Source organism: Nannobrachium achirus, assembly GCF_963921795.1.
Source record: "Nannobrachium achirus genome assembly, chromosome: 18".
NCBI lineage: Eukaryota > Metazoa > Chordata > Actinopteri > Myctophiformes > Myctophidae > Nannobrachium > Nannobrachium achirus.
The window spans coordinates 39,938,630-40,010,718 of NC_137825.1; the positions used below are offsets into that span (position 1 = coordinate 39,938,630).

At 42.4% G+C, this 72,089-nt stretch overlaps 3 protein-coding genes across 6 annotated transcripts in view; 2 read left to right on the plus strand and 1 right to left on the minus strand.

The window, feature by feature from the left end:
* Positions 1 to 2,229, plus strand: part of nrbf2b (nuclear receptor binding factor 2b) — a 10,622-nt gene extending 8,393 nt beyond the window's left edge. The window contains exon 4 of the mRNA XM_080747913.1: positions 1 to 2,229. This exon is cut by the window's left edge and continues 346 nt beyond it. Within this exon, the coding sequence (XP_080604039.1) occupies positions 1 to 326 (326 nt within the window). The 3' untranslated portion in view covers positions 327 to 2,229.
* Positions 2,230 to 8,061: 5,832 nt separating this feature from the next.
* Positions 8,062 to 54,122, minus strand: reep3b (receptor accessory protein 3b). The gene is made up of 8 exons (XM_080748288.1): positions 53,774 to 54,122; positions 39,476 to 39,548; positions 31,538 to 31,614; positions 30,803 to 30,923; positions 29,928 to 30,041; positions 25,493 to 25,661; positions 12,406 to 12,542; positions 8,062 to 11,362 (listed from the first exon to the last, which is right to left on the minus strand). The coding sequence occupies exons 1-8, from the start codon at positions 53,803 to 53,805 to the stop codon at positions 11,291 to 11,293; spliced, it is 795 nt and encodes a 264-aa protein (XP_080604414.1). The 5' UTR covers positions 53,806 to 54,122; the 3' UTR covers positions 8,062 to 11,290.
* Positions 54,123 to 60,033: 5,911 nt separating this feature from the next.
* jmjd1cb (jumonji domain containing 1Cb) overlaps positions 60,034 to 72,089 on the plus strand; it is a 181,239-nt gene continuing 169,183 nt past the window's right edge. For all 4 annotated transcript variants that reach the window (XM_080748284.1, XM_080748286.1, XM_080748285.1 and 1 more), the window contains exon 1: positions 60,034 to 60,418. In XM_080748284.1, coding sequence (XP_080604410.1) covers positions 60,251 to 60,418 — 168 coding nt within the window. In that variant the 5' untranslated portion in view covers positions 60,034 to 60,250. The remainder of the gene's footprint in view (positions 60,419 to 72,089) is intronic.

Sequence of the window (72,089 nt, forward strand, 5' to 3'; positions counted from 1 at the left end):
CCATCGACGGCCTGCGGCAGCTCGTGATCAAGCTGATGGAGGAGAACCAGCAGATGGCGAGCGAGAACCAGCGGCTGGCAGCCGAGAACCAGCGGGTGCGCTCCGAGAACTCCCGGCTGCGCTCGGAGGCGGCGCTGGAAGCGCCAGACTTTGTGGAGCGTTCGGAGCTGTGGGGGACGACTGGGAAGGGGAAGAAGGAGATCGCCATCCCTCAGCTACCGCCGCTGGAGATGCCCGCCCAGGAGGATCTGTGTCTGGACGACCTACCTCCCCTGGAGGATATCCAGAACGAACTGCAGGAGCTACTGGACAGGGATAAGCTGTGATCGGAAAGACGGGCAGACGCAATTTACCATTTACACACGCACAGACACACACAAAGATCGATGGGTATGAGTTTTTGAGGCATTAACAAACCTATCACTGCTGATTGAGGGTAAACCATGTATGCTAACGGGTTGTTGTAAAAGGCCATTCATGTGTTGGAAGACCCGAAACATCACAGGTTTCATGACTTTTTAGGACATTTTTGAAACCAGTTTGAAGAATACTTTACTAATTTTTGTTGATGCCTGGTTCTCGTCTGACAACAACAGTGATGTGGATACACACTTTTGACATGCTCACACGAAAGGTAGAGAAGGATAAAGCAGACGGACATTAACACTCAACACGCAGCCTGAAAGAAGCATGCAGGCTACATGCTGTGTTTAAAGCAGAACGCAAGAAGACGTACACACCTTGACCCGTTTGTGGCATTGTGTCAAGTAATGAACACACTGCAAAAAGTGAGAGCGCACACACATACATAAACACACATACTACACCTCTCATAACTCATGCAGCAGTGCTAAAATGGCCAGAACGTAAGCTAAAGCTCCGTGTCTGACTTGGATGAAACTGGGTGCAGCAACCGTACGTACACAAATGCACTCACCAGAGACTTTTTTTTTTTTTTTTTTTTTTTTACAAACCAGTGCCTTGGAACACTTTTCAGGTCCCACTTTGGTGGCAGTCTTATTGTGAGACCTTGACACATACTTAACAAAAAAAGGGATGAGCCTCTTTTGACTGTGCATCTGTCAGCGTTCAGCAGACAGACATTAAAGCTGGCAAACCGATCTGGCTGACAGTTTGACTGTAAAGAATAATTCTCAAGATCATTTGGGTGTAAAAAAGAAATAGTGGAAGAAATATGTGTTTGACTGTACCTATTGAAGTGGAGAAATGGACAGCAGAACCACAATCACCATCAATCACTAGATATGCTTAACAAATAGTTAATTAAATCAATTAATTCATTGTTCATTTGATGAATACAACAGATGCACTGAGTTTATAAGATCTTGAACTCCTTCAATGTGTTCCACTGACATGACACGTCCGGGTGAAGGATTTAGAAACCTTGTGGTCGACTTCATTAAAGCCAGTCGACTTCAATCATCGCGAGGCATCTTTAATTCTACACCCAGTTTATATAGACATGCAAACAAAGTGCGAAATAGATATTTGGATGGTATCGGATTTGGAACTCGATGTTGGTATTGCAAAGCTGATGGCACCCACCGATCTTAAAAAGAGCTGTGGGTCAGAAATGCACTGGGAGCTGTCCAAGTTGATATTGGAGGTGAGGAAGGAGTGATCTCTGATTTTAAGTGTTATCATATGACGAATGACGTAAGTGTGTGTACCCGTTTGGAAGACTGGGGTTGATCTGTTTCAGTTCTACCACTCGTGAGACTGAAATATGTTTGAGTTGTCGTCCTTTGTGTGTGTGTGCGTGCGACGTGCGTGCGTGCGTGAGAGGGAGAGAGTTGGAATAACTGACCTGATGTGTTTCCTTGTGTTTCTGTTGAAATGATCACAGTCCAGACAGGTCGTCATGTCATTTAGATCAGTGGTTCTCAAAGTGAGGTCCAGAGACTCCCTGGTTCCTTGAGGGAGTTCCAAGTGGACCCTTAAAAGTCTGTCACTCTTGACTTATGAGGGTCCTTGAAATTAAAACGTTTGAGAACCACTGATTTGGAACATTACAGCTTTATCTCGTCATCTCCCATCCCATCGCTTCTTTTATCTTCTCATCTCATCTATCATCTCCACCTCTACTCTTTATTTTCCTCTCCTAGTTTGTTATTTTGCTCCTGTGTTTTTAGCCAATCTGTGAAGGAGCATGGTAATCATTTATTTTTAATTTAAAGTAAATACATGTTTTAAAATGTATTTGTTTGTCCTGCAATGCAATGCAAATGTTTGGTTCCATGTTCTAGTTGGTCTCCTTGCAGATAACTAGCTTATTAATTAACATGATGTTGTTTTGCCTTATAAAAAATGAGTCCATTATACACACTGCTGTTGGTCTTTCATTTGATTCTGGTTTTAAGTGTTAGGTGGCCATCGCCTTCATGCGTCATCCAGTTCAGGTTTCCCTTTATGCCCAATTGAACAAAATGAGAGCTGTTGGTACAAATTGGCACAGTTCTTTCCCAATCTTTCCAGGTGTCCATGCTAGGATTTACATCTGATTCTATTAGACAAAACTCCTTTTAAAATGTGGATGTGCTTATAGATTTCCACTGCAGCCATTTGGCCCCTCTGTTTTCCAATGGGGTCAGTAGTGTTCTCTGGCTGAGAGGGCCCTGAAGGTCAGAGGTCAGCCAGTCGAACTAGCAGTGTGAAAAGGGAATGGGTAGGAGTTAGTCTTCCTTGATTTCCATTGACAACATTTGTCACTTTGTTTTTCATAAATGAGTGCCCTATTTTATACTTTGTCGTATGAGAGTGTCAACCTCATCTCTATTATAGCCGGGCAGATAACAGAAATAATCGTTCACTTGCGGATACAAGCACCAAAATTGGCACACATACTCCTTAGGGATCGCTCTTTTCATAAAACCATCTGGCCAAATCAAATTTCAAGATGGCGGCCATTTTTCAAGATGGCCGCCATAAAATACCATAGACCTGTCCTATTTGAATGATCTTGGTGTCAAATCATACATTTTTCACTATGTAGAATCCAAATTTGGACCCATGGACTTACTCACTGGCTTCCTTGTACCATATATCAGTCCCGGAATCCTAATATTCTGCTAAATTAGAGGTTTGTGTTATGTCTGACTCGGATAAAATGGGTGGTAGTGTATATCTTAGTATTGTTAGAGGTTTATAGTGTGTATGTGTGTGTGTGTGTGTGTGTGTGTGTGTGTATGTGTGTGTGTGTGGGGGGGGTAATGTAGTAATGTAGTAACTCAACAGAGCGGATTTCAATGCACAGCGGCTGACGCGGCTAAAATGCATGGTAGATATAATAGCGCTGTGGGATCACTCTTTGTCTAGTCTCTATTCTTCGACCTTTTCGACTTGGGTAACCCTGCCAGGAGTACAGGAGTACAAGACTCCTGCCGACATAGCTCTGGGGGTCATGGAGACACGCAAACTGCCTCACCACGATAAGGTGATGATCCCGTCGAGGCAGGAGGTAGTTTTTTTTTTGTCTTTTCTTTTTTTTTTTTTCTTTTCTAGGGCCTAGGCAGTATAGTACAATAGTATAGTAGGCCTATACTACAACGCTTCTAAACCTTGCACCTGCAGCTGCACAGTGCCGTGCAGGTCAGACCAAAGTGGTAGCATTTGCATCGACTGCAGCATTCCAACTTGCATCCACACTTGGTCAGCTGCTGGCAACTCTCTGCAATGGGTGGGAGCTCAGTCCAATCAATCTGCCACAGATCTCCTTTCTTGGTCCAGCCCCAGTTGTCAGGAGTCTGCATTTCTGGTTGACATACTGTTGACTGACTCCAGATGCAGGCCGCTTGATAGGAAGCGCGCTTCACATGTTGCTTCAGTGCTGCTTGCGTTGGAGGAATGGCTTCGTATGGCCTCTGCTTCCGAGCAAACAAGTCCAACCTCGCATCATTGACACCTTCAGCTGTGCTGGATCGGTCGAATGCTGAAACAACATCGCAGCCAGTGAAGGCATGGAAGAAGAGCATCCCTTTGCTCTTTTCTGCAAGAGTGCAACACAGGTCATGCACAGAATCCACTTTAAGTTCTGTCTTTGGCCAAAGGCAACCCACTGCCCAGCCCTGAGGCTCATAGGGCAGGAGTCTATGTCCTGTTTCTGTGAGGCTGCTTGATGTACATTAAGTACCCCTAGTGGACATGATAATAGTTTGTCACAGGGACATACCCCAATCCAGCCTTTGATGCTGAGGTCATAGATTCAAGATGTATGACAAGGTCCATATATGGAGTTCCCTGATGTCTTCAATATTAAGCCCATATCTAACAGGACTTCATATGGGAATGCCCATATATGGAGGACACATTGGCCACATACCACACTAACAGAATCCATATATGGCCAAGACAGATGGCCAAGACAGCCCATATCTGTGTGACTGGTTCTACAGACAGGGATCTCCATGTATGGGCATAAAAGGGTATGTTGTCAGTTGTCATGGACATCATAGTACTTTCACATAACAAATAACTGAGTAAGCATGTTTGGGCTCTCACAGCATATCTCCATATACAGTACATGGACCTCCATATATGGGTACCAGGGGGTCTCCATATATGGGTAAACAGCCGTTTGGATGGCCCCCTGTAGTAACGCTGAGGACACCTGGGGGTCCCGGACCCTGTGGAAGACCCCTGGTATTAGCTACAGAGCCCAGGTACAGGTACAAAAGCTTGTATGCTTCAAGTATGATCTAATTGTTCTGGAGCAGGAGCAGAGCAAGGACTGTACTGAGATAGGCTCAGGGGTCATTCCGGGGGTCCCAGGTGAGTAGAGACCCCCACCAAAAGTCATAAAGGTTATTCTGGCTGCTTCAAAAGTGCAATATATGAACTTAGAATGTTTTAAAACCTTCAAAACAACTCTAATATTATGAGAATTGGACATTAACTGGCTGACATACTGTTCTGCGAGGTCCTAACATAGATGACCCCCCAGAAAGGGGGCTGGGGTCAGGAAAATCTGACACCCATCATTTTCTGACAGTTTGGTCCCTATAAATGCCAAAGCAGTAAAAAAATACATTTTAGCAAAGAAATCCTTAGAAGTACACTTCTTATCACACTAGGTAGTAACTCCGAGGACCCCCAGGGGTCCCGAAGCCCCTGTGGAAGACCCCTGGTATTTGTTACTACTTTTTTTTTGTTTTCAGAAAAAAAGTTTATGCTTCAATTATGATCTAATATGACATTGTTCTGGAGCAGGAGCAGAGCGAGTACTGAGATAGGCTCAGGGGTCCATCTGGGGGGGTCCCAGGTGAGGAAAGACCCCAACCAAAAGTCAGAAAGCTTATTCTGGCTGCTTCAAAAGTGTAATAAATGAACTCAGAATGTTTTAAAACCTACAAAACAACCCTAATATTAAGAAAATTGGACATTAACTGGCTGGCGTACTGTTCTGGCATGCAGTTCCCAAACTAGATGACCCCCAGAAAGGGGGTGGGGGTCCGGAAAAGTTGACACCCATCATTTTCTCATAGTTTGGACTCTATAGAACCAGGATCTGCAAAAAGATCAATTTTAGCACAAAAATCCTACGGGAGCTGTTTTTTGGACGCATCGCACCACACTATTAGCAGAATATTAAGATTCCGGGACTGATATATGGTACAAGGAAGCCATTGAGTAAGTCCATGGGTCCAAATTTGGATTCTACATAGTGATAAATGTATGATTTGACACCAAAATTATTCAAATAGGACAAGTCTATGGGATTTTATTGCGGAATGCAAGATTACTGTATATTCAATGGCGGCCATCATGAAAATTGGCCGCCATCTTGATTTTTTTTTTGGCCAGATGGTTTTCTGAAAAGAGCAATGCCTAAGGAGTATGTGTGCCAATTTTGGTGCTTGTATCCGCAAGTGAACGATTCACCTGTAATATGCACTTTATCTGCCTCGCTATTAGGGCTGTCACGATATGAGATTTTACATGACGATTAATTGTCACTCAAATAATTGGCGATTAACGATTTAATTGTGTTTTTGTCGTTGATAATTACTTTTCTGTTTGGCTTTTATGCTTTGAAGTTGTACATTGCAGATATGACACATAACCTAAATACACAAATAAATTACTGACATATTTGACAATGTACTACTTAAAAAATAACTTTGATAGTGGAAATAGCCGATCTACAAGCTCACAACGCGTCACATCGCGACGCGTTGTGAGCTTGTAGATTGGCTATTTCCACTATTTCTGTCATTTTTCAACATTCACGATTATGCCGATTATGACAAAATAATTGCGATAATGTCAAATAATCACGATTAGACGATTATGTAATAATTGTGACAGCCCTAATCTCTATTCTAACGATAGTACATGGACAACTTCAGGAGGCATTATTTCAGCAGCTATGGTGGGGACAGGAATATCCTAATGTAAAAGTTCACATCTTCATATTAACACGTCTCATGTCTGTAAGCAACTCTGACTTTCACTTTCCTATGTAATTGAAAATTGTTTCACTGATACAAAAAGCTGAACGTTGCGGATCCAGAATAGGGCTGGGCAATAAATATATCAATCAATATACTATTGATCGCCTGGGATTTGGATATGTGATATTGGAATCTGAGTCCTATTTTATACTTAAAAATGATAAAATAAAAATAGTGAAAGTAGCTGATCTACAAGCTCACATCACAATGTCTTGTGAGCTTGTAGATCGGCAATTGTTTTATAATAAAACATCAATACGATATCATCACAATATTGATAGAAGTATTTGGGCAAACATATTGAGATATTTGATTTTGTCCATATTGTCCAAAGCTAATCCACAGAGGAAGGGCGAGCTCTGCTGGATTGGACATAAATTGGGGGGTCAGGATTGACCCTCCAATTTCCTCCATAAATTCACTCAATCCAATCACTTAACTGTGTGTAAATGTTGTACAGTAAATGCCACAGACGAAGAGGGATATTGTTATGCTTGGATGTGATATCATACATAGATCGGATATTTTCAAAGGATAAAAAGTCAGAATGGGTCTCCCATTTAATTTCCTTCTATGGTGATGGAAAGCTACATTTACATACATATTTTGCTGTAGCCCAGAGCTACTTAAACTTACATTGAGTGCAACAGTAGAATTAGCATAATGTCCTAGGGTGGGTCAAAAGTAATGATGCTTAGTGAAGGAGAAAATAAATGTTTGAAGGATGGTTGATTTGTAAAGAGGGAACCACATTCATCTTTTGATTGTCATTCATTTTAACTTTTATTTAATGTTCAATAGTCAATTATCAGTTTACAGACATAATCAGGGTGCATTAGTCACATTTGTTATGTGTGTGCGTGTCTGAACTGGTGTTCAAATAAACAATACCTTCTATTGAATCTCAATACTTACAATATTGATTTCGATGACATGACTGTTTTTTTTTCTTTGCTGGTGATGCATGAATGACAATGCTAGTTGTATGTTAAATGATTGTTTAAGATATTAAAAATAGCCATTTTACTTTTTGTACGTGCCTGCCTATTACATAAATTATGCTTCTGTTATCGAAGGCTTGTGTTAACTCATACCTTAAGGCCTGCATAACCGACAATCTTTCATTACATAATTCATGTGAACATGTAAGCAAAGCTTTACAAGAAAAACAAGGTACTACTGAAGCCTTTCATGTCAAAGAACCCAAAATTGGTATGCATTTGCTTGTGGGTTTAAATGTTTATTAATTATTGTGACGTTTTTAGAAATGTTCAATATCTTTCAAGCTTTTGATTAAATAGATGAATTATAAGAGTATAACATTAAAGTGCTTAAACTGATTTTGAATATATATACATACATACATAAGTTAATACTATATTAATTTATTTTGCTGTGGACCCCCTGTAATCCCCTCAAGGACCCATGGGGTATAAGGACATGTCGAAAGAGGACAGAAGAGAAGTAACATGAATATTATAGAATGCTCTTCTGTGGGTAGGTCTTAGTTGCCAACCTGCCTAGAACTAATTAAAAAATAAACTCCAAGTCAATCAAAGGCCACACAATCATGTTATTTTTGGCCCAGAATTTATTCAGGCATACTTTTTTGTTGCATTTACAAACACAGCAGCAACACCCGCATCATACAAATTTCCCCACACAGATCAAACAATCTCAGCCAGAGAACTCTGGCACTTTGGTATCATTAGTCAGTTACAAACACAACATGGACACTGACATTTTGACATGTTGGGTTTGTTATTCCACATCACCAGGTCTTTAATTCTTATCATTCAAGATAGCCAGGTCCATACGGTAATGTATCATCCCATGGCTATTAAACCCATGTTTGCCATCTCTACCGGCATTATTAGCTGAATGCACAAACGGTGGATTCAAAATGACCATGTCCAATGCAATTAAGGAATGAAATCAATTGACTTTACACTCTGATATACGCATAGACAGAGCTAGTTAGGGTTATTGTGTAGCCCAGGGGTCTTCAACAGGGGGTCTGGGACCCCTAGGGGGTCCTCCAAATCTTTGTGATAGCTTTTTTTTCTCCTTTTCTATATTAACCATAGTGTCCATATTTTGAGAACTTAAGCCAAAAATAGCAGATCTAAAAGCTCAAAACGCCTCGCGCTGCGAGGTGTTGTGAGCTTGTAGATCGGCTATTTTGAGCAAAGAGGTTTCGTGTAGAGGGGAAAAAGAGCAGACTAAGTACAGAGTGAATGGTCAAGTTTATTAATATTGACGGTTCAAGTGGTTAAATATCTGGAAACAAAATTTAGATGAACCCAAAATACACTGATGATTGTGCGGTCAAACAATGAAACTAAACTATATGGTATCTACTGTATTGGTTGTGGGGGTCCCTGCTTCATCCATCTCTCGACTAAGGCGTCCTTGGCCTGAAAACGTTGAAGACCCCTGTTGTAGCCTACTTGCACCAATACATGGTCATTTTGAATGAATACCAGGTGAAATGTAAAAACAACCCACGTTTCAAATGTCTTGGTATACCATTCAAATTAGAGCCTATCGTCTCGAGTCCTGGTTGTGTTTTGGAATCCTCTCGCAGCAGAGTACATTCTAGAATGAGATGAGACGCAACAGCATCAACAATAGAAATATGAGAGGAGGCAATAATGTGCAAACAACAGGCTGGTTACAATACATTAAAAAAAACATTTTTTTTTTGTTTATCCAAAGATAGAACAAAGACAATGCAATCATACTGGTCTCAAATGATACAAATAAAACATACCTAGATATTTACAGCTGGGGATATATGATCAGGACACGCAACGGTGCATAGAATAAAGAGAGGCAGCAAATGCCCCATAAGACAGGAGATTTCCATTGGTAATAAATGTTTGTGATGTGCCTACAGAAAGCCTTGAATCCCAGAAGGTATTAAAAAAACAACAATCCCCTGATGCATCAAATCCCCATACATCACATTTATTCTCTCATTCACACTCCTTTAATCTTCCTCCTCCACACTACTCTTCCCTTCCGTTCACTTCATTGGTATGTAAGTGTTAAGATCTTCTCTTTAAGAAACGACGGGCACTTTTGGTCAGCTGGTTTTTGTTATGATCCATTCAAGTGTGTGTCAGACAGAGTTTGGGGTCAGTTACCCTTATCCTAAGAATCGCTTCAATCTACTTCAAAGAACAAACAGGGAACCTGGGAAGCTTAGAAATGGCCATAGATTGTGGACCACTAGACTAGATGTCCTGGCTAGTAGAGAGAAAAGTGGTTTGATGATTGAGGCACGAGAACAGTGTTATTGGTCAAGCCTTCGATTGGAGTCTCTCAAAGGACATCTTCATTGTGAAAGCCCTCCACAGATATTTACTCATCATTAGAGCCAGTCTGGAGACTCTGGACACGTCACACCTGTGTCCTTTGAGATTCTACATTCTAAAGTTTAGCATAATGTAATTCTATGTAGCGTTGTTGCCTCTAGGTGGCAACACTGTAAAGGGATACAGGTCTGAGTGGCCCAAGATCCTCGGGAACACATTAATGGGTTGACTTCTTTTTTAATACAATGTTACTTTGTCCAATCTGTATGGTAGAGCAATGTTTATCAAACTTTCACATTTCAAGTTCTCCCCATAACTCTGACAGTGTACAAATGGAACCAAATGAACCCGTCATTTGGTTCCATCTGTCAGAGTTACAGACTTTTATGGGTCAATTTAGACCCCCCCTAAAGGAACCCACAGAGTCCCTGGAATCCACTTTGAGAACCACTATAGTAGAGTATGTTAATACAATATCACAAATACAATTGGAGTGGTTGTATTTGGTCTCCCTGCTCATCTATTGAATTCTAGTTATCCTCTGAGCAAGCAGGCATAACTCTGTGGTAAGCATTTCAGCACTTAGGCAGGAGACCGAGTTTGAATCTGGAATAGGATATTACAATTACAGAGTGCAGCAACATTATAAACTAATTATAATTTGTACAAGAACTGACCCCAAATCTACTGTCACAGATATGACCAGGAATAATGGAATAAAAATAATACAAAGTCACTAACAGCTACTAAAACTAAAGGCAGCAGAAGCAAAACAAAAAATATATATAAAATAAAAATCGAATAAAGTGAACAGAACGTTCGTTCGAGGCGTCTTCAAGACGTTAATTCCTATAACAATTACAAAGTATGTGTCAACAAAATAATTAAGAAAACACAACAAAACCATGCAACAGCCAAAACTAAAACATTTAAAGAGAAACGCCTTTTTAACAATGACACTCTTTGTATGTTCACGTATGAACATACAGTGAACACACGTATGTCATACAGTGAGTTAATCAGGTAATAAATATGTCGTCTGTTGATAAAAAGATAATTAAAAAAGGCGTACGAGACTTGAATGTAGGCGTGTGTGTGTGTGTGTGTGTGTGTGTGTGTGTGTGTGTGTGTCTGTGTTAAGGCTGTCAACAAATAATCCAAATTCAAACATATAATCAAAATTGTAAGAATTCCTTTTTCCCCCGAATGTGAAATAGACCAAAACATAAAAAACAGCTCAACAATGGCTGTACATAACGCACAAAAATAGATATTTGAAAGGTTCGAACCAACTGCATTGTTGTTTCTTCAGGAGGTATATTCAAATGTTATTTATTGGCCAATTCTTTACAGCCATAGTGCGTGTGTGTCTGTGTGTCTGTAAGCATGTGCGTGCGTGCGTGCGTGCGTGCGTGCGTGCGTGTGTGTGTGTGTGTGTGCGTGTGTGTGTGTGCGTGTGTGTGTGCGTGTGTGTGTATAGGGCTGGCGTCAGTAGTCTGTTCACATTCCATAGTTAACAGAACTCAGTGCTGGCCTCTTCTTGCTTTTGATTTTCAGCGATCCATAACGAGCCTAGCAACAAACACAAATATAGAAGAGATTAATCTGGTACCATGATAGAATTAGAAATGAATGAGTGATTGATTCACTTTGTTGTGCTAGTTTTAGCATTCCTCAGTCGGGTTGTTGATGTATTACCTTGCTACTGATGATGTATTAACTTGCTTATTGTAAATCGCTCTGAATTAAGAGTGTCTGCTAAATGCCTAAACTGAAAACAGTAAACTGTTGTCAGAACTAGCCTCATACAGCAGTCATTTTCGCGCACAAAAATCACAACCTCTCACAAAATTACACCTTTATTTATTACTTACTTTTTATGTTTGTTTGTTTGTTGTTGTTTTAAAGCTGTGAGCTTGTAGCTATTTTTGATTGATTCTTTTGCGAGACAGTTCAATTGGTTAACTCTTTTACCGCTTTGGACGTTCCCGTTCGCCCCATTTTTCACGGCGGTGCGATGCCAATTGTACGTTCTTTGGCTCGTTCTTTTGTACCTTGTTTTGATGTCTGTAAACTGATGAGGGGTCGCGCGGGTGTGTACCGTTAACACAAAGTGCTCTCAAAAACCCACTGGACGTTAGCATCAATGGAGTAACAAAACGCTTCCTTGTTATTTTCTCTGGGTCTATTGCTCTGTAGCGATTTAGTGGCCTGGACGGATGGGAGCCGACTGCGGCCATTTCACATTAATTCTTGCATTCCCTCTACTGCTAGTATGACCAAAGTGCACTATGTAATGAGGAAAAAAAAGAAAAAAAAATAGATCTTTGTCTATAACCTCGCAAAGGTAAGCTGCTTTTGCTGGCACAAGACCCAATAAATAAATAATAACATCTGGCAGTAAAACTGTTAAGAGTGTCTGTTCCCAGATCTATAAATATTGAACCAATGAAAAGTATTAACAGTACCTTGTATAATGACTATACAGGATCCATTGGAACACATGTTTTGTCCCCCCATTTAGTGACAGTAACAATATTTGGACATACAAGGTTTTTGCCAGACAGTGATGACATGCATAATCTTGGTTCAAAAGCCTTAAAACATGTTCTTACATCTTTGCGGACTCGTGACCGTGTTATCTTAACGCTTTGTGACCTCCTCAGCCCTCTCTGAGTGACAGCCTCGTCCTCGGAGAAAGTAGGCTCACCCTCCTCCTCGTCTGACCTCTCCTCCTGGTCATAGTAGTACTCTGGAAACACACACACACACACACACACACACACACACACACACACACACACACACACACACACACACACACACACACACACACACACACACACACACACACACACACACACACACACACACACACACACACACACACACACACACACACACACACACACACACAAGACATCAGGTAAATACTGCCGCAATCACCCCAAAAAACATTGTTGACCAAGGGCAGAAAATAAACAATGTGTCACCCACCCACTGCAGTTGAAAATACAATTATTAAGTATAATTCCTGTTTTAATAGAAAATCTTGAATGAATTATGGTGTATGGTGTACTACCATTAACCCCAATCACTGTGTGTGACTGTAAGTCGATTAAAGTCATCTGGTGATCTGCTCTCAAGATGGTGGTTGAATGATAATGATTTATTTTCAAAAGCACCTCCTTATGTCTATCTGTGTAGTGTCAACTCTGGATGCGTCCTTCATCCCTGAATCCAGCAGGGGTCAGTAGAGAGACACGAGGAACACTTGTGTTCAGTCTACTTGGTTCTTTGTCTTTCCTGGGCCATAGAATTAGAATGGCTAGAAAAGGCACATCCTGGTGTACAACTAGCATTGTCTTTAGACTTTAGGTATGCCACAAATAGGCTTGCCACTGAATGCTGACAGTAACCATGGCCTGTAGATGTGCATGAGATTGAGGGTAGAAACAGATATGACATTTCACTGACTGGTATTCTCTCAAGCCAGCGACACAGTCTAAATCAAGCATTATACTCCTTAGCGATGCTCACTTCCACCATGACATTCTTAACATTCTAGCTGATCTTGGCAGAAAATTTGGAAATGTTAAGTCTCACTTAACTCATACTCTTAAGTCTAATTCACACCCTAATGTAATGGTGTCACTTGCCAAAAATAACACATTTTCAAGCTGACAACATGTCCTAACAACATTGTGTGAAGGAGCATATATGAAGCTGAAATAAAGAATGCTTGAGTTTGAGAAGATGGTTGAACCAATGAAATAAACACCACACTGTCTCACGAATCACCAATTTATTATCTAAATCTTGACTTAAATCTGTGTTTATGCACACACAACATGCATAGTATTATGTATTATATTCATATCCATTCACTGTAATAACGTCTTGGTACCGTCATGTTATGTTATCTCAGCAGCTCCTGGCTGAGAACACACTGTTTGCCTTCATAGTTTATTCAGTCGTGCCTTAAAGCAGGGTGTGAATGTCTATTCTATGTGTTCTAGTTCTACACCCTGGCTGCTGCTGCTAACGCCACATCTGGATTCTATTAGAGAAAACCTCTGTTTCCTGAACAGAACTTCACCCAACACCAAGCCACCTTTCCATAGCAGAGAGAGAGAGAGAGAGAGAGAGAGAGAGAGAGAGGAATAGGAATGGTGGGAATAAAGCTTAGTTTATACTCCACTCCACTGCTCGCCGACAACAACTGCTTTTCGGCGAGTGACAGGTCACGCTCCGAAGTATAAATTAGGCTTAAGAAGGAATAGGGCCACCTTGAGGTCATATAATAACCAGCACATCATCAAATGCATGGTGCTGCATTGAGGTCAATAATGAAATATGAATGGATAGACTGGGTTGTGAATACAAGGCAGCTAGTCTGCTATGTGGAGGAATCCCAGGAAACCAAGCTAAACTTTGTTCCCCAGGAAACCAAGCTAAACTTTGTTGTGTGCCGGTGTCGCGTCATGAAATAGCCAGATAACTCACGAAACATTGCATCGTAACTTATTGGCTTTCCCCGGTATATCAGTAATACGCCAAGTTATGCTCCGCCACTGACAATGTTGAATCTACAAGCTCACAACAACGCATATTGCATCCACAACACATAGGTCGGCTATTTTCAACGCACAATGTTGTGTGACGAAGTATGAATCGAGCTATAGGTTCCAACATGCCCAGTGTGTACCCTTTCTTGAAAACCCCACTACTGCTCTACACTGGAAACCACACTGGCCCCGTTCTGGCTTTCCAGTGGAAACCGCACTAGCCCTGCTTGGATCTACAAAGGAAACCAGGCTAACCAACCAACCCCCCTCCCTCGTCTTTAACATGTTAGGCTGTTAAGTGCTTGGCCTCAGCACAATATGAGGGCGAAAACAAATAAATATATAATAAAGAACCTTTTAACGTGTAGCTCCCTTGCCGTACGGAGCACACACTCCATGTCAGATATACTGTTAACTAGCAAGGAAATAAGAGTGGGAGTAGCGTTTGCAGTAACACGAGTATCTTGACAAATTAGAGTACTGCTCTTATCATACTATTTTACTTCTTCTATCATAGCTTGACAGAAATTAACTCTGACTGGGTTTATCTGCAGGAGCAGGATTAATCAATGTGCCAGTTGACAGAGCAGCTCCAGACGCTTCTGATGGCATCAGAGATTACAGTCTTGGGATTTTGGAAGAGACTTTTGACTGCTTGCATCTACAGTGAGTCTATGATAAATAACATAAGCTATATTAGACAGACAGACAGACAGATAGAACATCATTAGTCCTGTGAGGGAAATTCAGTCTTCACAGCAGCAATGTATTAAGAAACAGGGAGATGCATCTAAGCTTCAAGACTAAAACAATAACAAGCTGCAAGCAGCGATGACCGGGCCCTCGCATCTCTGTCCATGTTGTGGGCAAATATTGAGGGACAAGGATTTTCAACCGAGTCCAGTGAGATGACTCATGACTCAGTAAGACAGACTGTTCTACTGTTATGGCAAGGGATACCACCCTCAAGTCTGTATGACATTTTAGGCCAGGCCCATCTTTGAGACCATTAAAATAAATAATATTTAGATACGTGTGATGTGTGCGCAAATATGGGCAAACCTTTGAGTATGTTTAGGGCGGCCCTCAAAAATACAATTCATTTGTTCTACAAAATAATGACAACATTGCAATTTCAATAGAGCTTCACACTGGTGCAGTGCTCAGGAGCTAATAAAAAAGAGGAGTAAACAAGTAGTTAAATAAAGTAGTAGCAACAAGATACCCAGAGTTTTTGTCCAGCTGCACTTTCATATTAAATACCGTTCTCACTAAAGTAGCTATTTCAAGATTGTGTCTGATGTAAATTCTTTATGTAAATTATTAGATTTTCTGGTTTTATTTATGAAATATTTTTGAAAAATGATGTTGGATTTGTTTTTAATTGATGAAAAGTTTTGAATTGTTTGTTTAAAAAATATATATCTATATATATTTTTTTTTGTATTTCCTTTTTTTTTTAGAATAGATATTTACTCGCGAGTCGCGACCAATGAAGATTGGTCCGCAACCCACTGTTTGGGAAACAATCACGTCCTTCTCAAAGTGCCACTCAGACCCCTCCCTCCTCCCTCTCACAGCCCTGCTGGATAAGCTTTTCAGCTAAATGTCTTAAATATAAATGGAAATCTTGTTCACATGGGAATAACTTTGTTTGAATTATGCCTTAGTGTGGCTTTTGTAAAAGAAAACAAAAAAATAAGAGCTGATTTTCCTGGCAGGCCTACTGTATGAAGAGCCTGGATTCCAGTCATTCCATCCATTACCAGCCTATTCTGTGGTCAAATTCTCCAATTTCCTGCCATGTTTGGAGTAGACAGCTTTATTAAATAACACACACAAATACAAGGACAGACGGACAGACAGACACACATACACACACACTGAGAGTCTGGCTGGTCCCAAAAGCATTTATAAACTGGACAAGTCTGAGATTTCGAGAAGCCTGTCTGATTCATTTATGAACAAGGGAATCCTTTCAGGTCAAGCAGAAGAGACGCTTGGTTGCGGTCAGCGTCGGGGCGGGTCAGATACTGGAAGCACATGCTGGCATTTGTCACTGATGCCTTCGCACACGTCAAGGGAGGTGGCGGGTCAAACGGGGTCATCACCTTGACCCCCTTGTGTTCCATTTGTTTACTTTATAAGCACCAGGGAAACTGTTGACCATGGTGGTATTATGTCATTGTTTTGAAGCAGAATAAATAATTGTGGAGAAACCCTCATCTTTATGTCAATATCAAACCAGTAAGGCTCCCTAATCGGGAGATAAGCGACCGTAGGTCACTTATCTCCACAAATAGGGCAAAAATGTGTTTTGCCAAAATCTTCCTGATCCATGTTGATGACATGAGTGTAGACATACTGTGTAGTGATTTTTGTGATTTTAGGGCAAAATCTGTAGGAGCAGTGTCCAAAAATGTGTTTTTAAAAATCGGCCTGGAGGTGGCGCTATATGGGACAGATTCATGTTGATGGGATGAGTGTAGACATACTGTGTACCGATTTGCGTGATTTTAGGGCGAAAATTGTAGGAGCAGTGTCCAAAAATGTGTTTTGCAAGAATCGGCCTCATGGTGGCGCTAGAAGAGGGCCATGTGAGAAATGAGGGGTGGGGTCTCCGCGCCGGCAAGGCGGACGAATAGGTACCGGCCCCGGCTGTCCCGGTCGCTCCTAGCCGGAGTTACGGCATTTTATGTGAGCTGCAGTGTAGGGGGTCCTCCACTGGGGGCGCCACCACTTTTGCATCCGTTCTGGAGCACCAGGAGTCGGCGGTCCCCGGGAATTCCCTGTGAGCAGCCCCGTTGGGGTGGTCATTTGGTCATGTTTGCGCATTAGGTCATTTTTCACATCTGGGGGTCCCCCAGGGACCTGGGGGTCCCTGGAGCTCCGGGGGTCCTTGGAGGTTGTAGTTTGGCAGCCAAGGAACGTGTGTGCAAAATTTGGCATGGATCGGGGCAACGGTTGCAGAGATATAAGCAGGGAAAAAGTGTGACGTGTGAGGTGTGACAGACAGACGGAGGGACGGACGGACGGACGGACGGACGGACGGACGGAGTTACTTACACTTTGTGGTGGTTTTGATAGTAAGGTCGCAATAATATAAATTATATATATATATATATATGGCTTATTTACCTTTGCTAGAGGTAAATGCATTTTGATGTCCTAAAAGGGTTTTGTAAGACATTCCTTTTCTTAACAAAAACACTGTTGAGTTTTAATAACATTCTTGTGGGTGGAGTGTGCGTGTCTTTAACATTTCAAGGTCTCCCCTTAACCTTGACAGTACTATACAAATAATCTAATGGACCCTAATGGGTCCATTTGGTTCCATTTGTATACTGTGAGAGTTACAGACTAGGGTGGGTCAATTTAGACCCACCCTCTAAAGCAACCCAGAGAGTCCCTGGAAGCTACATTGAGAACCATTGTGTTAAAGAGTAATGATAGCTGTGAGAACCACGAGCTAAAAGACAGCCAGTCGTGCAGGAGAATGAAAGCATCTCTGCCCTCCACTGCCTCTCATTTATTCTGCCTCTGTCTTCTCTCTGCTGTCTGTGCAGGAAGGTTAACCCAGCTGAATACCTAATGCTTGCTTCCTGCTCTCAGCATGTTGACATTAGCTTTACCTTCACATACCTCCCTCTGTTTCTAGGGTGCAACTATCCATTCTTTTCTTTGTGATTATTTTATGATTCATTTTTCAATTAATTAACCTGCTTGTTGCCAAGAATTACAATCGACTAATGTCTTCCAATTGCCAGAAATTCCAGAATTTTACATTTTAATGTGCACGAGTCATGCACGGATGATGCATCACACGTGTGCACGCCATTCACAGCTTTCAAACAAAACAAAACTGCATGGAGATCCGTTCAGGCATTCAAAAGATAGAGGATATAGTGTTTTCTTCAAATGTAAACAAACATGGCTGCCATGTTTGAAAGATAGAGCTGTTCTGGGAGTCAAACATGCGATCATGCCAAAGTAGGGAAAGTAGGGAGAACAAAAAAAAGGGGGCACCGGGACATATGCGGCCCAAACTCAGGAAACTCGTGTTTGGCACTAAGAAAGCTAAAGAAAAAAAAGAAGCTTGGCCAATGCCCAGCTTTGCGGGACGGACACACGGACATACACACAAAGCCAGATGAAGGAGCGGATAGCACCGCTCAAAAACGTAAAAATGCAAAACTAATCTAATCAACTTATCTAATTGTCTATACCTCCTTCTTTCCTTCTTTCCTCATAACCTCGACCCTCATTCTCATTAAGGATGGGATGACATGAATATTCTCACGATTACTGTATGTGGCCAAAATAATTGTGATAATTGATATTACCACTAGAGGCAAAATATGCTTAAAGTCAACTCAGGTCCACTGTATGATGAAGGAAGATTTCCGCGATTATTGTGAACGTTTTTTATCGTGATAAACGATAATGATTATCGTCCCATCTCTAATCCTCATCTCCAACTGACTTTCTACCTTACCTCTATCCAATCACCCCATTCTTCATTCTCCATCCCTGCACTCATTGTCTTTGTTCCTTTCTCCTTTCCTCCCTTTCTCTCTCTCTCCTACCCATCTTCCTCACGCTCTCCTTGGCTGTGTGCGTGCGTGTGTGTGTTTGACATTCCACCAGCATCCTCACTCAACCTCATCTCATCTCCCCTCTGTCTGCGGGGAAGTCACACACACACACACATACACACACACACACACACAGCTGCAGAGCGCATTCATTGAAATGCCAGCCAGGCTTTCAACTCATCTACTGAAGAGCGAGCAAGAGCGAGAGAGAGAGAGAGAGAGAGAGAGAGAGAGGGAGAGAGAGAGAGAAAATGAACAACAGCATGGGAGAGAAGAGGAAGAAGGGGAGATGAAACGGAGAGAGGAGAGTAAAGGAGTGTTGTCAATGTCAATGCAATACAAGTGAGATGTAAATTGTCGTCTTGAGAGTGTGTGTGTGTGTGTGTGTGTGTGTGCGTGCGTGCGTGCGTGCGTGCGTGCGTGCGTGCGTGCGTGCGTGTGTGCGCGCACACACGCATCCGTACGTGCGTGCGTGCGTGAATCGTTTCCCCCCCATACAAATGAATAGGTGGGAAGCTGCCACCCTGTCTAAAAGCAGTCTGGTTTCACATCTAAAATCTCTCCCCTGCCAATATGTACAATATGAAATATGTACAATTATGTACAGTGTGTGCATGGTGAGGTTAACAGAAAGAGATCCAACATGTCTCTCTCTGTCTGGCATGAGAAAACATACGCTACATTGCCAAAGCAAACGTGGAAAAAAACAATCAAAGCAAAAAATTGTACAATTAATGTACAATTAAATGGGAATAAAGACATTTGTAAACAGAGCCGTGTTGCATTGCAACTTGCAAAACTAGCTCCCAAAACGAGAATGGTGCAATTGCGGTCAGAAATAGTTATGTACACGTAGGAAAGGTTATCTCTCTCCATCTCTCTCTCTGGGAGTTACTGCTCAGGGAGTGAAATCACATTCCACAGTCACATGACCCTCTTGCTGTCTACTTGCCCGCCTGGCCTGTGTTGTGTTGTGTTGTGGAGGTCATGTGCTTGCTCAGTCAGGCGTTGGTGTTTGAGTGCACGTGCGTGCGTGCGAGCGTGCACGTGTCCGTGTTTTGTATGCTGTATGCTCAGCCAGACGTGACCGACCTGAGATCCCCTCGGTGCAGCTTGGCACAGACACAATAGAGAGCAAGTGAGGCTCTACAATACCTTGTGCCTGGCATTTTCAACTATACATACGAATGATACGATGTGCATAAGTATACTGTATATACATATGCATGTATGTACTATGTATGTATATAGTTAATGTTTCTTTTCAGGATTCAAATAAAAAAAATAGCTAAAGTAGCAGATCTACGTTTCACGCCACGTTTTGAGCTTGTGGATCTGCTATTTTTGTGTGACGCTGTAGTATGGTCAACTAGGGCATGAATTTACAAACAAAACAAAAATCACAAAAAGTTAGAGGTTTCTGCCCGACAGTAAAGATATAGTATATACTGAGTATATATAAACACATTTTTTGTGCTGCTGTAACAATGCTTCTTAGCAATAACTCTTATACCGTTGGAAGGCCTGTTTATTTACCTTTTAAACGGTTCCATTTGTAAAAAACATGCATTTATGGGATGAGCGGCACAGCCGTGCATGAAAAATGGCTCTCTGCTGTTGCTAACGAATCTTGTTTTGAGCCAACTACCCCAGCTGCCCCCCCACCTGGGGGTACATGTAGTACCTGGGGGGCTCCGTGTCTCCCCATTGGATCCCATCCCACTCTAACAGAGGTCTGTTAGAGCGGGATCCTATGGGGAGACACAGAGCCCAGGAGGTCCTGGGCTGTTCCCCTCTCCCCTCTCTGGGGAAAAGCCTCCATAAAAACAGAGGGACTGAGGCCAGCAGGTGTATGTCGCTTGGATGAGATTAGTGGAATGGACCTTTAATGGCCTGGAGGGCTGTTAAGAGTGGGTTCCTATGGGGAGACACGGTCGGAGCCCCCCCAGGTACCCCATGTAGGAAACTCAAAACAATAACATTTTTCATGGGCACAGCAAGCATTAATAGTTAATACAGTACAACGTTTATCTATCTATAAATGCGACAAATCTCTGTCTGTCTGTCTGTCTGTTTGTAATCCGCGTATCTCGAGAACCGTTCGTCCCACCGGCTTCAGATTCGGCACGCGCGTTCCCCGCTGCGGCGCGGAGTGCAGTGCCGGGCCTCGGCCCGACTCGGCATGCGGTTTTCCCGAAGCGGCGCGAAACGTTCGGAATCTCCTTACGCGGAGCTGATTGTTGTTCCTGAGGAAATCGGCACAATCGCTGACTCATTGTGACGTCACTTCATAAAAGGCTCTGACATCACGTACGCCAGGAGTCAACAAAACATCTCTGTGAATGTGTATGTATTAGGGATGCGAAGATATACCGGTACGGATCGTAATCGCGATACAAACGTGCGCGATACGAGTGAATCGGTTCATTCAGGGTGGATCGGTACAATTGACGGCTGGAATCGTGATGTATCGTATCGTGAGTGTTTGGATCGGTACATTCCACGGTTGGATCGGTTTTTGCATAATAGTATTTCATTCTATACTGTGTTTCCGAGGCGCATTGAATGCCCCATCAGCCCTCCCCCCAAAAAGCACTTGTAGCGACTCTACAGACATGCGTCTTTTACTGCAGCACTGAGCTGCTCAGCGGAGCGCAGTGAACACCCGACCTGACGGAATGCAGAGACAGACAGACAGCACTCGTGAGCCCACTGGTTAAACATGCAAGATTAGTACCACGTTTAGCTTTATAACATCCCTGTCCAATGTTCGCTGATGTGATCCGTTGTTGTGTCACTTGACTGGAGCACGCTGCGTGATATTATGATCCACATTCCACACCCGTTTGTTCTTCTTGCCGAGTCTGCGACGGAATTGATTTAAACAAAGCAGAAGCTTCCACGCTTTAACTACAGTACACACACGTATGAACTACAACAACGATACTGGGCGTGCAGCTAGCGATTAAAACAAAGTATTTGACACTGTTTCACAACTTGTTACTGTAGCAGGCAGAACACTCTTCTGCTGCTGCTGTTCCCTCTGCAAAGAGAGGCTGGAGCCTGATTTATACTTGGCAGATCGACGGTGTCGCGCACGCACCGAGTCACAACGCGATGCGTTGTGACTCAAATATCTACGTTTTGAAACATTTTGGCTAGAAATGGCAAAATCCTAGATTATATTCATACAATATAATAATAATACAGGTCAAGGATCCTTAACTGAGAAGAGAGAGAGATCAAGCAGGGACCCCCACTGTAGGCTATTTTAGACTACTGTAGGCTATTATATAAAACTGTTGCAGATTAAAACTTGTCAGAGACTTGTTTGACAGCACTATTTCATCAGTGACATTAATACATTACTATGTTGTGTTTATTTGTTCACACATTATCTTTTCTATTAATATGATGGATTTATGTTATTCATTATAATCCATGAATTATTATCTCTTAAACCCTCAATAAGTGTTAATGTATTGGCTAATGTTCCCCCATAGGGTTGCTACTTGCTAGGGTTCAATTGGTTACTGTAAAAACAAACTATTAATATTTGGCCGCCTCACATAACTCTGAAGACCCTAGGGGTCCCTGACCACCTGTTGAGGATGTAATGATATATAATAATGATATAATGATATAGTATTAATCAAACAATTTTACCAGCCAGCAAGGAGTGTTCTCCCATATTTCAATAAGTTGGATTGTTAGACAGAGCCTAGTACTACAGTGAAACAATAAATTGTTTGGAAATTAAATGTAATGCATTTTTAGTAATTTTTTGGGGGGGAAATTTACATGGGCTTTAATATAAATCCTTTGCATTGGGTTGAATCGCACCGAATCGTGAATCGTATCGCATCGTAAGCACCAGGGGTGTATCGCAAAATATCGTGAATCATATCGCATCGTATCGGGGTCAGGGGTGTATCGTGATGTATCGTATCGGCAAGATTTCAATGTATCGCAATTATATCGTATCGCTGGGAGTGTATCGTGATGCGTATCGTATCGCCTCAGTGGTCGAGATTCACATCCCTAGTATGTATGTATGTGAATCTCGAGAACCATTCTTCCCACCGGCACGCGCGTTCTCCAGATATGGGCATAAAATGAATCCCTGAATGCGGAGCTGATGTCTGACATCAGAGTTTTCCGCAACCAGTACTGTGTGTGCAGAGATCTCCATATATTGGGGTTTGCATTAAAGGGTGGGGACAAAGGCTAACAGAAGGCAAACAGATGGTCAAAACGGGTCCTATGACAACATGACAACAGGTATATTGGGGTTTGCATTAAAGGGTGGGGACAAAGGCTAACAGAAGGCAAACAGATGGTCAAAACGGGTCCTATGACAACAGGTATATTGGGGTTTGCATTAAAGGGTGGGGACAAAGGCTAACAGATGGTCAAAACGGGTCCTATGACAACAGGTATATTGGGGTTTGCATTAAAGGGTGGGGCAGGCATAAAATGGACGCAAATAGACAGATATCTCCATATATGGGCATATGGGCATTGTTGTTCCTGAGGAAATCGGCACAATCGCTGACTCATTGTGACGTCACTTCATAAAAGGCTCTGACATCACGTACGCCAGGAGTCAACAAAAAATCTCTGTGAATGTGTATGTATGTATGTGAATCTCGAGAACCGTTCTTCCCACCGGCACGCGCGTTCTCCAGATATGGGCATAAAATGAATCCCCGAATGCGGAGCTGATGTCTGACATCAGAGTTTTCCGCAACAGGTACTGTGTGTGCAGAGATCTCCATATATTGGGGTTTGCATTAAAGGGTGGGGACAAAGGCTAACAGAAGGCAAACAGATGGTCAAAACGGGTCCTATGACAACATGACAACAGGTATATTGGGGTTTGCATTAAAGGGTGGGGACAAAGGCTAACAGAAGGCAAACAGATGGTCAAAACGGGTCCTATGACAACAGGTATATTGGGGTTTGCATTAAAGGGTGGGGACAAAGGCTAACAGATGGTCAAAACGGGTCCTATGACAACAGGTATATTGGGGTTTGCATTAAAGGGTGGGGCAGGCATAAAATGGACGCAAATAGACAGATATCTCCATATATGGGCATATGGGCATAAAATGGACCCAGTATGACAACATGACAACAGGTATATTGGGGTTTGCATTAAAGGGTGGGGACAAAGGCTAACAGAAGGCAAACAGATGGTCAAAACGGGTCCTATGACAACAGGTATATTGGGGTTTGCATTAAAGGGTGGGGACAAAGGCTAACAGATGGTCAAAACGGGTCCTATGACAACAGGTATATTGGGGTTTGCATTAAAGGGTGGGGACAAAGGCTAACAGATGGTCAAAACGGGTCCTATGACAACAGGTATATTGGGGTTTGCATTAAAGGGTGGGGCAGGCATAAAATGGACGCAAATAGACAGATATCTCCATATATGGGCATATGGGCATAAAATGGACCCAGAACTATATCTGCAGTGATCTCCATATATGGACATAAAATGGACGCCGACAGACAGACAGATACAGATATCTCCATATATGGGCATAAATGGACACAGGCAAACAGATGGTCAAAACAGGTCCTATGACAACAGGTATAATGGGGTTTGCATTAAAGGGCGGGGCATTCATTCTCTATTTACATCGTTCCCGAGTTGGCCAGGTCGCCGACTAGACGCTGGGCCGCCCGAAGGGCGGCCCAGCTTCTAGTTATTCAAATTAGTCTAGAACACTGATAATAGTGCAGACGTCCAGTTATCAGAAAATAATGCACAACCTCAGGTCAATAATCAAGCGTTCTCTTTCAGTGTACAGTATCATTCTCTTTCAACTGGGTAAGCCCATTAATAGTCAACAACACATGAAAACACGCTGAGCTGGTTGACTTAAAATATATAAAATATCACAATATTCACATATTCTATTCTCCATGTCTTTACATGCTAAACTTAAAGACGTGTGTGTGTGTGTGTGTGTGTGTGTGTGTGTGTGTGTGTGTGTGTGTGTGTGTGTGTGTGTGTGTATTAAAGCAAAATGAAATATCACGACAGAATTTTTGTATGACCTAGTCATAATGTGCGATGTGTGAAACCGTGAGAAAAAGTCCCAACACAGTTTCCCTAAACAATTATACAATTATGATGTTTTAGCGATATTGTTTCTGCTGTTCTACATACTGCCACCCAGGTGAAGAAATCACAGATTGGGATATTTCATTTCATATAAAAACAAAGATTAAAGCCTCAGACTATTAATATTTTATGGAAGACGCGTCTAAGCTAGTTTGACCACTTCAAATACTCTAATCTTAAATTAATAACCGAAAATAGCCAATCTGCAAGATCTGCAAGCTCTACAAGCTCTCAATGCGAGCTTGTAGCCATTTTCACTGCACAACATGCTTCCATACAAGAAATGCATGGCTTCTGTAGAATCCAAATGACTGAAATCAGTCGTGGCGAATGAGAACTTTAATCTGTGTGTGTATGTGTATGTGTATGTGTGTGCGTGTGCGTGTGTATGTGTGCGTTGTACCTGCTCCGTCTGCAGCGTCAGAGCTTTGGGATCTCCTCACGGCGGGGTTGGATGCATGGGAGCTGTACAGGTACAGCTGTTGGCCTGGTGGTCCATCATCCTGCTGGCTGATCTGGGTCAAGTCGTGCATGCTGAAGCTACGCAGCTTCTCAGTGATGGCACCTTGGCCCTGCAGGGACCATGGATATTGGATAAATACACACACACCCATGTAGGGAGAGAGGGAGTGGGAGGGAGAGCGAGAGAGAGACAGAGTGTAAGAGAAAGAGGCAAAAGAATGAGGAAGAAGACATGCACACGCATGAACATACAAAGCAGGCACACACACACACACACACACACACACACACACACACACACACACACACACACACACACACACACACACACACACACACACACACACACACACACACACACACACACACACACACACACACACACACACACACACACACACACACACACACACACACACACACACACACACAATACCACATCTTGATTGTAACAAGGCAAACTGCATGTTTCAAGAGACATTTTCAACATCGTGCAGATGAATGGGTGTGTTGTGTTGATGTCCCGTGTTGACACACAAACAAAACAACTTCAAATGCCTCCGCTGGCTCGCCGAGAGACAGTCAATAAGAAAGAGAGTCATGCCATGGAAATAAGCCCGAGGGGCTTTGCGTTGTGTAATCCCTGTTTCCTGATTGTTGTTGCCTATCTGAGAATTATTTCATTAGTGTTTGCCGTCGTTGTCATTAATATTTCATGTGCCATGCCTGCAGCTGTGGAAGACACACGTAGTGCATTTATAATTGTCAAGTCTGACAAGCCTGGCTGTCAAAGACAGCACACTGTGTTATATGTAAGAGTAGTACGCAGTGGTGCGGTTTATGAGAGTAGTACCATCACAACACACTGTATTACATAAGCAGGTCTGCAACTGTCAATTATTCTATTGATTACTTTTTAGAATAAACAAATAATTTAGTTTTTTTTTATCATAAAAATACATCTATTTTTAATCACATTATAATATTATTTCTTTATAATTGTTTATTATTTGGCACAGATGAGAATCAATGTATCAATGAACACAGTCAGTCACACAGGACATAAACAGACACATGGAAGACAGGGGAGTGAGAAGAGGTGGACGAGGCTTATAGGGATAACAGATCGAAAGAAAAACCTCAAATGAAGGTAAAACAAAAAGACAATGAGAGGTACTAACAGAAGCCATGTACAGTCTGTGTGTATTCTGTACATTTGTACAGCAAAATGTAACTGTCATGTTGAAATGAAAGGTTTTTACAAAAGGTAAACAGAACTGTGATGATGAATTGAATACACAGGACCACAAAGGAGTTATGGAGACAAGCCCTCAGTGCTTTTTCGCGTTATCCTTTTAGCATTGCTTGTGGAATTCTACTTGCTGTACTGTTTGCAGTGCTAATAATGTATTCAATCAATTGTAGGAAATTGAATTATAGATATTATGGAATTGACAGGCCAGGGTCAAACTGTATTTACTTATACAGACTGAAGTTATGTAATGCTGCACAAGGTGTAGCTTTATAACCACAGGACAAACAGTACCTTGAGGTTTACAACATCACTGAAAAGTATATTTCAAATGTCCGTCTCAAGTAAAATATTCGGGGACAATAAAAAACGCACCATGCGAAGTGAGCAGTGCAAACACGACACATGTGCATATTTCTTTGTATTGGCCGTTATGTCCGTGACCTCAGTTACTTTGTGTGTAAGAGCACGGATCTCCATAATTTCTTTGGCTGACACAGAGTGTAACGTAGGTGCGTTTTGCAAAAATATATTATTTTCACCTACTACTTCACAAATAGGGAAAACATGGTAGCTTGTGTGAATAAATGTTGGTATGAATGAAATAGGGCTGGGCGATATGCACAAAATCAAATATCACAATATCAATATGATATGGATATATTGCCCAGCCCTTGTATGAAATGACACATATTTAAGTAGTGTCCATGCTTCTATAATTAACTGTTGTTCTTTTACCTCCCATGGCTGTCTGATGAAGCACAGAACCCCTACAGAAGACAGGCTGTCAGAGCAGGTAGAATCAGAGAGACAGACAGTCAAAGCAAGAGTCACCAGGAGAGGTGGTTAGGCAAGTAGCACAGTTCAGACTAATTTATACCTCGTCAAACGACCGTTTCTGAAATTAGCGCTTGACAGAAATGGCACAATTCCAATAAAAGTCTTGCGATGAAGCAGTTATAAATTAGCCTTTAGAGCACACCCATGAGGACTTTTATGACCAAATCTGTCAAAATGTAGATTAAAATGGAAATCATGCACCAGTTTTATGCGTGTGCTCAACCATGTAGAGATAGTGTGTAGTGTGTCCATCCTTAAACACTTAAGCCATAATATACATATATACAACAACTAGCAAAAATTGCTTACATAGAAGCTTGATGCATTATGAGCTTGGCTATTTTTGTAATTTCAGAAAAACAATTCTGAAATTCCAAAACAAGGATGGCAGGTTTAGGGTGTTTAAGAGCAGAAACCGTGTCTGATGGGTTATCACTTTATACTAGACAAAATACAGCCAGCAGTGATTGTAGTGCACAAACCCCAATGTAAATGTACAGGGGGGTTACATTGTATGCTACAATGACGGGTACAGGTGCAGTCATGATTTCTTTCTATGAGACCACATTCCCCCACCCCCCAAAAAAAGCTATAACTGCCTGTTTTGAGTGCTAAGATAGATTTAGAAACCAAACCATGAATAAAGTCCCAGGAGAAATCCTCACAGATGCTCTCTGAGCTTGTTGGGTTGAGCCTGTCTGGCAGTTTCAGACAAGCAGGTTTATATAAGATTTAGTGGGTTTCGTTTGTGCCAGGCAAGGTTAATCAATTCACGAACCCCCCCTTTTTTTAGGAGGAAAAGTTTTAAAAGGATTTCAATAGTGTAATGACCTGTGAGAATAGGCTGAAAACGAGGAGAGGAGAAGAGGAGAGAAGAGAAATAAAATGAAGGAAGGCCTGAGAGATGGACAGACAGAGACAAGGATAAGTGGAGAGAGAATGTCTAGCTTTGATGGACTGATCAATAGCATGGTTAATGTAGACAGAGACATGGGAGGGATTTTAGTCCCTGACTGGCGTCACTATAGAGGAGAGGCTGGACACACACACACACACACACACACACACACACACACACACACACACACACACACACACACACACACACACACACACACACACACACACACACACACACACACACACACACACACACACACACACACACACACACACACACACACACACACACACACACACACACACACACACACACCTTAAGTAGAGAGCCGTTCAGCGCAGCCAAGAATGTCTAATAAAGTTGCTCTCTTCTTCACAGTTCATAGAGACAACACCCATTGCAAATACAGTATACCTACAGAAGTATGTACTTTCTCTATCCGACCGTTTACTTTTACAGATTTTGGATGTTTATTTTTTTGTTTTGTTCATTTTAAAATGTTCTCCCCGAATGTATTCATTGCTAATTTCCCCTATAGTTCCTGTCGCTGCTAACCTTTACCTTTTGGTCTTAGGGAGGGTGTAGACAACCACTTGGAACATGCTATCCCTCCCAGTTCTGCTCTCTGCTGAACAGGCACCCTGACAAACCAATAGGAGTCACTAGTGCACTCCCCTACCCACGGCCACGAACTTGGCCAATTGTGTTAATTGGAGCGCCCGGCTAACCTGGAGGCACCGTGGAGGAATCGATCCCCTAATCTCCACGGTGGTGGGCAAGAACTTTACCCCTGCAACTGCCCGACACCCACTTATCAATCCAAAGTATTCTGTTGTAGAACTAGAGACAGAGAGGGACAGTCTTTCACGAATTTAGTGCGCTCACGTAATTTGAGATAAACGAGAACTTCGACGTGTTGGATGTACGTAGCACGTGAGAGGCTCAAATTCAACCACAAATGAAAAGGTGAAATGAAGATCGACTTTCACCGTTGCCATCATTCTACAGCACCCCAGATAAGAACGTTAGCTTAACCCAAATAAAGAACACAAAGAAACGCCATAAATGTGAAAGGTAAAACGTCGATAGGAGAACACATGCTTCCAGTCAGGATCCCCTGCTGGTATCCCCATCTGAGCTGTGAAACCTTAGAGGAGGATCAGATGGGACCAACTGATACACACAGGTATCCATGCAATGCTGATGAAACACACACACACACACCCCCACAGAATAACAATGTACACTGTGCCAATGCCTGAAGCAAGGGGTAGTCCAGGGACAGCGAGGGCACCCTGGGAAACAAAGTCAGACATACTACACACGCACCATTGCGCACACACAGACAAACAAACAAATACACACACATTCACACAAACTTACCCGGACAGCGGCGGTCACAGCAGCTGTAGCAGCAATGCTCAGGCCCTGTTTGCCAAAGTTGACCATGGTCTCATAGCTCCTCTCCTTGGCCTGGACGATGTAGTCATCTATCTCCTACACATAGACACACACACACAGTCAATAACAACACTTACACTATACACAATCCTCAAGGGGAATTTAAAATGGGTGTAAGTGATATCCACACTGTCGGGCAGAAACCTTGTCCAAAAATGTTACTTCTCAGGAAATAGGAAAAGAAATAGCTGGATGGATTCAATATAGTTTTTAATTGGATAAATATGTATAAAGCCCACAGAGCATTTTTTTTAATTGGTCCAGACAAAAAAATATCCAAAATAGCCAATCCAAAAGTTCAAGCTTGTCTAGGGTTGGATCTTTTGGTTTAGGATTTTAACGATTCCGGTTCTTTAATGATTTCCTCTTAAAAGTATGATTCCTTAACGATCCCCTTTAACGATTCCTATGTGGCTCCAAATGGACCATACAGGTCTGCAACTCTGAGGGTACAAATGGGTTCTAATTGAACCACTGGTATTGCAATTTTACACCCCACCCCAGCTCTGAGAGAGTGATAACTGGTTTCCGGAAACAGTTCCATCACATTTGGAACCTTTTCCGGAACCAGTTTATTCAGGGTCCTCAACGTTGGATCCGATTCCTCCGATTGCTCTGGTTCCGGAACCCAAACCTAAGCTTGTAGATCTATTTCTCCGCTACCTTTGCAAGCCGCTCTTGTAAAATGAAGTAGGGCATTCATTTACGAAACAAACATAAAAGGTTGAGATATGGAGATACAAGCTTTCTGCCTGACAGCTACAGTATGATGTGAGTGAGGGATGGATGGATCTTACCCTCTCTCTGGAAGACAGCAGTGGATGGAGACACTTCCTGTAGATGAGACTGGCTCCTCTGGTGTACGGCGAGAGAAGCCAGATGACGAAGGCCACCTTCAGCTCATAATATAGAGGAAACCTGGAGAAATACAAATACACATATTTAATAGAGCTTTTTTTAAGCGTTTATTTTTTACTCAAATCTTTGTTTCTGGGGCGTCCCTGGAATGGAACATTTTGAGATGGGGGTCCCTGGCCAAAGATTATGGGGGTCTTTGACATGGAAAAGTTTGAGAACCACTTATATAGCATCAAAGGTTTTTCAGAAACCGTTAGGATTTAGCAGACATTTTGCAGGATCGGCCTCAAGTCTTGGTTTAATGCACGGTCAGATCTTCCGTGTTCATTTAACCCGGACAGGGTACAAAAAATGCAACGAATCTCCAAATGTTCACAATATTTAACAGCAGTCAGCAATTTGGTTTTATAACTTCCAGTTGTAAAAGAATCCAAGATTTATAGCACTGGTATGCCTTTAACCACTTTAAGCCTGGTGTACCAATTTTAGGCCTGTCATTATACAGTATATGTGCCAGAATTGCACAAATAGACTTTGTGATGCACGGATAATCTATTTTCACTATCCATGGTGTATGACAACATATGTCTGTGTTGTGACTGTGAGTGGCGGTGATTATTGTGTGTGTGTGTGTGTGCATTATGTATCTGTGTGCGCGTGCGTGTGTGCCTCACCATGCCAGTGTTAGGTCAGTCACGGTCTCCACCACAGTGTAAAGGGCAAACACAATCCAATACATCATCCACCGCACCTACAAAGACAGAGAGAGAGAGAGTGAGAGGGGGGGACCATTGGGAATCATTCATATTCACTACCATGATCTTTAGAGAGACACAGAAGACAATAAATATCCAGCAAGGCCGAGTTCTTTTCGACACCCCGGCCGTCCCGTGGCGGACCGGAGCCAGAGCTGAGATCTTATCGCGGGACCGGAGCATCGCGGAGGGTTAAGATTTTTACAATTTAGGCATTTAGCAGAGGCTTTTGATCAGAGCAACTTGCGGTAAGCACGGCAAACACGCACATCAAATGCAGATAGAGAGTAGTAGTGCCTCAGTAAACTAGGATCACACGTAAACTAATAACCTAGCATCGGTCTAAAGTTAAACAATATACCATCAAAATAATAATAAATGTGTACATTGAAACAATAGGATACCAGGTAAATACTTAACCTAGCAGCATCTGTCTATATCACCTGCTAATCTACATTTTAACATTGTGGTCAAGAAAAAACAAGCCCCTAAGTAACAAAAAAGAAAACATGAGAACAAATGTCAAGTCTGCATGGCATTGGTCGTCATAACTAGGTGAGAAACCAAATGGACCCGTAAGGGCCCATTTGGACCCCTAGTCTGAAGCGGTACTGGAATCACAATTATTAGTAACGATGATCTTTGATGGAAAGGGATGCTTCATTGAAAATGGTTAATATAACCATTTTCAATTGCTCATTGAGATCATTGGCACCATATCAAATGGTATGTAATGTTGTCTGTAATGTATTGTGTTTCTGTGAGCCTGATGGATGGGGAGATGGGATGTACAGTCAGTGTTCTGATTATTATGAAACTTTGTGTAAAGACGAGGAGACAAGGGCAAGGGGCAAAAGCTAATCAAATAAGGTATATGATTGAAGTTTCACAATAACACGATTGTGATCAAAATCGCGATTTCCCATTAATTGTACAACCCCAATATATTCTCTAATATATAATCTAATAACATAACATACAATGGTTTTCAAAGCAGGGTGCAGGGACGCCCAGGGACCTTGATTATAACTCACCACAACTCAATTCACAATAATTACTACAATATAAAAAATGTATGAGAGACTATTATAACCATATTTTTCAATCTCACCACTATGAATATATAATTTAGTTCTCGATGTACAAATTAGACATTTCTTATGAAAGCAGTCCAAATATGGTTAGACATGGAAAGAATGTTCCTCTCAATACATTAATATATAAAAATGTATTAAATACAATGCTTTCCATACATTTCCAGAATCGATTACACGACTATCAAGACCTGTACAATTAATGGGAAATCATTTTCAATCGATTTCTCTGACTTATATGGGAATTCTGATGCCTGATTTATTCTTGGAAGTGCCAATAATAGGCAAACTACATATAACAAGCTACACTGAACTACAACTACTACACTGTAAATAGCAGATCTACATAAGGCTCACAACGCGATGTGTCGTGAGCTTTAGGATCTGCTATTCTCGGTGTGCGACATGGCACGCATCCAAGTATGAATCAGGATTCAGGCATGAGATGTGTGTAGTACAGCAGAGACCATGAAACTGATGCAGTGACCACCAAGTTGGTTCTCTCTCTCGCTCTCTATCTCTCCATCTCAGCCCTTAGCAGTAGAGGGCATTTGAGGTCTGTGGCCTCTTCTTTCTCTCCCTCTCTTTTCATCTCTTACAATCTCCCTCCGGACTCGTTCCCATGTCTCTCTCTCTCTCTCTCTCCCCCTCATAACCCATTTCTCTGTTGTTCCTTTCTCTCTGCCCTGCTCTCTTTCTCGCTCCATCCATCCATTCATCCATCTCTGTATGCCTGACGGCCTCCTCCCTTTCCCTCTCTCTACAAGCTCTCTCTTTTTGCACTATTTCCATATCAGAGCCAGTGAGACAGAGAGAGAGAGAGAGAGAGAGAGAGAGAGAGAGAGACAGGCAGTCACATGACAAGGCTGAGGTATTAGCCCTAACTCTCCTGCACCACTGAACACAAACACACACCCCGACACTAGCTAATGAAATGTCACTGCCAGAAACTGTGTGTGTGTGTTGGGGGGGGGGGGGGGGGGGGGGAGTGAGTGCAAAGTCCATACACACACACACAATAGCAGGGTGACATTCATGCTCAAATTCTCTCTGTCTATCTCACACGCACGCTCACTTGCACACACACACACACGCACGCACGCACGCACACACACACACACACACACACACACACACACACACACACACACACACACACACACACACACACACACACACACACACACACACACACACACACACACACACACACACACACACACACACACACACACACAGAGTGGTGTTTCTCCCTGTGGTTTGGTGGAATTAGTACCTCCTGGAGCTCTGTCAGCATTACTACTGGTGGACTGCTTAATTACTGACCTTACTGTGAACCCTCACAAGCACGCACGCACACACGCACGCACGCACGCCAGTGTGACAACAAGCTATAATGTTCAGAAGGATGATCAATGATAAAGAGCGAGTGAAATGGAGAGGAGAGAGAGCAGAGGAGAGTGACAATCAGGACAACATATCGACGTGTCACTCTAGTCCTGTCCTCATTTAACCACGCTTAACCCTGGCCTCCCCATTGTGGCCATGTCATTATATAGGCCGGGGAAGCTCACTACGGCTTGCATTGAAACGCATCGTGAGCTTGTAGATCTGACATTTTCCAAATTGTTTCCAACATTTCTGGTGGTTTAGTTAGTTTGTATAGTGTTTAAGTGGTCGACAGCTAAAACCCTACTTAGTTGACCGGGGTGCCTCAGGGTAGTACTGCCTCTATAATTTAGCTCTACACCTAATCTCTTTCCCCAAAATCAGCAGACCTACAAGCTCACAACTTGTTGCAACTTGCAAGTGACACGTTGTGAGCTTATAGATCAGGTATTCTTTGGCAAATGGTCACCCCGCTTTCGACAAATGTTGGCCTATTATTACACGCCCAGAATAGGGACGGTAGGGTTCAAGTGGTTAAGTATAAGTGGTGGCTAAGTGGTTAATCTCCTCCGTCTGCCTTCCCTGCTCTATTCTTTGTTTCTCTCTCTTCACCCCCCCCCCCCCCCCCTCCTCTACATCCCCCGCACTCATATCATTTCATCAGTAAGGGAGCACATTAACATGTGACCTCAATGAAATATATGGCGGCCATTTTGCCTTCCCCGAGGCGATCCCAGACATTTACTGGCCGCGCGGTCTGTGAATAACTGCCTTCCATTTAGAAAAAGAGAGGGAGAACACCTGACATCAGCGCTTTCCGTTTCGCCGTGCCTGCTGGTGTAGCTTGGTACTGCACACTCAGATGAACTTCACTGGCGTCCCCGCTGTTTCATTATAGCGGCTCGCTCACACACACTCTGTGTCTGTCCAAGAAAGACGCTTGAATGGAGAGAACAATAGAAAAAGAGGCCGACCAAGCCACAGCTTCCATGTTATAGGGACGGAATTCCAGAAGAGAAAGTGGATTATACTAGACAGAGTAAAGAAATCCTCAGTGTTAATGTATCCATTTGAAACCGAGGCAATGTACAAAATGCTAACAATGTGTATGCTCTTTTTCTCTCTTTTCTTTTTACTGTAAATGTCTTTGTCCACAATGGCCACATACTGTAGTCGACATAAACCTCAACCATTTTCCCTAAATTGCTTTCTGTTTCTGAGACCTCACGTTTGTTTACATTTTGTCCATACTCAATAAACATTACAGAATGTGTCTGGAAATATTTGTTAATGTTAGCCTATTATAGGAATTATTCCAGGCATATTGATATCAATTGTATAGCCACTTAAACCCTATACATAGTTGGTCATATTCCCATGGGCCCAATACTAAGTTGACCATATTCCCATGAGCACTACACTAAATATCGCTGGAATGGAATGGATATGGCAGATTTCAGAAACATTTTGAGTAGTCTCCTAATACTTTCTATGTCAAATATTAATGCATATCTTGTAGAGATAGCAGTGCACTACATGTCAAGTGCCGTGAGCTTTGTACCATCAACACAGTAAAACAATGTTTTTTGTAGCATGTCTTTGCACGGTTGTCACAAAGAGACATTCCTGCAGATTTATTGTCCTTGGCAAACGTGTGTGACTCTGATACGATCGACGCCTAAGGGAAACCACCGTTTCGATAAAACCATGTGGGAGTCAACGTTTGGCAGCACCATTGCTAAACTAACATAGGAAAACTCGCGTCTCACTGTGTTGCACACGGCACACTCTACAATCTACCCCAATCTGTTGTATGGACAGTACATGCTGGGCTGGCTGTCAGAGCACTTGAAGGGTAGGCTACAGCTCGCTTGTTTGTTAGCAGAGGTTAGAGAGAGAGAGGCAGAGAGAGAGAAAGAGGGAGGACAAAGAGATGTGATATGAGTTAAACATACGCTACCAAAACAAATTGATGATGCATGTAGAATCATTTCATTCACAGATAATTATTTGTCTCATTGACAAACAATAAGTGCATACAGCCACATGATGTCCAGGGTAGGGTCACTGGATCTCACAAGCAGACAGACGACAGTGCATCCAAAGCCTAGCAGTCTAATAATGCATTATTGAACTACAACGCCTATTGGAGATAACCTTAGAAAATAAAGCTTTGACCTTGCTTGCTATATTTCTGCTGTTACAAACATTGTGTCACAGACACAGGGTTGTGTTACCAGAGCACAATATGGTATGGGTTCCTGAGCAGTATCCGTCTAAAACGGAGTAAAATTAGACTCGGTGAAATATATACTATGCCGTCTGTGAGAGTCATGTTCTAGAGTTTGGGTACTGATTAATTTGTCATTCTGGCAGAGAGCAGAAAACCGAGAGTTTGAAACACAGCAGGAGATGCAGGACACAGGGGTACAAAAACACAGAGAGAGAGAGAGAGAGAGAGAGAGAGAGAGAGAGAGAGAGAGAGAGAGAGAGAGAGAGAGAGAGAGAGAGAGAGAGAGAGAGAAAGACAAACCTGGCACAAATAGAGGGGGAGAGAAGGGTGGATAGAGGCAACTCTGATTTGCACTTCTGCTAAATGCCAAAACTGTACATTCTAAAGAAACCAAGATACAGTGAGAAAAAGTTTGAGTGTGAGAAAGGCAAAAATAAAGCAAGAGTGAGTGTTCAAGTGGTAGAAATCCTTACTGAGAAACAAAGAAAGCAAAAACATAGTCCCTTATCATGATGCATCTTAGAATAAGAAAATGTCCAGACCTCTAATAACAGGAGGTGAATACTGAGTACTGTATCACAGCAAGCCAAGCTCCAAAGCAGAGATCATGACATGTAGGCCGTTCTCCCCGACTTAACTTGATGAGAACATTCTTCCTAAGGATGCAAGTCCGTTCTTGGCATTCTGGTATTGCGAACGGTCAGGACTCACAAGTCACGACTTCTGACAATATAATATTATTGGCTCATAGTATTGTGAAAAGTCCAGGCGAATATGTGAATGAATAATGTTACAGTGTCAGTAACAAATTCAACTGAAACGGATGCTATCCAGCTGGTTGTTGTGGTTTCCCCATTTATCTAACTTTACAGTATGTTTTGCATAGTAGCAATCAAAATACAAATGTGCTACAACGCTAAGAATGATTTATATGGGGATAATGTTCCACAATCTTTATGTATTTTGTTATTCTCATGTTGCAAGTTGATCAGAGCATGCAAAGTAGTGGCTAGTAGAACAGCTCCACTTACAAACCTATACCTACTGCTTTCTTTAAACACTGAACATGTAAATAATGTATTACACTATTGCTAAAGGCACACTTGTGATTCATTTTTTAACACTTTGGGAGTAGAACAGAGGGGCCAAGGGCGACAACACATTTAACTTGTTTTACTTTCACCCTTATGCAGGTAATTAAAGATCATGAAGCCATCGGTTTATATGCTGCTTGGATAGGGTTATTCACTGCACTACAACTGGGAAGGAAAAAAACAAACGCTCACGTCAATATTGCATCTGTGTGCCCTTTTATCTGTTGGATTGCTGCTCTCTTCTCAAGCTCTCTGTTTGGCTGTTCCAACAGACACAGAGGGATCTCCCTCCCTGATGAACTGCGGCACTGATTCAACAAACTCAGTCGGGTGATCAGACCATCCTATTGTCTGACTACCGCCACAATAGCACAGGGGGGAAACTACTGCAAAAAGAACTACAGCTGATTGTCAGCCACAGATGCTCAATGACAGCGACTTGGTGTGCATGGCATGGGCCTTAACCAGTAAATAAATCTGGTAAAGAGGTTTCTGTCAAAATATATTTTCAGAAAGTTTTTTTAACACATTAAGAACGGGAACCCATTTTTTAGGTTTTTACCTTTCAAGACGGGAATCCATTTTGGGGTTGTTGTTGCTATGTACAGTACATTTTTTAGAATCGGCATCAGGTCTAAATGGGTTAAACAATATTAGGAAACAAGCCCAAATAAGGAAAATAATACCAATATTTACAAGCAACTTTACAGAATAACAAGCCCAAAGTCGCTTATAATAAGCAGACATGGCAACACTGGCCTTAACCCGTAAACTAACCACGCTGAGCTGCGCGTTGATAACTCAGTCAGCCTCCTACGTTACAGGCTGGAGGCGTCACATGCAACGCTATCAGTTACATCTCTGTTACTAACACCTCTCATCCTAGAAACCCACTAAGGATAAACAGGTGGCCCCCTGGAAAACTGGCATTAGGTGCTGCAAACGGATCTAACTAACCGGTGCCATTATAAACACAAAATGCTAAATGAAGGATTAATTCCAAAACATCTAACATACGCCACTGACACATCTAATTCGATGTTAATAATAATGTACTCTATGTATACTGGCCTTTCCCCAATTTTTGCCAAAACATAATAAATTGTGGGCATTTTGTAATTAAAACTGGCATTCACACATTGACCCAAGACTTCTCTCCATTGTAAGGCATTGTGTTTAAAAGTAGCACTAAAAGTCAAAGTCCTATTTAGGAGTCACATACTTGCCCTTTCACTCTCTCTCTCTTCATGACAGCAGTCTAATGTCAGGTCTTGTGTGCCATTGTTTGCTATAAATGTATGTCTGGGCGGCGGCAGCAGCAGATATGATGACACCTGTTCCTCCCTCGCTTACACTCTTCCTAGCTCCATTCTAGCTCATACACAAACCATTTTTGAATGGTTTATATCCAATATGATTCATTAAATCATAATGGACAAGCGTTTCGGAGCATAACCTAACGTCGCCTCAGTTTGAACTTTAACAACAAAACACAGGCAAACAGGGCTCCCGGTTGCCTGAGAGTCCGCTCAGTGTAAACAGAGGAACAGCCTGCATGGACTGTTTGGCCTTGTGAGTCATAAATAAGACAGAAAGAAATACAGACAGGCAGGCAGACAGAAAAGCAAATGAGTTGAGAGGTGGGTACCATCATTCTTCCACATGCCTGTGCTCGTAGTCTGAAGAAGTACAAGACATGTCCGCACATATAGTGGCAAAGTGATTCATCCAATAATTAAGAACCATTTCTTAAATATATTTTCAGGGGAAGCAAAATAAAAATTTCTCCTGTAATGACATGACCAAAATAGAGATACTAGTTTGAAAGTGGTTAACTGTTGCAGCCCTGTCCATTTGCTACTCGATATTATTATATCTTTTTATTGTATTATAATCCATTTGTTTTGATAATGAAGTAAATCGATTAGTTTGAACAACAGTTGTACCCCTAAAGGTGACAGTTACACCAATGCTCACACAGAAAAAGGATCAGTGCCAAAGCAGTGTGTGATGTGTTGTGTTGTTGGTGTGTGTGTCCTATACTTACATATTCCTTAACATTTTTGGTCTTGACTGCTTTGTAAGAGTAGTATGCAGGATACAGGGTCCCAAACATTAGCCTGGTGGGAGGGAGAGAGAATACGGTCAGTAAAATAATTGATCAATTCTGTTTTTAACTCATTCTGTGCCGATCCCGAACTAGTTCGGCTTTATTTCAATCCAATACAATTTTTTTTTTTATTAATTCACTTATCCCGAGCTGCTTGTAGAGTCGTGGGTGGTCCTGGCTCGCTAGCCGCTAGCCAGTTAGCCATTCTACTCTGTCCGACGATATATTCCATTAAAAATGGTTTAAAATACATTTTTGAGCTCCCCAATGTTCACCCAATGTTCGGTGCCGCTTCCGATGAGTACACGAGTGTGCCGATCCCGAAGTAGTCCGGCTTTTTTTAATTAAATGAATAAAATGATAAGAGGCCTTCTGAAGCCTGGCCTGATTTTTCTAGCTACTAGCCGAAAGCTAGCAACCTCCCGGCCGGCCGTAATTTGCGAACGAAATCGCCAATCTCCGCCTAATCCAATGAAAGACCACATCTTTGAAGGCTTATATCTCTGGATTGTGTCTTTAGGGAAGCGGCGCGAGGTTTATTTACGGCGAAATCGCCCAAAAATGATCTTTTAGATGACAAAATGGGAATAGCCATTCTGTTAGCATTATCATCCGGGACATTTCCATGACGTGCATGAACGTGAGCACGTGAGGTCCTGGAAGGTGAGGTCCTGGAAGCTAAAGCGCTGGCCTATGAGAGATACCCTGGCATTCCTTGGCCCCTAGAGGGCGCTGGCACGGAATGAGTTAACACTAAAATGTGCATCATTTACCAGTATGACAAAGCCATTATCTTCATACGTACGATATGTCCATATCAGCTGATCTAAAGTCTGTTTCAGATTTTCTCCATTGTCTTGGAGCCAGTATCTCACAGCATAACTCCAAGGGTGATGATACACATGTTCCCTTTTCTTTTTCCAACCCTGTCCTTCAATTCCTTGCTCTATTCTGCACAAACAATCTGGAAAGTAGAAAACCCACTTTGCCAGACTATACGAGGCTTACATACAAATCTTTCTTCCAATTTTCCAGTCGAGAAGCGTGAGCCGCCTAGCCCGAGAATAATTTGCTCTCTTATTTTCATCTTCATGTGATGCCGCTCTGGGTCTTGACCCAGTCTCTGAAAAACCGCCGCAATAGAATACAATGACTCATTGTTTCCTCTGTAATCTTCTGGGAGTAATTTTTGGTGTGTTCCGCATATGTCACCCCCCAGTTCTGCTGTAATAGGTTTCAGCATAAATACTGGTATTAGATGCATAGCAGCATAGTACAAAGGTTCTAAATACCGGGCCAACTTTAGTCATATTTTGAGGAAGCTTGGCTACGGTACAGTATGTCTATAACGCTAATGCCCAAGACGGCGGAATGACATCATCACCAAATATACACGCCTCGCGAGTCGCTACACGCTATGAGAGCTTGTGGACCACCATTTTCGGTGTGCAACACTGCCGTACGATTAAGTATAATAAGGCTTAAAGGAGAGCAACCCACATGAGAGTACAGTAGAGAGTAGAAGTAGACAGTATAAAGGGCTTTGTGGACGGTTGAGTGGTCACTGTATATGATCTCCTGATAACTGCTCACAGTGACAAAGCTGTGCTTTCACTAGACTGCAGTGTGAAGAACAACACGTACTGGCGTGCACGGCACACGCATGCACACAAGTACTAAAAGGTCACACACACACACACACACACACACACACACACACACACACACACACACACACACACACACACACACACACACACACACACACACACACACACACACACACACACACACACACACACACACACACACACACACACACACACACACACACACACACACACACACACACACACACACTGTAACAAGGGCAGTCTGTTCAACCACTTTCCTCTCAGCTGAGTTCCATATATTCTGACTGATGTGTGTGTGAGAGCGAGAGAGAGACTAAAATGGTTCTGCAGTCAGGCCTGCAGGATGGAACAATGTACCATATACTTGGACACTCCCTACTTCTCAGCCCAGTCCCCTCGCTCTCTCTATTCCCATTCCCAACCTCCTCTCTCTACTCCCTTTTTTTCCTCCCTCCATCTCTCAACTCCCCCACACTTTCTCTCTCCTCTACACATCCCACCCCACCACCCCTGCCCGCCCCCTCTCTCTGGCTCAGTACCCACTGGCTGAGCGAGGTTACCATTTATACAGCACAGCGTGTTCCCTGCACCCGTACACACAGACAGCACACTGAATAGGAGAGGCTGTTCCCACTGGCCCGCACACTCTACACTCCAACTTCATTACTGGGACCTCTCCAGGGTTTGTTTGGTTTATTTCCAGCTTCTCACCTCCCTGGTGTCATGAGGCTTTTTTATTTTATTTCCGGGGGTATAGCCCTAGATATTTTGAATTTGTCGTGACGAACATGCTGCAACTCTGTGACACCGCACAGCCGAGAGCGACGTTCGAACTCAAAACGCCTGTATGCCCCGGATCCGCTGAGGCAGCAATGTCTGTGGTTGTTCTCAAGTAGATGTAATCTTTTTCACCTCGTACATGTCCTCTAATATTAACCAACCATTAGATGGTAAAGTCCATCAGAAAATCAATCCTCTCACAACGTTACGGAATAGTGAAGTGAGACAAACAAACACAAGTCAGAAAGTCCGACATGAAAGCAAAGCAAAACAGACAAACACAAGCTACTAACCTCTAAACCAACTATAAGTACACTGCCATGTTAAGTGGTCTGATGGGTGGGCCACAAAAGAGGCTGCTGATCCAGAAAAGGTTGGAAAGTGGGAACCACTGCTCTGGTTGGTCCAGTGCTGACACGGTTAAATATATGCACAGATTACGATCTACTGCCAACAAGCCGTTTGTCTGACACACACAGGAGTGGCTGGCTGGCGGGGTTGAACCTTACCCTGCTGCACCATCCAACAACTCCAGTGTTGGTGACTCACGTTACCTATTAAGGCAAGTAGAGCAAGTTCACATGCATGCGCATGCACGCACACGCGCACGCACGGGCACGTGCACAACTCTCCTCCAGCTGAAACACTAGCTATTGTCTACTGCAAGAGAGGGGCACGTTTGTGAATCAGGTCGATCGGCAGCACAGCCCCATACATCACGCTGGCAGGTACAGGATTTGTGGATTTAAAAGCGGCAAGGGAGCTGGCCCTGAGTAAACGAAAGGCAGCGGTTGCTGGAAAAGAATGACACCCTTAACACACACACTCTGAAATGCAGATGTTAACGTTTGTGGAACAGCAAACAAATTTAGTTAACTGTTCCACAAACGTTAACATCTTCCCTGAAGAGTGTAGGCCAGGGGTCTTCAACGTTTTCAGGCCAAGGACCCCTTAGTTGAGAGAGAGACGAAGCAGGGACCCAACAACTTTTTCAGAGATTCCATATAGTTTCATTGTTTGACAGCATGATCACCTGGTAACTCCCTAATCGGGAGATAAGTGACCATCAGGTCGACACATACACAAACTTTAGAAGGCAATCGTAGCCAATCAGGAGGGAATATGGTATTTTGGATTCATGTCAATTTGTGTTTTCAGATATTTAACCAGTGCCACTTGAACTGTCAATACTTAATAAACTTGACCTTTCACTATGTACTTAGTCTGCCCTTTTCCCCCTCTACAACAACCCTCTTTGCCAAAAATAGCCGATCTACAAGCTCACAACGCCTCGCAGCGCAAGGCGTTGTGAGCTTGTAGATCTGCTATTTTTTTATAAAAAAGGAGAAAAAGGTTTCTATCACACAAGGATTTGGAGGACCCCCTATAATAACTCTGAGGACCCCCTAGGTGTCCCGGACCCCATATTGAAGATCCCTGGTGTAGGCTTTTAATAGTATTAAGTAAGATAAAAGAAGTAATATATATTGATCAGATAGGTCTGATCAATATGTAGACAGACTTCTTCATGACCACAAACCACTCACTGTAACTGTAATCTAAGCCAACACTTCTTTTTGCTATCTTTCCATGTTGCAGTGAAGACATTTCATCATATAGATATAGGCCCAAGGCAGAGTATTTACCGTGAACCGCTTGTAAGTGTGCTGTTTACTTTATTAAACAGAGTCAGACCGTGCTCAATTGATTTTCCTTCTAGAAGTAACCATAAAGTAATGGAAAGCCCCGCATCCAATTGTTTTAATGAGCCTGGGTCTTGAAGCCAGAGAGAATTGTTTCTCATCTCGATCCTAGACAATAAAAAAAGATGTAGAAGAAACCTTGTTATAACCTAGAACTCGGGGGTAAGTATAGTGTGGCTCCTACAGTACATACAGTGCTTATCCGACATAGAATCCATCTGGAGAAACAGACATACAGTTTAGAAAGGCTTACAGAAACAATGCGTAAACAGTAGTAGCACTTTAATTACCAGGCTGTTATCTACACAGTGATCTGACCCAGCATGCAAGCAGATGACTGGGTGTGTTGACAACATAATTACAATGTCTCCAATTCCATTCTGATAGGGCTGCAGCCATGGATTTTTATAATCAACAACATTGATTAGTGTTTAAGCTGTATATACTACTTCAAGTACTGTACAACAGTGTGACGTAATAAGAGCTACAAGCTCACAACGCGTTGCACAGCAACAGCCTAAATAAATATTCCATACCAAACAATGCCAACTGCCAACTGAAGGGCAACTTTGAAAGAATGTGACACTATAAATAAGACAATAAATAGAGAGATGCTATGGCAGTCACAGTGTCAATGTACAGCTTTCAACTATGGGAGTTCCTGTGTTGACTGATTCCGAGTCTGACTCATGACTACTTGACCTGTCCCTCTGACACTGCAATTTGTTTTTTTCGTATTAAGCTTGGGCAGATACACGCTTTATGAATAACATTCAAAGAACCTGGCTATCACTGACATGCAGCTACTTCAGTCAGGAGTATATATAAACTGAATGTCAGATGACTAAATGTCCTTGAGCTTAATTAGCAACACTATTCCCTGATAATAATCAGAGAGAGAGAGAGAGAGAGAGAGAGAGAGAGAGAGAGAGAGAGAGAGAGAGAGAGAGAGAGAGAGTTAGAAGCCAGGGCTGAGGTTTCCACAACCAAATTTAAACTGACCTACAATTCAACCTGGCATGGTAGGAGGAAAGGAGAGTAGATGAGGATGACATGACAACAAGCGGAGAGCACATGAGAAGCTCATCAAAGTACTAGGCTATCCTGGGGCTTAGTGAACTGACACCACCCACTACTTCCGATGCCATGAGTTTAACTTGTGATTGTCTCTAATGTTTCAAATCTCACCCCTCAACATCTCAGAGATTAGATCTGCAACACCAGTACACAATGTTACGGATTCAATCAAATACTGTTTGAATTAAATGCCTTCTCTTTCGGTTTAAAAATGACAACCTTTACAAATAAATAGGCTACAGATCTGTAATAAATCACTTGTGAAATGTAACCTTATAGAGAACCGTTTGTTATGTATTGCATCTACACATCATAGACGTTCTGCAGTCTCCCACTCTCCCATCACATAACAGCTAACACCGGATCTCTCACTGCTGCTTACAAGGTGCTGGAACATGACATACCAAAGTAAGAAACCCCAGAAACACAAATTGTCCTTTGGACAGAATGGGAATGGGAGTCACATTTGTTAAATCGCATGTTATGTGGGACCTCCCTCTCCCCCGTCTAAATCCATTTACAGTAAAAGAAATGCCTCTCCCGGCCGCCTACAGTAGCGACGCGACAAGTTGAAACGAGGATCCTTTTTTTGGTATTTCTTCCAGCAGGTTCTCGACGGCGTCTCCCAGAGGAGTTCAGCTCAGGACAAGTGTTTATGCAACGGGAGGCCCAGGCGTCCAATCTCTGTCTGCTCTTTCTCCTCACTCTACCTCTTTCCTCTGCAGCACCCACCTTCCCTTTCTATCTCTGGGCTTTGCTGCTTCTCTTCCTGTGTCTCTCCCTTTTTCTCTGTTTGTGTCAATTCTTTTCTCCCTCTGCCTTTCCCCCGTCTCGCTTTATCTAGGTTCCTTACTTACACCTACACATGCTTTCTCTCTACACACTAGCCCCACATCAGCCACATGCACTCTCTTCATCTCTCGCGCACGCACGCACGCACGCACACACACATACACACACGCACAAGCCTACATTCAGACATATTGTCTCCCTCTTTCTGTGCTGTGTTCCATGGCCTTCATCCAGAGAACCACCTCAGCTAGCAGCACCAGGAGAAGAGCGGACAGCCGAGGCAGTTTATTTTCCTGCTGTTGCTATGGAAACAGCAGTACTGCTGGAGATCTCGCCTCTCTCTCTGTGTTGTTGCATTTCTCTTGTGTCGATTCTTTTTTGTCGTCTGTTCTCATCTCCCTCTCTCTCTCTCTCTCTCTCTCTCTTTCTCTGTGTGCCCTAGCCCTTGTACTACATGTTCCAACCATTCACATTTTCTAAACATTTCTCTCCATCTTTCTCTCCAACAGTAAGGTTCTCAAGCACAGCAGCACGGCAAAAAGCAGACGGGCGAGCCTCGATCATCTCCAAGGCAGCCATTTGAAAGCCTAAGTGCCGGGCTTGTGAGTCTTATTCAAGCTAATAAAGGCCCGCTGTTGTTGATGTTGTGCCTAATAGCAGGTATTTGTGTTTGATTGCTCTTAATTTGCTTTGACTGGACTGTTGGGCCTATGCTCTATGCATGCCATGCACCCACACGAGGGTGGGTCCAAAAGTGTGTCAACAACAACAACATAAACAAGCATCAAGCTCAATGACAGCATTACCAACACCATGAAGGTTAACCACTTCAAACCTGGCGTTCCTATTTTGGGAGGCAAACCTATTCCAAAAAAGATATACTGTTATGTTTTTAATGAAATAGCAGATCTGGACCTTTATTGCTATGTGTTTTCTTTTTGTTGTTTTTTTGTTTTGTTGCTATTGTTTGTTTGTTGATATGGTCTTGACGTTCCATGTAATTGTTTTTTTTTATTGTCTGTGTTTTGTATGTAGTGCAGGGGTTAAAGCAAAAAAAAATCCCGAGACGGAAATGTATTCCCCCCCCCCCCCCCCCTCCCCCTTGAAAAGCGTCTTTTTTATCGTTGCTGCCATGCTGCCATTTAACAGATACAACAGAAACAGGCTCCTGGTTCTCTCACCGTTTGACACGGTGACACCAGGACCTGAATGGCTTTCCCGTCAACCTTTTCATCCAGCCAAGCCCACCTCAATTTGTTTTTGACCGCACTGAGCACATCCGAGCCTTATTGTCGCTGCCTCCGCCCAGAACTCATGTGCAATTCCAAATAACGCGTCGCTGACTGAACCTATGCCACACGTGGGTAATGTTATGAGCGAAACACTGCGATGCAGTGGAGAAATCTCCGCCTATTGCCATGAACAGTGAACACCAATCATTCATGATACGTTGCTAATCGGTACCAATGAAACACCACCCCGAAGTATTTCATTAGCATCTGTATGGATCACTTTTGTGAGTGACAAATAAATCCCCTCGAATCTCTGATTTGCAAACATAACAAGTGTTCCGTTGCTTATAATGCAGAGAACGTAAGCAAACCATATAGACTGTAGAAAGCAAACGCGTATTGTCAATTACTGCTGCCCCCTGTAAACACATATTTAGATAGTATAGCCTACCTGCTGTTTACATGTAAAACTCCAGTGACTTCATCTTTTGACACTGCCATCCATACATTACAGAGAGAGCGACGTCTCATTCCTTTGCAGCATCCAGCTATTGGAATTCAGCGTAGGTCCAAAAAGTTTAACAAACTTCCAAACGGTGTACATCGTTTAAGCCACAGGAGCACTGTTTTCTATCATAAATATGAACTTTAGCCAAACTATTGCGGGTAATCCAAGTGATGTTTTGTTTATCCAACAGCATCGTCGCAGTTAGCTTACAGCAGCAACAAGTAGCTAGAGGCATTTCCTCTGTGTAGGGCGGATTTCAAAATAAGAGCCTAGCGTAATCTGATCAAGTCAAGTCACGTCAACTGGTTTTATTTTGAAGTCTACTTACAGGAAATAGTTGGTCTAAATTAGAACTACATGACACACCAGCAAGTCTACGCACCACAGTAGTAACTGATGCTATTATAATTAGCGCAGACGGTTCAGCTTTTTTTCTTTTTTTCCGAATCTTCTCTGATCTCATAAATAGCCCCTAGGGAATCCTCAAGACGGAAATCCGTCCCCAGGACGGAGAACTTTAACCCCTGTGTAGTGTCTATATGTCTTATTGTTTTAATGTTCAATATATTAACATACATATTACATACATATTCTGTACATTCTGAAATTTCAATAAATATATTGTTAAAAAAATAAAAAATAAAATAGCAGATCTGCAAGCCACAACACGTATACAATTATGCCAAGAGGTTAATAGCTGCTACAGACTTGTGATCTTAAAATAGGATGTAGTACCTCCTTACTCAAAACGTGACACAAATAAAAAGCATACATCTGTTTTAATTAGTATTATAAAAACAAGTGAAATTCTGACTGTATTTTGTGGCTAAATTTGTTCCATCATGATTGTTGTCCATAAACTCCTCTCTTTCTGATACAGTAAATGTGTTTATTGTGTTGCGTATTAATTTGTACCCAGGGCCAGTACGGTGTGTTGACTGTTACTAAGTCCAACCTCCTCCATAAAAGGGTTCTATCGGTTCTATGATAAGCTAATGGAGAGGTACTGGCTTCAGACCTGCTGTGTGCACGATAATCTGCATGGCAGACTGGTGTGCAGCGTGCAGAGACACAGCATGTGTATACCACTGATAACACAAACCAATAGAAAGTCTCTATACAAAACATAACCCATATAGGTTTCAAATAATTAACACCATTAGGCAAGTGTAAAATATCCTGTACGTCATACAACCTTGGTATGAACGAGAGCAAGGGCGACAGCATCTTTCATGAGTGGTGATGAACCCGATGAAGCACACTTTACTAAATGTGTTGTTCCCTTTTTGTCATGAACTAAAGGAATAAAGTCAAGTTATCATCTAAGTAAGTCAGTCCATTTGGGATACTAGCCCTTACCCGTTCAAAGATATGAGGTCCAAAATGATGTGCAGTGTGTGGGTTATGGGATGTGCACTGTGCACACAGTATATGAGGGATGGAAAGTAACTTTAACTGGTGCTTACTGCTTGCATGATAATATGTAGGAGCATCAATGTAAGAAATACCCGTTTCATTTAATGGCTACAGAGATACCGTGTACGGATCTGCATGATTTTTGGACAACATCTGTAACAGGGCCTAAAATGTTCATGTTAAAGCAAGGACATTCCTAGTGTGTGATTTGGTGTGTGTGTGTGTGTGTGTGTGTGTGTGTGTGTGTGTGTGTGTGTGTGTGTGTGTGTGTGTGTGTGTGTGTGTGTGTGTGTGTGTGTGTGTGTGTGTGTGTGTGTGTGTGTGTGTGTGTGTGTGCGCGCGCCTGTCCATTGAACTCAAAGGCTCTGGTATAAAAAGGACAATGTTTTTGACAAGTGCGTCCAATTTGTCATGTCACGACCTTTGTGTACCTGTCCTCATCCAGTCATCCTACTGGGACTGAGCCAGAGTGTCTGGCCATAGTGAAAAACAGCCTCACTGGCCAATCGCCCCTAACTGTGACTCACAGTGTGTGTGGGGTTAATGGATATCCATGAACCACGCACTCACAAAGGAAACCGGACCTACCTAGACTTGTAAACTGTGTGCATTGTAGGGCCCCTCTCTCTCCCTCTCTGCCATTCTTCCCATCCCCACCTCCCTATCTCTCCATTTGCCTCCACCTTTTTTCCCTTATTCCCCCATCTCTTGATTTCAACACCCCTGCCCCTCTCCCTCTCTGCATGCAGCTGAGAAAATATTCCTCTCCTGCCTTTAGATGGGCCTTTACTCTGGGCTCTAGGTCAACTTCCCTGGTTTCCTGACACCGTACACCCACTGAGGCTCCTGGCGTGCACAGAGCATGGACAGAGAGCCAGATGTAGGGAGGAGGAGGAGACTAGGGAGGTACAGAGAGAGAGAGAGCACGAGAGAGAGAGAGAGCACGAGAGAGAGAGAGAGAGAGAGAGAGAGAGAGAATATCTTAGATCTCTTAAGATCTGGGCTCCCACCATCTGGTTTGAGCTTCAGGATGGAGAACCTGATTACACGACTTTTCCTCGAAAAACACAGGGAGGGAATTGTTGGGAGAACTGCTGCCCCAGCACATTGGACTGGCTGCCGTCCAAGTCCATCCATCCCTAGAGGACTTTCTTATGGGAAAATAAATGGCAGATGTCAATCAAAGGAGAATCTTTCCACGTTTTTTCAGCAAGAGTTAAGGTACACGATATGCTCAAGCGGGCAAGACGCTACACGTTGTAAGAACTGATACACACGAATAGTGATATAGTATAGCTCAAGGGGCTTTTTTACAACCGAGTGTGTTTGCAAAGGCTTGTATATTTTTTTACTTGATGGACCGCAATAATAACAGATTAAAAAATAAAAAGGCCCCTGAACAAACTGTAAATGTACAAAATACATTCACCCATGCTACATGATTCATTCAAGAATCTAGAATTTAAAATGTCTTTCAAAAGAGTTCTATTGAGAAACTATTAGAACGCCATCGCAGTTGACAACTATTACAATTTTCAACACTAAAGTTCAAGATCGGAGTGAATGTCATGAACCCTAGTTAACAAATGATAGTCAACTTGCCATTATTTTATTCTTTTGAACGCTTAGAATTATAGATGACATAATGTACAATACATCTGGATGTGCTAAACATGTGTAATACCCCTTAGATATTAAAAGTAGGAATCCACATAGAAATGGCAAGGCTCCAAATGTGGATCTCTGACTTTGTGACCTGCGATGTATGACACCAAATTTAAGCAAGTTTTCAGCCTGATCCATGCCCCATTGACTTCATTATAAAATATAATAGTAAATAAATATTTCAAAAAGTATAAACATTGGATCCATGTAATCTAATACTGTATTAAACTTGAAAGAATATGTGACAGTGTGTAAGTTGTGTCTTATTTGATCTCTTTTTTTTTGTCTTATTTATTCTTTACTGTTGTCACTTATGTTGTTTGAAAATTGCAGACCTCTTTGTTATACTGGCCTTGACTACATGCTGCCCTATTTGTAAAAAATGTAAAATGTGTGGAGCTACTTCTGTTACCTACTGGCAGTGTGCATAAAAGGTTTGGCACTGTGTATCGGTTTGCGGATTAGCTCCACAGAAAGACACACAGACCCTTTCATGGACTACGAGCCTCTTGCAGAGCCACACTGTAAAACTTATTCCAGGCCGACTAGACTTTCAAAATTCTTGAAAGGCTGACTTTTTGAATCTGACGAGCTTTGTATCCTACAGCGACGTATGACAGGTTTATCTGCCACATCCCAGTGCGAGAATGCACACCCTGGCCTGCACCATCCTGAAAGACTTGCTCTTCACACACTGCTGAGAAAACTACATCTTGTGACTAGCAGGCAGACAAATCAATCTGCCATAAAGGATTAAGCTCCAATGTACACACTGCGTTCCAGGACTCTGTAATCCAACCATTTCAGCAGCAGCACTCTTCCTAGACATCGTGCAAATAATAAAAAGGTCAAAAAAGAAAAAGAAAAGGATGAGCACAAGGACATGATTCCAAGACAAGATGGATATATTCAATTATGTGCAGAGATTATGCAGTTCCTCCCTGTGGCTTTAATTCTTTCAAATTAAGAGCACATGTACAAGTGATTTAAAAAGGAAAAAAGTGCAGTTAAAGAATGTCACATGGCGGGCCAAAGACTTCAGCAGCCCCAGGAAAAATGCTAAGTATTTTTCAGATCATGGAAAAGTGAAAGAGAGAGAGCAAGACAATTGACAAAATATCATGGCACTATTCTTTTCAAAATACTGCTAAATGAGTTTAGGCAGCGTCTATTCATTGCTTGGTACTTCTGAATGTGTTCCCACATCCTTATACTGCTTGTAAAGGTAGCCCATGGGGACCCACCAGAAGTATGTGGCCCATTTTGGGTCATGACCCATAATTTAGAAAACCAGGATCTACGCCAGCATAATTACATATAAGTAGAGTGCCTACTGCATGCATTTAGACAACGATCCACGTAGCATTCTATTTGTGTTGTTGAGCTTCCTTTAGATTTACGAGTTCATGCAAGTGAGACAGCGGTCATAAACTTGTGGAATAGTTTGGCTTGTCTAGATTTGCTCCCACTTTAAATTCACTATCATTAGCGTGAAATGAAGTGATAGCATGCTACATGCTTGTAAAACTAAACCATATGGGCCATTTCTTCACAACAGACATATTTAATCATAGCATGTAACATTACCTAAGCCTTTAGGGTCTGCAACTCAATATGTCACATCAAAAGTATATAGGCTGTGCATCAAAGTATGACATTTTCAAACCCACAGTTATCTTGAATTTAAAAAGCATACCAAAACCCACTCAATCTCAGTTACATGGTTGCTGTCTGTGTGTATTCCAACAGGCCATCCTTTGTTCTGTGTCAGTAAGTGCTTGGGGTACATTTCACCAGCTAAGCAGTAAGAGCCAACATTTGGCCAACTACAGTACGTTTTCCTTGGCTTCGGAAGAAGGGTGGATTTTAACAGCGCCAGGGGAATGTGTTCCGGACGAATCGAAGTAAGAGCATACTAACAGTAACACTTTTAGAAGACAACTTAAAAGGACACTGGAAACCGTATGAGGCATTATCAATGAGGAAATAAAAATCCATTTAGATGTGTCATCCACACGAATCATTTCATTACACAATGGAAGATGTATGATAAAGATGATTTATGTTAGACTTCAAGAAGCAGGGAATACCCTCTCTTATTGTTGAATGAGAGGGAAAAGGAAGACTGTTATCTACTGTAGGTTTTTCTTCCCCTTCCTCCCACCTGCCCTGTCCACCAGCACATGACATTCCTAACCTCCAGAGATGGATGGTTATGTAACTAGCTGACTGTAAACAGAGACAAATGGAGCAGGGAGGGACATACAGTAGGCACGCGGACAGGAAGAAAAGAAAAGAAAGGGACCTGTGGGTAAAACGTAGTTGTTTTCTGCTCATGGCAAACAAGTTTCCCAAAAGACTACATCTGAATTTCTCTCTCTGTTCTCTTCTGTTAACGTGCAATGCTGGCAATAAACTGGCAAAATACTCAACTGAAGCATTCTCTATGCCCATCTGTATCTGTCCTAACAATAGTAAGTCGGGCAGGGCTGCTGGCTATTTATACCGCCTGTGACAAATGGTGAGTGACACAGTTGGACATGCTGAGACTTGAAATTCTACCTTTCCACTTTACTTAAGGCTAGACAGTCACAGCAACATCCTGGGTGTTAAATTATGAAATGCCCATTATGTGTCTCATTAAAGTTCTGTAATTTTTTTTTCCATAATCTGAGTAATATTTTGAGTCAGGATTTCATGGTGTAACCGTGATGGGTTGATTCATCAACATGAGTGCAAGGCCATCACTCATAAACAACAATAAGCTAAGTAACGTTAGCTTCATGGCTAGCAAAGCATTCACAGTTCACAAACAATAACAAAAATAGAAACAAAATACTTCATGGGCACAAGACATTGATGTCCAGAAAAACTAGACAATCTTTTAAGGCGTCTGGACGGCTACATAGTCGCCAACGCCTATGCTTTAGTGCAATGAATTGTGTATGTTTTTGCACAGACGCATGAACTTATGGGAACACACTGGCTCAAGTCACACAACAGCTAAAGTTAGCCAAAGGGAGCTAACATGTTAGCATAGCATGCTACTAAAGTTAATGTACACCAAACGTCTCAGTCCGACAGAAATGACGCTTTTGACAACTGAAGGAAGTGTCGCCGCACGTCACGTCGACACTTTTTTCAGATAAAAATGACGTCTTTTTTGTGGAACAACATGTTCGTGCGGCGAAGTAAAGCCAAACTTAGCTCAGTCGCGTGATCTCGTCTTTTAATCAACAGTATGAATTGAGTAAAAAGGGACCCCCAATTTAAACAAGCCAAAAAGCTTTATTGTGGTGTTAATCCTTTCAGTTGACCTTGTATCAGTGTACTGTTAATGTACTGTACTGTATTTTTTCCTATGCAAACTTCTCATAAAGTATTCAATCAATCAGGGGGGAAAAAACGTTCACTTGTTGGTCACTTACACAACGGATCTCGAGATAATCCAGGACACCATGATGATGGTCTTCTTTGCTTCGTCGTGTTCACTTTGAAGAAGAGATGGAACGTTAAGGTGTGTGAGAGAGAGAGGCCCAGATAAACAGACGGTGACGTTCTGTTTAAACTTCAGGCGAAACTTTCCGTTTCCAGGACGACAGAAGAAGGAACTACCGCGCAGACTGTTGTTATCTCAGACAACGACCATGTCCCAACGACATCCACGCTTTTCTAGATTATTATCCTACAGCCATCCAAGAAAAACATCTATCCGACTTTGTTTTCTGCCTTTTTTCATCAATCCATCCACCGGGGTCCACCCCTCTCTCTCCTCTCTCTTCTCTCTCCTCTCTTCTTGTCTTCAATTCCTGGCACGTAGAAAGGTGCTCCAACCAACGACTAATGACGTCACCAGGAAGAGACCACCCCCCGAGGCTCCCCATTGGTCAACCCCAGTGTGTTTACACCGACGATGAACTGTGATTGGCTCGGAAGGCTGGTCCACGTGACCCTCCAGTTTGACAGATGACGCCCGGTGACAGATCCTAGTGACTGAGAACCAATTAATGTGCGAAGCGGTGAGGTGAATCAGTTGTTTTGTCAATCGTACAGTGGAATCAACCCTCCATTGGTTTGTTGGCGTGTGATTTAAAAATAGACAATTATTGTGACCAATGAATTGCACACGAGCAATTTGAAGTGCACAAACTAAGACAAGACAGCCTCTGCTTACCTAGACTGCTACCATGAGAATTTCAAGGGGGGACTAATATAATAATAATATATTAATTAATATAATAATAGCATAAAGTGATAGTTTTTGGTTAAAACAAACAAAAAATGTTTAAATGTGCACTATATTCTGTATAATCCATTGCTACAGAGTGTATGTTCAGTTACTTCAGTAACAGCTCTTTGATAAAACAGAATATACATTTCAGCCAATCAGGAGAGAGTACCCTTTTATCAGCATAATTTTTAGTGTTCCAGTTCCTGCTCATTTCTTTCTGCCATAACTTACAATTTCACTTGTCTTAGTTCTCAGTATGTGTCAATAGAGTTCATTTGAAATCAGTAGTTCTGATTCTCTATGTCTATTGGTCTATCTGATTATCTATTGATTGGCCTATGGCCAAAATACAGATACGTGTACGGTACTTTCACTTTTGGACCCATATTAAAAAAGGTCGGGGGCGCAATGTTGGTGTAGTGGTTAGTGCATATGCCCTTCATGCGGAAGGTTGAGTGGTTCAAACCCTGTTATAATTACCCACCTTTTTACACCTGTAAACATGTGATGTGACAATAATTGCGCCCATAGGGAGCATTTTCTATCAAACCCGGCAGAACCTTGACCGTCAGTAAGTAGGTAGGTAACAACTCAATGTCTATAGCTGACCTGTTGTGACATCACATTGTTGACTCAATGACCAAGGCAGCTTAACGCCTCAATGTCTATATGACCTGTTGTGACATCACATTGTTGACCCATATTTGGCAATGCCCATATATGGACGCTCCATATGGCCAAGACAGAATTAATTTACAAATGTCTCAATGTCTATAGCTGACCTGCCCATATATGGAGATCCTTGATGTCATCAATATTAAGCCTATAGCTGGGAATACTATATGAACATGTTGTTTGAGTCTCATTTGTTCTATAACATAAGACAGCTATGATGTCAGACGTCAGTCATATCCATATTTGGGAAAATAATTTGTCCACATTTTGTCCAACTCGAATCATACTTTCAAATGAATTCCGTCCTGTGCGAATTCCGTCCTGTGCAACCTCGCCCTTTAGGGTGAGATCGGTGATATTTTCTGACATTTGTGTTTTGAGAATGAAGAGTCAAAGCAAATATTCAATTTAATTTAGATAGACAAACTAAGTTATTGTCCATGCATGTGAGGAAAAAAAACTATAATTCTCTTGGCACTGACTGTATCATTGTTCCTTGCACTACTCTTTTTGATACTAAATGTATTGAATGAGAATGTTGACTTAATCTATTGTTTGCGCTCAAAGCAAGTGGCACTGAAATGTAAATATAAATATAATTGTCTTCGTTCTTGGTCATTGCTCTCTAAACCACATGAGTGTTAAAGTCATAATCGTATTCATCACCATTTTCCATAGAATGCACTTGGCAGATACAGACCCCATCTGTGAGCTTCATGCATGTTCCTTTGTGTGTGGACAGGCACTATGCAGGCACACACCAGCATGTATGTGCTGGTATGTGCTAGTGTGTGTGTGTGTGTGTGTGTGTGTGTGTGTGTGTGTGTGTGTGTGTGTGTGTGTGCTAGTGTGTGTGTGTGTGTGTGTGTGTGTGTGTGTGTGTGTGTGTGTGTGTGTGTGTGTGTGTGTGTGTGTGTGTGTGTGTGCGCGTGCGTGCTTGTGCGATGTTTGAGCTGAATGAATGAATGCATGTGTTTTGTGTGTGTCTCTGTGCATGTACTGTATGCAAATGGGCACGCGTGTAATGTGTATGCTTGTTCTTGCATTCACTATAGCATATCTGTCTGTTGATGCATCCATTTGTGTCTGTTCGCTGTGCACCCGCCCATGCATGTGTTCGTATGTGCGTGTGTGTGTGCGTATGTGCATACGTATGTGAATGCGTGCATGCGTGCTTGTGTGTGTGTGTGTGTGTGTGTGTGTGTGTGTGTGTGTGTGTGTGTGTGTGTGTGTGTGTGTGTGTGTGTGTGTGTGTGTGTGTGTGTGTGTGCATGGCATGAGGTCCATAGCTACTTGTTATTCATGAAGGTGGCTGCTGCAGTGTGCAGTGTTAGTGAGGGAGATTCCCAGTAGAGCCTCTCTGGTCACACAGACTGTCTGAGACACGATCAGAGGATCATGGGCTGTACAGAAATCTCATCCACACCAAGGACTTCTTCAGGTAGAAGACAAACAGAAAAGATTTCATAGTTAAAACCACATCGGGTATTCATGGATGGCACAATATGGAAAATAAATTGGAATCACTGATGTTTTACACTAGCTCTGGTCCATAGCGTACGTGAAGTTCTCCACTAACACTATGGACCAGAGCTAGTTTTACAATCTACAAGCTCACTTCGTGTCATATCACAATATTTTGTGAGCTTATAGATCTCCTATTTTTGATATTCCTCATTCGACGAAGTATATACTGTACTGTTGGGCTTAATGCCTCATTCACACTACAGATATATAGTTGAACGTTTTGCTTGGTAATTCAATGTTATCTCTATGGAAACCAGCTTTAAAGGCTGGATTCCAAGGACAGCCGACACACCCAGCCTTTAAAGCTGGTTTCCATTGAGATAACATTGAATTACCAAGCAAAACGTTCAACTATATATCTGTAGTGTTAATGAGGCATAAGTGGTTAAATATATTACATACTTTCTGAGCTCTAGAAAGATCTACATGATGTTTACTTGTGCTATCTATGTCCACAACGGGCATTCTAAACAGTATTGAAATGAGCAAATCAATAGGGCAGGCCGGTGTTATACAAAAACCTTAACATCTTTGTTAAAAGCTCAATTTGTTCTCCTAAGTTTAGTGAGTGCAGTGCATGTTGTTCCCAAAGAGCATTTAATTGTGCGGCAGATCAATATTCAATCACGTACATACAATACCTCATGACAAAACATGCAAGTCAGCCAGACAGTTTAGACAAAGCATCCAGTTAAAGGACTGACTAGTGGTGAATACATGCTGAAGTGGTTATCATTTATTGTCTCATCTTCCCTATTATCTATTATCTCAAATGACATAAGTCATACTGCTGTGTGAACAAGGTACTTTGCAGTAGGATGAATGGTGAAAATAGCTGATCTACAAGCTTACAGCGCTGCGAGCCATGTTTTGAATCGTTGTGAGCTGGAAGATTTGGATTGGCTATTTTCATTCATTTTATAAGCTATCCTCTTTCGTCTTTTTCTAGAATGCCCTATTCCATGTTCTAATCTTAGGTGTTTTCCCATTTTCACCATCACTCACACTCACTTTATTCTCTCCTGCAATAACATCTTCACTCTCTCCTCGCTTATCTAGCTTTCTTCTCCTTTCCTCTCCTACCCCTCTCTTCTCATTCAATCTTTGTAGTCTTGACTGTCTTAAGTCTTGTGCTGCTCTCAGAAGGTGCCTTTATAGCCTCCATCTTTCACTTGCTCTTTCTTCTCATTTCTCTCTCTCAGTCTATCTCTCTCAGTCTATCTCTCTTCTCCCCTCTCTGGAGAGGACTGTCTTCTTTACAGCCAGCAAGGGCTTAACAAGCATCTCAGGAGCACCATGATTTGTGATTCTATCAGTGACAGGCTCTCTCCTCCATTGCCCCCCCCCCCCCCCCCCCCCCTCTCTCTCTCTTTCTCTCTCTAGGTCTCTCTCTTTTGCCTCTCCCAATGTGATGGAGCTATAGGGTGATGCATAGCTCAGGGGTAGAGAAACCGTTATTAGAGCACGAAGGGTTCCCGAAGGGTTCCCAGTTCGAATCCGGGCTCCCCCTGAGTTACTGCCAAAGAGTCCTTGAGCAAGACTCTGAAGCCCTAGTTGCTCCCGGTGAGCAGGTTGGTGCCTTGCATGGTTTCCCCCGCCACCGGTGTATGAATGTGTGCGTGAATGGGTGAATGTAATGCACAATCTATGTAAAGCGTCTTGGATAAAAGCGCTATATAAATGCACCATTTACCATTTATGATTTATAGGGTACAGGATGAATGTACAAATGAAAATGAATATAAATTATGAGTATAGAGCTGTTATTTGCAACTGAGGGAACAACCAAACCCTTGCCCCCACCACACACACACCTGTCTCTCTCAGCGAGCCGTTCGTGTTCTGTCTTTCTCATTGTCGCTCTCTCTATCGTGATCTCATCTCTCTCTTTGGCTCTCTCTTTCTGTACTCTGACCTGAAGGTCGCTCCAGGCTGATTGCCTTCTACAGTACATGCTTCACACACACACTGCTGTCCTTTAAATCCCCTCCACTGTACACACATGCACGCTCACACGCACTCACATGCACAGGCACACGCACACACATGAAAACATACAGACTATGCAAGCAAGGCTTCACAGATAAGGCACTGGTGGACACATACTGTACATGTACGCAGGCACACACAGACACACACACACACACACACACACACACACACACACACACACAGATAATATCGTCACTGTCTGGCCAAAACCTCTTAACTCCATTTTTGATGTTTTAGATTTTTTGGCATAAATCAGGGCTATTGAACACCCTTTACATCTGAGTGTTGGTTAGAATAATATTGAACCAATGGAAAGTAGTAAAAAGTGCTTGGGACAAAACCTCCTAACTCAACACTTTCTGCCAAACCAGCTAACTCCACCCGATTGGCCCTCTCTTTTTTCACAGACACCACACCTGCATGCTCCTCCACCTCATTCTATCCTTCACTGATTCTCTCCTCCCTGTCTTGTACAGCTTTGTCTCTTCTATAGCCCCCCCCCCTCCCCTCCCCTCCCCTCTCTCCCTCCCTCACCCTCTCTCTCCCTGACAGCCCATGAGGCCAGTGCATGCTCCCCACTGTGGAGGCAGTAAATCCAGGGACTAGAAAGGCACTTCATTACTCCCACACCAAAACACCATAATTGAATATTGAAGTCATGAATGGAACAACCTTTATTTGTGACAACGGATGAACAACGTGCACAAAATGTGGAGTAATGTTGCTAATTATGTTTAACAGTAAGATATCAAACAAAACGTGTTGTGTTTGCCATGGATTATTGTTTGAATGAGGTCAAGAGCCATTCCTGAAATTCTGACAGGTAATTTATTGTTGCACAGAAATTAGGCAATCATATTCCATTATGCTCCCCCCCTCACACATTGTTATAATAATCCAATGTTTTCTTTGGGGGGCACTATTTGACACAAACAGGGGATAGGAAACGAGAGTAGTCAATAATAATGTAATAACACATCAAACCGTAATTATTTATTTGTAATAACCAGAATGCTGCATGTCGTCATTACACTGTATTGACTGTAATATCGTAAATATTATCGATAATAGTGAAAAGAGTGGCATTCATTCTCTGCGTGGCGGATGTATCCAGGAGTCTGCGGTTGTTTTGCATGTGGATGCAGCCTCGGGATTGAGCGGAGGAACACCATGGAGGGCGGTAGTGATGTGGGTCCACTGTTCAACGTTTTTTCCACGGAGCTGAAAAAGAGACGCTGACTATTTTGCGGGTGGAGACTGCAACCATTTAAATCCCCCGGGTTGTTTTGTAGCTTTTCGGTGACAAATAACTCGCCCTTTTCTAGAATTTCTTTCCAGGGTTCCTTTCAGAGTGGGGTTTTTCTCTTTCATGTAGTTAAATGACAGGTCTGTAAGGGCGTCGTTTGTCGAAGTTTTGTCCGAGAGAGAGAGCGAGGGAGAGGGAGACAGAGGGGGGGTTTGGACCAGCCGAGGGCCGACCATGGCAGTCGAAGCTCGGCGGCCGGAGCTGGTCGGGAAGCGGTTCCTCTGTGTCAGCGGCGGCGGGGACACGGAGCCGCCCGAGATCGGCGACATCGGCCGCTGGCCGTGGAGGTCCGGTGTGATACGAGCCGTCAGCCACCGTGACAACGACAACCCAGACCTGACGGTAAGAAGAAGCAGGAATATTGTGTGTGTATGTCTCGCTGAGTCGCTGTCTGTCCGCTACATGCAAAGCAAATGGGGAGAGAGAGGGGGGGAAAATCCCTGGCTCTCCAAAGGATTAGATTTTTATTTATATGAATTTTCGCGCCACGAAAATGGCGTATTTCCACGCTTGTATCCGTTGAAAATAGTTTTTTTCCTTTTTGTTTGTTTGTTGAAAATACGTCATTATTTGTCGGCTGGATAGCTCCAGCTCCAAACTCACACACAAGCCAAGACAAGGCAACGTTGCCTTGAATTGAGTGAGTTTTCCTCTGCTTGTTGTTGGTGGACTTGAACAGAAACAACCCCCTGGTCATTTTTTAGACCAGTGTTTCCCAAACGTTCAAATTTCAAGGGTTCATTTGGTTCCATGTGTACACTGTCAGAGTTACAGCCTTGTATGGGTCCATTTAGACCCCCCTAAAGGAACCCACAGTCAGAGTCCCTGGAATCCTCTTTGAGAACCACTGTTTTAGACAAAACACTTTCAGGTGACAGTGAATGTTGTTGTGACTTGAACGCATTCCTGGTCATTTTAGAAAACCTTTTCAGGTGACAGTGTGTGTTGTTGTGACTTACAGGACCACCGAGCTGCCATTATTCACAGATAGACAACCAGTAGGGGGGTTGTTGAAAGCTATAAACCCCCCAAGGGCTTGTTCATGTTAGTCCAGGCGCGCATTTGACTCCTGTCAAATCAAAGTAAAACATATTTTTTTCTTCATGGAATTGTGAAAAGAAGGATGTTTATATAGATTGACACTTAGCTGTGGGAAGTAGGCTATATATACAATGCATTCGGTGTGGGAATTCTAAGGTCTGAGTGAGGACCAGAGACATCAACAACCACACTAGCATTCTAAAATTACTTGTCATTGAAATCAGAAAAGAGAACAATTGCTATACACACGGCTGTTTTCATCGGGCTGTGTCTCCTTTTGAGAGACGGGTTTGGGAATTCCAGTCGAGAGAACTGGCTGAATAATGACAATAATCTGCCCGTGCTGCAGATCAGCTGACGGTGGTAACGTTAGCTTTCTAGATTTACCCCCTTTATAGCCTTTGCATTAAACTAATCCCCACTGCCTCGTGGTTATTAGCCAGAATACACGTTAGACATTGCGGACCAAAACCCTGTTTCTGTCTGTCTGTCTGTCTGTCTGTCTGTCTGTCTGTCTGTCTGTCTGTCTGTCTGTCCGTCTGATGGACAACAACCCTTGCTCCGACTTGGACATGGACGCAGGAATTCCATGACTTGTAAAAACATTTTTTTTAACTAGCTTTGCTGCTGAACAATGCCCAGTCTGTCTGACTACAAAATACTGTCTGTCATTCTATGTAAACACCTTTATCTAAACACCTTTTGTTGTCTTGTGTGTCCAAAGCGTTGTTAGATCTGGATTATGTGTTTATAAGTCATTATTACATTCCGATTACAATTAAGACTGAAGTCCGGTGGAAAAAAAAGGATGAAAAAAAAAAAAAAATCCTGGCAAAACCTAAGTTACTCTGATCCCTTCCCCTCAATTGAACATTGACATTCACATCTTGTCAACATGCCAAAGCGAACAAACAATGAATATTTGCCCTGACAAATCTTTCTCCAACTACCACAGAGACTTTACAGTAGAGTGTGTGTGCTTACATTAAAGCATACTTGCTTATTCTTTGCTTTCTTTTGTTCTAAGAATCCCTGCAGCATGTTGATCAATTGCCAAATGCCACTTCAGCTGTGAGAGCTGTTTATTTGATTGTTTCTATTTTGTGTCTTTTGTGTATAATTTATTGTACATTGTTCTCAGAAAACAAAAATCAACCCATGAGTTGATACTACTCACGACAGCTAATCTCCTGCAGTCATTGTTTCCTTCTGGAATTGGCTCTTAATATGTGTGTGTGATGAGATTTGACATTGTACTGTAGCATTAATTATGTAGACTAGGGCACATCGTCATTGAAAAATACCTCACTTCTCTTATGTGGGGGTTAATGTTATTTACATTTCATGCATTTGTGTGCCTTTCAGAACAGTTCTCACTCTCTTTTGAACAGTGTAGATACAGTATATCGTACCTTCATGTCTGATATGATAGTATTGTATGGTTTTAATTCCATTTTATCGGACACAGTTTAGCTAAATTCCTCCTTCATTATTTAATTTAGCTCTATGCTATTAGCCTATTTGTAAGTAATCCAAAAATAATATTTTATTTAGCTATGTATATAAAGTACTTTAAAAGCCATGATGTCATTAAGTGACCTACACTATGAAAAAAATAATAATAACCCATTTATTGTTACTCCTCTCTGTGCCCAGTGTACAATGGACGTTGGTGTAATGTGATAATTAAAGGTAGTGTTAAGTACTGTGCAGTTCAGTGTGGCACTTTGATAACATCGGAAGTTATTCCATGATTGTATGTTGTTAATGTTAATGTTTTCCCAGCACATTAAATGCATTCATGTGCATGTACACTACCACTATTCTCCCAGAACGCTAATTCCCATGTTGAATTGGCTCTTTGCGTGGCATGATTTAGCCAGTGAGTAGTGTGCTGGTTTAATTCCATACAATGGGACACAGTCTCATTAGCAAGGGGCTTAACTAGCTGAGTGAATACAGTGGAGGAGGATTGGAGATTAGATTAGAAGAAGTGTGTCAAGCCAAGCTGTCAAGTCTTTGTCAAGTGTCTGGTCAGAATAGACCTATAACAACAGAATAATTCTAGGCAAGCAACTGGTATCCAACCGTTCGGTTTAGAGTTATGTAGCCTACCTGAATGACACAGTATAATGGTATAATCGTTTGGATACACATGGATACACATTGTGATGTGCGTGGCTGAGATTTCTCAGTAATACTTAATAATACTTACTGTAACTAGCTATAGGTTGCTTTGACTATGCTCTGGATTAGTGTGTCTGATAAATGTTTAAATTGCTGTAGTTGTAAATTGTAGAGTAGACCTATATCTAATATTATTGAAAACAGAAAGTGTAATAACGTTATAAGTTTTCTCTTCATAAATTTGCTGAGCCGCCCTTTGTCGTGTGTGTGTGTGTGTGTGTGTGTGTGTGTGTGTGTGTGTGTGTGTGTGTGTGTGTGTGTGTGTGTGTGTGTGTGTGTGTGTGTGTGTGTGTGTGTGTGTGTGTGTGTGTGTGTGTGTGTGTGTGTGTGTGTGTGTGTGTGTGTGTGTGTGTGTGGGTGGGTGGGTGGGTGAGAGAGAGAGATCGGGGTAGACCCATAATAGACAGCTGGACTAGCAATAGGTGGCACAGCTTGATTGGCTTGCTGCCAAACGATATCTAGGCTAAAGAATATGTCTGGTACAAATAGTAAGTTATAACATAACATCAGCATGTTGCAGTATAACGTTTAAACTGTTTGGATGTAATTACAGTCCAGTTACTGATAAATTGGATGTCTACTTAATAAATAGATGTGGCCGGATAGAATGTAAACAAGGTAAATTACTCAAAGTCATTCTAAACCGATATCTGGGGGAGACCATAACATTAATGAATATAATATTAGTCCAATTTTTTTAAACAATGGGACCTCAAATATGCCTATCGCTCATGGGGTCCCCACTTGACAAGAGTAGTAATAGGCCTATGTTTTAATGAGGCCAACTCACAGGGCAAGAGAATACATTTTTCATTTGGTCCCTGGGATAAAAATAAAATAAAACTTCTACGACTCCTACATTAAAATAACTCTGTTTAATGGCATTGTAAATTCCTCTCCAGTGACCCAGTATTGGGGCTGCAGGGACAAAGACACAGTAGGAAATGTAGGGGAGATAAAGTCCTTCAGTCAAACATGAAAGCGTGCAGGCTGGAAGAACTGGATGAAAATAAACTCCAAAGACGATGGAGTCCTTCACATTCTAATTTAGGCTTAGGGTGCAGAGTCAGACAGCAATGAAATAAAGAGTGGCATTATGAATTACTTTTCTCCATTAATGGTGTTGTGATTGATTCCCTCTCATACCTAGTTGTCTCCACCAGCCGAAGGCTGAGGGAGAGTATGTTTTCCCCTCCGTCCGTCCGTCCGTGCGTCCGTCCGTCCGTCCGTCCGTCCGTCCGTTTGTCCGTTACCAGCTAATCTCCGGCGCCGTTGGCCCGGTCGCTGCCAAACTGTGCACACACACTCCCTCGACACCAATTCAGAACCTCTGCCCCAAATATTTCACATGGGCCTGTTCTAGCGCCACCAGGAGGCCGACTTTTGCAAAACTAACTTTTGCCAGTACTCCTACAGATTTTGTCCAAAAATCACGTAAATCAGTAGACAGTATCTCTACAGTCATGTGATCGACATGGATGTGTCAGATTTTCCATATTCCATCCTGATTGGCTAAAACTGGCTTTCAAAGTTTGCAGGATTGGTCAGTTTTGAATAAAATGCCTGAAATCCTGAACGCAGTGTGCGATTTTGGTGAAATTGTGCATGCACATTCCCAATAGGCAGAGGAATAAATGCCACTTAAGAAAAATCAAATCAGCCTCATGGTGGCGCTATAACAGGCCGATTCATGTTTTCACCTATAACTCCACCGATTAGTGTCAAACTTTGTATGCGCACTCCTTAGAGGCCAAGGTAAAACCTTTTCCCTGCATTTTTTACATCAGCCTTTTATAGCGCCATCAGGAGGCCGACTTATGTAAAACACATTACATGCCTGACCTGGTGGAGACCTGTGCTCGGAAGAGCACTGCTTCTAGTTAGTAGTGGACCTTTTAGGGACACCGATGAGGTGGAAAGGGGGGTGCACCAGCGGCAGAAACCCACGTTGGCACTTTGGTCAGGAAACTGCCACGCTCATCTGTATTCACAATGAATGGGGAGAGCAGGGCAGCCAGGTCACTGCCTATAGGATCCATTGTTTTCCATTAGAGTTGACTAGTGTGTGTGTGTGTGTGTGTGTGTGTGTGTGTGTGTGTGTGTGTGTGTGTGTGTGTACAGTAGCAAGCTATTGGTAGTTGGTGCTAGTTTATTTTCAGGGCTGTGCCCTAGGGTCATCCCTCTCACTATGGCTCTCTAACTGTATTGCTAATCAGCAGAAAATGACAGGGAATGACAAGGGAAGAACCTTCCACATACAGAACACGGCAGTTGCACTGCTGCGCTGGCTGGAATGGAATCTGGCATGGAAAGGTGTACTGTGTGTGTGTGTGTGTGTGTGTGTGTGTGTGTGTGTGTGTGTGTGTGTGTGTGTGTGTGTGTGTGCGTGTGCGTGTGTTACATACAGAATAACACCGAGGTTCAGAGTACAGATGTGAAGGCGAGAGACAGAAAAATAAACATGTAGAGTAGAGGTGTTGTTTTTACCTTTAATTTTGGCCTTAAGAGTCTGTCAAATAGGGCATAGCTTTTAGGAGGTGTTGTTGCGGGTTAGATTTCTGATGAATGAAATCAAATCAAATCAAAGGATTTCTCATTTATGTGTTCTACCATCAGAACTACATCATGAACAAATTGGGTTACAATACTAATATACTGACAATTCATATGGAGGTGAATTTACTTATTGGACATGGGCAACAAGATAGATTAAAACCCACTAAACTATTCTTTTTACCAGCCCAGAAATACACAGCCTTTCTATGCAGTGACGGATTTATGGAAGACTCAAACATAAATCCACTACTGGTATGTAGATGAGAACATGAGACCCGCCACCAAGTTCATTCACTTGTGCATCGTAAGATGACATTTTGTCGCAAATCTTACTGGCGCTTGAGCCATCAATGCTGATATTTTGTTGCTAAAAGGTTGGTTGTACTATGAGCCACCAAGGTTGATATTTTGTTTAGCACTGAACTATCAATGCTGATACTTTGTTGCATTTTTTTTAACCTTTTTAAGTGTTAGGTGGCTTTGTAATATTCCATGCCAAATGAGTGTGCATGTGTGTGCGCACGCTCGCGCGCACGCACGCGCGCACACACACACACACACACACACACACACACACACACACACACACACACACACACACACACTTTAATATATTGACGTATAAACACAACTTATGGAAATGTCTTCTATATTAGATGTTTCAGTTTGTGTATTCCTTTTTTCCTCCACATAGATCAATGGATAACCTGGTATATTCTTTAATTATAGATAGATCTAGGTAAATCTTTGGGAGTCGGGACACAGCCACCCTGTTGCTTTCTAATGGACATCCAATGTCCTGTTTCCTCACCATTATTTCCTGGTTGTTTTGTGTTGTCAGTATTCATCATGTGTCTCTGTGTTTAGTTGCCTCCCAGCGTAACAACTGAACCCACTGAACTCATTTCGTTCTTGCCGACACCCCAGCAGGGTCTCTAAATGCAAGGCTGTGGTATATAAACTATAGCAAAATGACATCGTCTGAATTGGTGTCTGCCTGGATGTAAGAGGGCTGTTTATTCTATAGCACATAGTAGCAATAAAATGGTATTATTCTCTGCGACAGTGAACTTTCTTTGATATTTTCCGCAGGGAGGATTCAGTGTTTTGCAGTATAGGATCACTCAAATGCTATAATATATGAACAATATGAATAATTAATCTGTTTTTACATTGTATTCCATGTATACTTTGTACAGGTATACACACATTAATTCCAGTGCTCTATGGCACTGTGTTCCTGTTGTCATGAGCACACACAACAAAAATGCCAATAATTATGTTACGGAGTGATAGCACCGGTAAAACATTATGTTATAATATTTTTCGGGAGTAGTGCTGTGTGCTATCCAGGGTTATGTGGTGTTCTGGTAGCCCCAGTAACTAGATACTGAGAGTGTTAGTGGTTTGTTTTCTGGTGCCTAAGGAAACAAAATGTAACCTGAAACCAGGATGGGCTGGCTAGCTGGCTGACTGACTGACTGGCTAGTGGCTACCCATCCCCCCTCTTTCTCTCTTTCTGTCACATACACCACACACACACACACACACACACACACACACACACACACACACACACACACACACACACACACACACACACACACACACACACACACACACACACACACACACACACACACACTAGACTCACACCACAGTACACCACGGTGCAACATAAGGCGGCCATAAAGCCCAGTCTCCTATAGGCTAGCAGGCTGCCCAGATAACCCTGGGAATACATTAGGTTGTACTACTCACCAGCTGCTGCCATGCTGTTGGAATGACTTGACTAGACCTGAGTGTCTCATTGACTGCTGCTATCTCTCTAGCCCAAGGCTCTACTGTACTTCCATCTTTAGCAGGATTATGCTTCCATTGGCAGTTGCATGTACATGTATGATATGTATAGTCTAATGTCCATAGTATGTCCGTCTTTCTCTTACAGTAAAAGGCCCTGAATCCTTCTTCCACCTTGTGTCAGTATCAGTATGTATTGCTTGTTATATGCTTGCCATCAATATCACTTGCGTAGATGCCCCAAACAATACACTAGCTAAGGTTAGCTGACAAATTGAAATGGAGCAGTGGAGCACATAATACAGTACAATGTCACAGAGAAGAGAAGATCTTAAGTTGTTCAGACGGTGTCCCAAGTATCCTTTGTGTGCACTGATGTTTTTCAAATTCAATATCGTTTTCCAATTATTTGTTTTTGTCTCCAAGATCAGTATAAGATTCATGATGAAATACAATTTGTGCAGTGAACCCTTTTTAATTTTGTAATAAACGAGAGGCTTTATAGAGCAACTAAGCATAGCAATTGTAGTAGTAACACATAACTCACTGACAGAAAGAGAAACCCAGACAATGACTGTAGCATGAATATAGAATGAGTAAGGCCAGCTTGTCCACTAGGCGCTTGTTATCTCTTAGCTCATCATCAGACAGTGACACTACCTTGGAGGAGCTCCATCTGTCCATGTCCTCTCCACTGGGATAAACTAAGACTATGTGAGATAAATCCTCGGCTGATATAGGGGAAGTAGCATACTGGTAACATATGATGGTGATAGAAAGCAGCCCACAGGGAGCAAAAAAGATAAAAAGAATATGTCTTTGTCACAATTCCTGTGATACAGAAAATCCTATTTTGGAATGTCTATATAAGGAAACTTTCATAGTTGCATTGTTCTTTAGCTGTGCCATTTTAACATGAGCACTGCTGTTTAGAATATTGTCCTGGTTTATGTGGCGCTTTAGGATACTGTAAAAATGTGAAAGCTACGTCGCTTTAAACAGAGCACTTTAGGACAGGATCTTTTCTTGGACACAATGAAGATATCAAATGGAGTTCAGAATGCCACTGCCAGGGAATGCTGGCTTGGCCCTCGGCGGACTGCTCTACCAAGGAATCCGGGGGAAGGCTATTTTGGCGTCGCCGACAGCCCAAAGCCAGTAATGAAGAGGTTTGGTTTTGTTCTGTTTGGGAACACCTCCCTTTGAATCGAGCAATTGCGGCTTAGGTTTGTTGATCTCGTTCCGGGGCCGTGTTACTTACTCCTTTTGATGGAGGTGACTAGTAGACACTGTATTGCGTATGTTGGCATTCCAGTTGTTTACCAACCAGTTCCTCATAACGCTCCCAGCCTGAAGAGAAATAGGACGTTAGTTCCTTACACCTTACTTAAAACAACCCATCTGAACTATTACCTGTGATCTTCATTTGGTCGTGACCCACATCTTGGAATACTTGGAGTTGAGTGAGGGAATGCTGCCGTGCATGTCTGTCTGTGTGATTCGTCTGCCTGTCTAGCTGCCTGTCTGACACCAGTTGACCCTGTAATGTTGCGTGGTTAATCCTGTGTTGTCAACTAAAGTGGGCAGCACACTTCAAAACAAGTCAAATTGTTTTGACCAAAGTAGTTCACTGCAGACAAAATTACATCCCATTAGTTAAGACACTGCCCAAAGGCATTCAGTACTGTTGAATATTAATTCCAGACTCATCACACAGAATATTTTGTCTTGCTCTGTGGTGATTTTCACTATTTAGAAAATCATTCAGGTGTAAGAAGTGCCAAATAAAACCCCCAAACATTGGATTTGTTTGTTTTGTATGCAATGACATCATTCTTACGACCTTGTCTCTTTGTGTTGTTGTTGTAAGTTGCAACCCTTACCTTAACCCTTGTTGTTTGTACCAGGGGAACATTGCTGAGGGTATGACTGGCAGCAGACCTGTCCTTCCATCACACATTGTTGAATTTAATAAAACGTCCTCCATTCTGTCTCCCAATCATCTCACTTAGCCTTAGCATGATAATAATGCTAGTCTTGATATAACATCATGTAATGCTGATCTGAAAAGTGAAAGTAATTGATAGTTGGGTAGCTTGGCAGTGTTCTGTGGGCAGTGGCAGACCTTACTCCTATTTAATATATGGACAGACATGATGGGAATTAAACAAATTAGAAATTCTGTTCCTACGAAACAGTGTGGGCTCGCATGTAACACCATGTATGGGCACAAAGATCTACCCTTTTGGTATATGTATCCCTTTTATGCCCATATATGAAGATCCCTGATGTCATCGATATATAGCCCAAAATAGCCCCTTCTATGTTTATGTAACAAAGGTGATTTAATTTACCAAAAATATTATGAAATAAAAATAAATAAACTCAGATAAATGTACAACAACAAGTAGGTCAGGAGTGGCTTATTGTTGGTATATTAGCCTATAACACAGGAGTCTGTCCCTGTTACAATACAGTGAATACGCTAGACCCCTGGCACATGGATTGCTGAGGTGGAGTGCCATACCTACCGTCTGCTACCAGTACTTGCCGCACCCAAGCCGTGCTACTCATACACTGAGTTGGCAGTGCCTGGGATCGATTCCATGACCTTGTGGTCCAAAGGCGAGAGCTCTACCGACTGAGCTACCCACACACGACAAGTAGAACTTATTTCTTCGCTACACAAGTAGATATGGAAACACATGCTGTCTGGCGGATCAGGCCTAAAAACCATCACTCCTGTAGTCTCAATGGGTTTCAGCAGAGAATGCGTCGGCCCCATTTCCCATTACCCCGTTGGCGCTGTTATGTTCTTTCAATCTCACACATTATCATTACATTCAGCCTGGCCTTGTGCTGTGCAAGAGGCTAGGCTTTTAACTACTGCAGTTGTATGACTCACTGGCTAGCTCGTTGATATTTCAGAAAGGGAGACAGACAGAGCAGAGCGACAGGAAGAGAGAGATGGATGTTTTGTTTTGTTTTTTAGTCCTATTGCCACAGTCCTATTTCCTCCATGATAATAACAATTATCCTTAGGTATTATGACCTTTGCATAGATAATCCAATGTATTTGCATGAAAAACTAAACAATAAACGGACAACGAAAATCTACAACGAACGTGCTTCCTCTCTATGATACTTCTTGCACACCTACTCCGGAATTGCCATCCAACGAGTCTCAGCGATGGTGCGTCACTTTTTCAGTCACCTGACTGCATTCTTTTCCGATGCCTTAAAAACTGATGAAATCACATCAGACTCTGTGTGCAAGGGCCTTTTATTGGTTTAGATTCAGATAATTTGGCTTCTCCACTCACTGCCCACTTGGAGGAGTCCAGTCTGTTCCTATTAAAATTTCGCCCATTTGCCAGAGAAGCTTGCAGCTTACAATGGCCAAGTGGAAATACACAGGCAAGACATCCTTGCACATTGTAACCACATCAGGTGGTCTAGAGAGAAGTAATGTTGAGTCCTTGGATGAATGAAAAGCAGGAAAAATAGCTAAATCGCAGCTCTAGGTCTTCAAAGAGATGGTGTGAAGAGAGAGTGAGTGTGTGGTGTGGTGTGGTGTGGTGTAGTGTGGTGTGGCGTAGCTTGGGGTTTGTGTGTGTGTGTGTGTGTGTGAGTGTGAGACAGTGTGAGGGATGTGTGAGCGATGGTAGATGTTCTGAACTCTCTCATTAGTAGCATGGTTTTACAGCCCTGTGAGAACAGCCAGGCACACTGGCAGAGAGCACGAGTGAGAGAGAGAGAGAGAGCGAGAGAGAGAGAGAGAGAGAGGGGCGGGAGAACTAGAACGAAAGAGGGAGTGAGACAGACAGAGAGAGAGAGACAGAAAGAGAGAGAGAGAGATAGAACATTAGAAGGGATAGAAAACGAGGGAGAAATGAGAATGTGAGAGAGAGAGGGGAGAGAGAAACGGAGTGGAGAGAGAGCAAGTGAGGGAGGGAGAGAGAGGGGTCTCTTTCTCTTCTCTGTCTGGCCTCTCTCCCATAGCAACAGCGGCTTAGCCACGTGAACGACAGTTCCTCTGAGTTCACCGACTGCACAGCGCTTAACTCCTTCACCGCCGCATCACATCAGCCGCATGCAGCAGTAACCAAACGCAGAAATAGAGATGGAATAAAAACAGCAGCAGCAATCCCCCCGCCCACAAACAGCACTTAACCCCTTCCCTGCCACTTCAGAAAGGCATTGCGTCAGAAATTATATTGGATGGATATGTCCCCAATCTACTCTGAGTTTGTACCGAATGCACACACACACACAGAAAAAAGAAAGGAACAGGGATGCAATTATATATAGAACACAGCTGGAGAGAATGCCCTCACAGGAATATACATCATCTGACATCTCAACTCTCGTGTTTGTCAGTCAGCAGCAGTAGAATGCAACACTGTCATATAGAGTAATGACATCGGTG

Bases quoted from the DNA above. Each gene is read 5' to 3' on its own strand.
- reep3b (XM_080748288.1), bottom strand. From the start codon at position 53,805: ATGGTGTCCTGGATTATCTCGAGATCCGTTGT. The intron at 31,615-39,475 runs GTAAGTATAGGA...CTGTCTTTGTAG, and splicing joins CCAAAAATGTTAAGGAATAT to GTGCGGTGGATGATGTATTG. The intron at 12,543-25,492 runs GTACAACGCACA...GTGTGTTTCCAG, and splicing joins TGACGCTGCAGACGGAGCAG to AGTACTACTATGACCAGGAG.